The 58,302-nt window shown below is 41.2% G+C and overlaps 1 protein-coding gene across 1 annotated transcript; it reads left to right on the forward strand.

The window, feature by feature from the left end:
• The first annotated feature begins 347 nt into the window (after positions 1-347).
• Positions 348-43,967, forward strand: tafa5l (TAFA chemokine like family member 5, like). Its single transcript, XM_019349351.2, has 6 exons — positions 348-1,147; positions 1,250-1,664; positions 14,003-14,152; positions 25,771-25,898; positions 39,638-39,682; positions 42,087-43,967. Exons 2-5 carry the CDS (start codon positions 1,568-1,570, stop codon positions 39,659-39,661), a joined length of 399 nt encoding a protein of 132 aa, XP_019204896.1. The 5' UTR covers positions 348-1,147; positions 1,250-1,567; the 3' UTR covers positions 39,662-39,682; positions 42,087-43,967.
• The last annotated feature ends 14,335 nt before the right edge of the window (positions 43,968-58,302 follow it).

Here is a 58,302-nt window from a genome sequence, read left to right on the forward strand (position 1 = left end):
CTCTCTCTCTCCTATACGCGCACACATCTATACACACCTGCCTCTGTGTGTGCACGCTTGAGACTTGTGAGATATGATATTAGACAGTATATAATACTGCCATAAAGAGTTCTGAGGCAACGCACATGTTATAACACGGTCCTCTCAAGAAGCAGACCTCTCACATTTTCCCGGAATGCCAGTGTGCTAAATGTTAACCATAGTCCCCAGACAATGAAGCCCTCAAGGGCGTTTTCCACCTCCAATACGGGGCATAAAGACAAGGAGAAAAGTAACGTGTCAGAATGTGCTAAGCTGGGACTGCTCTGTTTCTCCCCGTGGGCTCATACTGGTCTTCTTTTGGTGTGTATAAACAAGCAACATCATCATCTACAGTTTGCGATTTATAGCCGGGGGACCGCAAAGTTTTTTCACACTTTGAGGAAGGAATTAGGACATCTTTTGCGCGTGAGAGAACGCGCGCGCACGCGAGGGAGGGAGAGAGGGAGCATATGAAAACGTCGTAAGTGAAGGGAAGTCAGGGTGCAGCAGCAGCACGATTTCTGCCATGGAGTGAAAGGAGGAAACCTCCTCTTCGGCGTCGCCTGCATGCAAATGCACCCGACCGGGATAGAATAAGGCTGGTTCACCACGCTCAGGTGGAACCGCACCATTGACTTGGAGTGGAGCGGTGCTTATCCTCGAACTTAAAGCAGCAAGACACCGTCGCTCAGAATCTTCCAGATCGCACCCAAAGGCTCATACAGGTGACAAGTGTGCCCAACTTCACCGCACCGGCCGTGCTGACGCGCACAGTGCGTTTGTCCAGAGGCTGCTCGCTGCGTGAGACCCGCCGCTCCTCTTCTGACATTTCGCAGCGCTGCTGTGCACATGCAGACTGTGCGTGTGTGGCAGCGTGACGCATTTGCGCCTTTAGATTTGATTTATTTATTTTTTAAGAGTCTGGAGTGTCGCGTTTTCGGACAAGTTTGGGTACTGATCGGAATGATCGTCATGTCCGCATGGGATAACTTGCGCGTCTCTCTGTAGAGTGACACAGAGCTCGGCTCGGTGCTGAAGTTGGTTGGGAATAATAATAACAGTACGTAGCGCAGAGGACGAAAGAGGACGAAACGGCTGAATTTACTGCCAGCATCGTCATCTCCGTGTAAGGAATCAAAACTGCGCGGGGGGGACTGCTGCTCTTTCCTCCTCTTCATCTGCACACTTCCAGCTTTTTCTTTTCTTTCCCCCCTCTTTTCTCTTGCAGAAGCATCCAAGTGAATTCCAGCTCGTGAAAGCACAGCTGCGTAAACTTGGCCAGATCTGGTGACATTGTAGCCTGTGTGTGTCTGTGTGGGTTTGTGTGTGTGTGATGAGCAGCCTGGATGGATATGCGGCTCACCGAGGGAATTTGAAAAGCAAAGGGGGATTACTATCGGTCCCTCTTGTGTTATAACCTCAAAATGGATGCCCACGTCAGGCTTTGGAGATGCAACTGGATTAGCCACTCTTCCGCTGATCTGCTTGACATCTGAGCGGCACAAGTGTTCAAAGTTTGGATAATCTCAAAGGCTGAAGGTGTAGAATGCAGTCTGGAGTGAAGACGCTCTCCGCAGGTGGAGGTGCGTCACTCTGCTGCCTACTGCTCCTCTGGCTCATCTACTCCCATCTGCTCAGAGAGGGTAAGGGCACTTACAGCTATTTATTACTTTGCCAGCAGCAGCAAGGTCTCTGAGGGCTTTTTATTGGGATGCAGCTGCACATGGTGTGGTCAGATCCTGTCATTCTGGGGGAAAATTCCTATTACGCCCAATTAAACAGCCTCTGTGCTCATCAGAAGTCAAATTACGGTGACCTTGTTGAACCTCTTTGCAGCCGGATTTGGCATCTCAGTAATAATATTCCCAGTCAGTGTATAATGATGTTATTTTGCACAGTTTCATCATGTCTGATAGCACTATTATGTACCTAGGAGCTTTAGACCATCATTTCCAAAACACTTTTTAAGAATCTGAAATGCATTAAGAATAGTTATAACCTTCAACCCAAACAACCCTGATTTATTTTCTATTTTGATGCTGGACCAAAAATCAGACTCTTTGCTGTCATGTGGGATAGTAATTTGGCGAATCTATAACTGAGCCTTAGGTGAAAAAACATCAGAAAGCCTTCAGCTATTGTTTTTCCACTTAGGTTAAGGCCTTTATATCCTTCCAAGCCATGTTTTCATCTTGAATAATGCATCCACTGGTGCAATTACACCTTCACCCTGACACAGAATAGAAAGCAAAAGGATGTTTCCCTGCACTTCATTGGCTGCTGTCCACGACACAACATTTCAGATTCCGCCGCTGTCAGAGACAGAGAACAGACTTAAAGTACTGGAACTTGTTGGGAGATGCTGAACACTAAGTTTGCAGATTAGATCTTTTAATCAAGCATTGGCCGGCAGCATAATTACCACTGTGGAGGAGGGATAGTGCCTACATCAATGTCTTTGGCAGCTTGCCGGGAACAAAAGTAGACACTGATGTGAAAAATGAACTGCCTGTGCGTTGAAATGTGCTCCCTTTGCCTCTAATTTGCAGTGTTTTCTCCCCAAAACGCTGCTGTCACCAGCCTCTAATTCCCACCCCTCTCAAGCCTGTGCATATTATCCAAGGAGCCACAGCTACCCTCCTGTTCCCCACAGCCATTTATTATTGACTCGTTTTCATCTGAAAGTGATCTCATTAGCACATGATTGTACAAATTACTCGATCAATCTCTTGTGAACTTTGTTGCCCTTCATATATTCCCAGGGTAAGTGAGATCTACCGTGCATGGCCTGGTAGTTAAAACCTCTGGATATGATTTTTGGGGTAGACAGTCTCTCTGTTTGTTGCTAATTCGTCTTTCCATCATCCAGCTGAATTGTTTTTAGAATAAAATATCTCATATGTATATGTATATATATATATATATATTTTTTTAAATGCAGACATGTAATCGTCAAAACCAGTCCTTTGAAACTGGCTGCACTGACTAGTTACTGCAGTCATAAAAGCAGCTCTGATTTTTTTAGCATTACAGACTGAAAATATAGCAAAATTCAGTTTGGAGTATTTCTTTTAGCATTTATAGCTAAACATCACTGTTAGAGTCAAGCACTGTTCACTTTCCATGAAAAGCTCGGCCGGTATGGCCTCTGAGGGCCTGAGAGCCACACTGTGTGCCGGTGAACTGGCGAGCAGGACCAACTTGAGGTTAGAGGCTGTGCTGCCTCCACCGTCTTCATAGCCCATCTGTCATGGCGACCAGGACAGGAAATCAAAGCCCAGCAGCTCTGTCCATGCACGCCATTGGACCACCGTCGGTCACAATAAATGGCCTGTCGGCTGCTCTCAACGTTGCCAGTTTATTCAACAATAAATTTGGAAATGTCTGGGATTTTCGTACTTGGGCCACATTCCGGTTCAGTGGTGCAGCCAGGGAGCAGCGGTGACACGTCTCTGCTTTGTCAACCACAAACATCGGAGTTAGTATGAAAAGGGAGGGTGGAGTGCTGCATTTTTACCCACATTTATTCGCTGGAGGTGAAGGGATAGTTGGCCTTTGCTCTAACTCATCTGACAGAATTCTGTTGCCATGGCAGTAAATCATTAACTTGAAATAATTTGCTCAGATGAGACTTCTTAAATCTTTATTAATCTTTGATGCAACAGCAAAATCATTTCTGTGTTTCTCAGCTGCTCTTTCCATAGATTACTTATCAGCATGTGTAGTGTGGTATCTTTTCTTTGGATTTCCCATTAAGGATGTTTAAGCTGTCATAATTTCTCATTTAACCACAGATGATTATGTGAAAGGGTTGTAGTAGCTAACCAATTTTGCAGCTCTCGCCTTCATTTTCATTCATCTTTTTGGCCTCTTTATATGCACTGTTTGGGTTTTCAAGCATTCAAATCTTTCTGAGACTAGACTGATTTCAAATAGTGGTAGGTGACTGCCTTCATCTATAAAGCTCTGATGACAGCACTCAACACTGCTCAGCAGACAAACTTAGCAGCTAGTTGGCGATGAAAGCTGAACCTCTGTTTTTCTCAGTAGGAGATGGAACTCTAAAAAGGGTTGAAAGCAGAGCCTTTGAGTAAGGCAGTCCAGTCAGCGGGGGTTCTGAATTCGGGGTAAATAGTTCCTGCAAGTGCTTAGCGGCCAGTTGGAATGTGCGCTTAAAACATACAGCCTTGTTTTGTTTTGTTTTTTAAACTACCTTTTAAAAAGACATCTCAGACTTCTGTGCTGCTATATCTCTATGGCGGCGCTAGCATGTGTTGCTAACCCCCGCTGCTAAACTTTTGCGAGTCTCCATGATCCGCCATTGCTGTAAAAAAAAATGGTGAAGAAAGCTGACGTGACTCGTCCATTCAACACCTCTGGTTGAGAGGAGACTCCAAATTCATCTTAATGTTTGCTAAATATTTCAATAAGCAATTGCTTGTTAAAATATTAAAAATTTATAACATATGAGGTATGCTGTTGCCCCCAAGTGGCTAAAAAGTCAATGATTGCTACTTTAAGTGTCTGCTGGTTAGCGAATCTAAACCTGTTGAACATTGAATGTGACTCTGAAAAACAAACAGAAACATATGATGTAAAGCAAAATATATTTAATACAAGAGAAGGTGGACAACCCAAATAAATGAAACCACAGGGTGATTTCCTGATCTTGGTGTTCTGTTTTGTACAGAAAGTGCTTCTCTATACAGCACATGTGATGTGTCATAATTAACGTGTCATTTTGGTTTGTTTGAATAATCCAGTGAGTGCAACAATCTATCCTGTCACCCTGCTCTGCTGTCGACGCGGCTGACAGCACATTTATGAGCCACGTCTGCGGCCCGTGTCACTACATTTTGATGTGACTCACCGAGACTTTATAGAGATCCACTGGTTACAGGCTCACGCCGTTCAAATATCGAAACCAGACCGATTTTACTCCTGATTAATTATTCTGTATCCTATCATGGTCATTTCCCCCCCGATGTATATGAGAAAGCAAATCTTTATGGTGCACCAGAGAGATAAAATTCAAAATCTTTGGTTGGTATTCTCTTTTAACTCAGAGAGCAGGGCCCATCCATCCAAGCATTAAACTAATCAGAGTACCGGAGAATTACTGACTTTTTGAAGTGAAAAGGATGATTTCCATTCCAGTCTTCTTCAAGGCGGCATTAAGCATGCAAAGGGAGACCTACTTTGATTATGACCTTGGCTGTAAATTGTAAGCAAATCATTGAGACCTGCTTATATAGGCGGTGGGGCTTTAAAAGTATGAGCATCTTTATGGAACAAAATGAAAAGAATTTTTACAGCTAAATCAATTTGGCAGCACACAAAGCTCATATTTCATAGCTCCCCGAATATGAATTCTTTCTAGCCGTCAGCTTTGACCTCCCTTGTGGTTGAGTGTAGCGCACTACTCGGTGTATTTCTGCATTGTTATTTTCTCTGCGGAAATCTCTGGGCTTGAAAATGCTCCATCATTGGCAGAGCGGTGTAAATGATTTGAGTTATGTTCCTTCGGACTTCTGTCCCTTTCTATTTTCTGCCTGATGCCGTGATCATATTTTCTGAGAGGGAATGTGCTTGAGTGTTAAAGCTCACACAATCTCGCATTACTGTACAGTACTTATGGGGTCGTAATAGTCCTCTGATGTTCACCATTTTCTCTGTGTTTGCAGTAAAGAAGGAGGGCATCATGGAAGGCTATCTGGGGGGGAATTTAAAATGAGTCACCGTGGCTTTATACACTCATCTCTGCGCTACATTCAGCAGAGCTACTGTTTGCATTTGCAAGGCATATTGTACATTCGCTCTCCATGCCTCTAGCCTGTTTTCATCCACAGCAAATTGTTTGAGCGCACTCTGTATTGTAATATTCTGCAGCTGTGCTGTGCGACAGCAAAAGAAATGCATTCAAAGCCACCTCAGTCATGTGAACCGTACCACAGGACAGACCTGAAATACACTGTGAGTCCTAGCAGGGGATGGATGTAAGGGGAATGTTTTCTATTTTAAAGCTGCCCTTGGCAATGTCACACAAAGGTTGAAGACAAACTGCACAAAAAAAAATGAACTTGGGGATCTTGAAGTTCTCTAATATGATGTTAGCAGACTACACAGCATGCTTTTGCTTTCCAGTGAGAAAGGAGACAATCTAAAGCTACTGAGCCCTGCTTTCCCCAAGGGAGTGCCATCCTACGGCGGCTACGGGAAGTTTCAATTTGTCATTCCCTGTGGGTGGAGTAGTGTTCACACCTGACACGGGAATTAAATTTGAGCAAATAGAGCCCATCTCTGGTGTCTCAGTTGGCAGGGCGGCAGTGCCTTTCAGTGGTTGCTTGTGATTGCCTGAAAATCACACTTGATGCAGCTTAAAAAATTCTGTCATTCGAATGCAGAGCTCAGCATTCGAATATGAGCAGCTTCTCAAGAGAGAACAACAAGGAGCAGACTGACTGAGGGCTAGCACACTGCAGAGAAATGTGCTTTATCTGATAACATAATTCATCCCACCCCAAATGCTCCAACATCTCCCTACCAGCACGCCTGATTCCTTTCGCACTGTTTTATATGAAATTGCATAGTTACCTCTAACATCAGCAGGGAGTTGTTCACTTGTATAATTATCGATCGGACTAACATAGAGTATTCAAATAGCATGTGAAATTAAGTGGTGTGAAGCGCATTAATATAAAACACATGTTATGCGCCACTGCTCTGCTGCCCTACTTGTTTAGCAGCAGAAGATCACGGCGATGTCAGGAAGCATATAGCACGGGGTCAGTCAAACATCTGCCTCTCTCACCTGGTGTCCTATTACATGCTACCTACTGCGCTGCACGCGTCAAGTGCTGTTAAGGTAATGAGATGGACTTGGCTGCGGCTGCCTTGACTACCATATGCACAGTCAAATAAGCTGGCTGTTTGATGTCATCCTGAGTTGTTAATAGCAGCCAGAGCTGTGAGATCAGAATGGACATGAGGGGAAGATCAGGTAAAAGTTAGGGCTGCAGTGGCGAATAAATCCAGATTAACTTACTGAAATTAACTTTATATTTGTGGGATTGAGTTTATTAGCTTCCTTTGAGGTAGTGAAGCAGAGTAACAGTATTTTAGAGTGATCTCTTACTTAAGTTAGCTGCGTTTATATGTGCCACAGGTGGTGGTGAAACAATTATCATCTATGAGAAAGCCAATTTCAAGCAATATCCCCCATGAACCCACTCCATTGCTTTTGCCCTCATGTCCAAGTCAAGGCAGGTTACTCTTGTCGCTAGGAAGTTTTTGTTTCAGCTTGATGACTGCCACTAGGTTGATTGCGTGCATGTTTGTGAAGGTTTATCATTTGCATACCAAAAACCAAAACCAAAGGAAAATCTCTCAATGGGCTTCACTGACTCACGTTAGTGAATCAGAAAAATTAGAAAATTACTCGAGGTCTTCTCATTACAGATTTTTGGGATACCAGTAAAAAAATGATGGTGCAACATAAAGTTATATGCTAAGTACTCCAAGACTTACAGTGGGAGTCCATTGCTAGGCTCAGACTACAGTCATGCACACTGTCACTCTGTGCAGTCCTGTGAAAAACTAAGTGCAATCTGACTGCTTCCATAGGAATTAACAGGGTAAAAATGCGAATGCAAATTAACAGGTTACTCAAATGCAGCTGATCAACAGCGAGTGTGAGCACCTCTATAAAAACAGAGGTTTTTGTAAATTTTCTGGTCAGTAGCAGTCAGGCGTGCGTTAAAGATGAAGTCCCAACAAATTCACTCCAACATCAGGCCATGTGGTTCTCAGAGAAACTGCAAAAACACAAGAACTCCATCTCAGAGTCCACAGGCCTCAGTTAGCATTTTAAAAGTAAAATGAAGTCAATGGAAGTGCGATTCCAAAAAGCCTTAAAATTGGTGTGAATGAACAAATGCCCGCAAATCTCAATGACCTGAAGCAACGCTGTGAAGAAGAGTGGACCAAAACTCGTTCACAGTGATGTGAGAGACTGAGAAAGTCGTATGGAAAATGATCACTGTAAGTTATTACTGCCAAAGGTGTTTCTACATACTTTGAATGGGCTGTGCTCAGTTATGCTTATAACAATTTCCTTTTTCACATTACTGCACATTGTGTCTTTCTGTTACAGTAGTCACTATCTCAGCTTTGTCAATTATAGTCAAAATCTTGTGACTGAGAAACATGATAGTTTGCATGTTGCTGTCTTTCATGGTGTTTGGGATGCAATCGGTAAGGAGACGTGTTCCAGAAAAAGAACTTTAAAAATCACTGACACCCAAAGTGGTTTGTCTGATACTGTCACTTGTGTTTTCAATTTCTCAGCTCCATCCAGCTTCAACAATTCTTCGTATTTTGCTTTGCTATGTCTAAAATTGTAGAGCTGGTGTAGAGCTGGTGTAGAGCTGGTGTAGAGCACTGCACTCATTTGGGTCATCCTCACAGAGGTGGTGGAGTCATGGTGGAAGAATCAAAACATTTCTAGCATGCTAGTCTTCCTGTCATGAGTCATCTCAGGTGCAGCGTCAGTTTTCATCCATTATGACACAGCATGCAAGATAAAAAGACCAGTGGTACCCATTTTGTACCACTCCTGGCCCGAAGCTGCACTCTATGTCTTCCAGTTTGGGCCATGATCTCCCTGATATTTTGTAGTATGAAGCAGTTGTTGGGCAGAAAAGAATCAGATAAACAAGAGTATAAAGTCTAGAACAGGGAAGGGTGTTCATTTCTACAAATAAAGACAACGCAAACTGTCAGTGCTTATTGAACTTTGTAAGTTATCAGACCAAATTTTGAAGGTCCTCTGTGGTTAAATCTTTCAGTAAACTGGCCATAGTTAATATCACACAAAGAATTTTAACTTTTAATTTTAACTTGTGCAGTTGTGTTTTTTTTCCAGCACCATTGATGGCTCCTGTGAACCTTGATCACACCAGAGAGATTCTAAATAAGAGAAAATGTGTGAACATGATGTGTTTTGTGCCCCTTAATATTAAATACACTTTTTTTGAGGGTGGTGTTCTGTCTGCAAGAGACCCTCTTTGTGTCCTTGTCACTGCAGTTTTTGCTATTTTGGGGGGCCTTGGTAAGGACAGCCATTAATTGTTTCCTGTTTCCTTCTTCCCAAATGCTGGGTAAGCATCAATGAGCAAGATGCAGATCCCAAAGATTTCACCTTGACACCACCACTAATGTGTATTTATTTGTGTGTGTGTGTGTGTGTGTGTGTGTGTGTGTGTGTGTGTGTGTGTGTGTGTGGCTTAATGAGAGGATTTGCAAAGAGCTTTGTCCTCAGAAAAAAAATAAATAAGTGGAAAGCACTTTATAAAAGCAGTCCATTTAAAAAGTTGAATTAATCCATAATCAAAACAATCATTAGTGTGTCCCTAAACACAAGGCGTTCCAACAAGGAAAGCATAAATGTGCTGTGTGAGATAGCTGGCTGATGCTGAATGGGGGTTTTAGCCACTTTTAATTACATTTAAAAAATTGATAAAGGCAGCCACTACTAATCAGTTATGACAGATTACCTGCATCATTAACATTTATAATTTTTCCTGCAATGTTTCCAGTCTCCCACAGAAGATCTGCTGGATTCATATCAGATTCTATACATGCTAATATGATTGTCATGCTCTCTAAACTAGCGTTTTGTTGCCAGCCCCATTTTCATTCTTGAGAATGCCACTTCTGTCACCAAAGGAGCGCACAATGGAATGAAGATAATCACTCACACTTATTATTGTATCTGAGTGCGGTGATTAGAGTCAGATTAGAAAAGTGGTCGGAGTCAGTTCCGGATGTTTAGGCCAAACCAGCACAGAGGAGCTTCGCGCTATAGCTTTGGTCCCTATAGGGAATAATTCCAAACACAATACGTATTGTCATGAATAATTAACTGCACCGCTCTACAAGATGTGGAATTTTTAATAAATATAGTGCGAAACTGTATCTTGGAAAGTCGCGTTGTGCAATAAAACATTGTGAAACCTCGCTTCCATGTGTAGCAGAGCACCAGTAATTACTATCTATAAAGGAAGATTGTTTTAATATGGAAATGGAATCCTAGTCATAGTTCATTCAGCGCAGCCTCTCATATAATTTTATGGCAAATTCCCTGAGGAGAAACAGAGCTTTTTTCACAAGCTCCCAATGTGGCTTCACTTGTACAGGAGCAGCGCGGCACTGTCTCCTGTGGCTGCCCGTTAAATCTGATAAAGCTGTTTTTCTTTTTTTAAAATCAGTTAAGACTAACTTCTAATGTATCTGCACAGTCTTAATTAAAGACACAAACAAGGAAAAAAAAGATAAGCTAGAAAGGACTGAAAGTTTTCATTGGTTAGTACAACTGTCTAACTAAGAAACAGCAAACTGCTGCAATCAGCTGCGATGTTAACAGGGATGATGATAATTGGCGGCTTTGTATATTCACTGTCCGTTGCTGAGGTCGTGTCAGTGTGGTGCATCTAGAGCCCAACAGCTCTTCGTCCAGCAGTGATGCGCACTGAATCAGACTAACAATGTGAAAGTAAGTGTGGACTCCTGGCAGCCTGTTTCAGGCGGAGATATTAAGATATTTGTGCGCCTGTACTTTGGTGATCTGCAGTGTGTCTGATCAAAGAGCTGATATGTAGAGCACAGACTCACATCTTTGCTCTAAGCTGTGTGCGTTTGGTCCCCTGTGTGTGTCTGTGCTGCCAGTTAGCACTAGCATAGTGTTATGATTCACTGATAAGGTGATCAAGCTGCCAGTCGGTGCTTAAAGCCAGTGTCTACGCTCCGTATCGGCTACTTGTTGTTATTTCTGACAGGATCCAGGGCCTGTTCAGCGACCGTTCACATCCTTCAGTCGGCGCTCTCCTCGCTGCCACGGCCATATGTGCATTTCATCATGTGAAACAGAGACGAGGCAAAGTGTCCTCACACCGCTGAGTGACAGAAACCCTCTGTCACATGAATTAACTCCTGTGCGTATGATGGAGCGCTGGCCATGGCTAAGGGCGCTTTACAAAGCAGCTACCCCCACCCACACACTACACAACTCACCACTTCAACTCCCCCAGTGCCTTACTGTTGTCTTCCTTCAGGCTTATTACATGAAGCCCATTCATCTGTTCAGTGTTGAGCACTGATATCTGATGGCACCTCTGTCCTCCAAGCAACAACCAAGTATACAGGATCTCGCCTCAGCAGAAAAACGAGAGAGGAGGGTGGGCTGAGTGATGGCGGTGGGCGGTGGAGGGTGGCCAGCAAGGCTGATGTTATGAAATTAAATTTACATAGCAGATCTCTGTAGAGCTGGTTTTGTTTTATGGCTCCCAACACTTCTGGAGGTAATTTTATAGAAAAAATAAACCAGTCTTATCATCTTAAATAGCAAAGCGTGGCTGTCAGTGGAAACTGCAGCCCATTCGCTGATCCATTAACTGAGAGGCTGAGATACCCTGTAAGCCAGTTTTTGATGTCAAGTAGCACTGCTGGAAGTGAAAAGTACTGCACTTCAACAAACGAGTAGGTCGGATAATATGATTAGCTAACTCTGGTGTAGAAATATAAAGTTTGACCTGCACGGCTGTAGAGTCCCTCTTCTGTGGACCATATCAATAAGTTAAGCTCTCACTTTTGTGATACCTTTACCTTGGCCATAGAATCGTTTTCCCTCAGGGTTTTCCACCACACAGACCTTTTAAGGTGTTGCTAACATTGTTGAAACTGTGTATTCCTTAAACTACAGTCATTTCCTAAACCTAACCAAGTATTTTGTTGCTTAAACACAAACAAACTGCAACTAGAAAATATAAAATATAAATGAAAAGAAGGTTTAATGCCAGGAAGCTCTGAAGGAAAAGCAGTCAACCCGGCAAGTTCATTTCTGCCCGTGAGTCCATCTATCGCCTACCTAACTATCGTTGCTATGGACAGGAAGTATCTCAACTTGGTGAATTATGCTAAAAGAAATGCCGCAGGGTCACCTTAAATCTTCACAGACATCTTGCTCTGATACTTGGATGTCTCAGCACTGCTCAGGTAATTTTATGAGTCATTTGTGTTCGTCAACAACCCTTTCAACCTTTGCCATTATTGCGCTCATTTCATGCTACATAGCAGTTAGCGTTTCACTTAATGAGCCTTTGAGGGTGGTGGGAAGCGACTAGAAGCAGCAGCATAAAGGAGCTATGGTTGGTGAATGCCAGGGATTGACCTTACAGGAACTGCAGTACACACTCTTCTCTAATCTGCCTTCCCTGAGCTGATTTTATTTTACTCTCAGCCTGAATGTCTTTCACTGGCAGCTCTCCATTCAAACTACGAAAGAACAAAGAAACTGTGTTATTTTTTCTAGATCATTACAAAGGTGAAGAAAGTTTCTCTTGCTGTTTCTGAGCTTTACCATTCACCTGAGACCATGATATTCCTCAGACCTTCACTGTTCGTGTGTACATATATGTATATGTGTATATATATATATATATATATATATATATATGTATATATGAATATTTATCGCTGAATTGATCTTAATAGTGGAAAAACAAAACTCATCTCCTCGCCCTAAGAGTAGTTCAGCCAGGGTGAAGTGACTTCTGGTGCTGTAAGTTCATGACTTATAAAAATACTGAAAATGTATTCAATGGCATTCAGCATTTTCAGTGAATCCAATTAGAGTAATGTTAATTTCATCATACAAACAGCAAAGATAGAAGTTAAGTGAAAAGTTTAAAAAGTCTTTTATTGACTTGTCGAAGTCCCTGATCATGAAAATACAAAGAAGATGAAGCTTTTCTCTTAGATGTTTTAAAGAACGGAGAACCTCCCCTTCATACACCCCCCTCTTGCCCCTCCCATGTAGTTCATCTGCAACTGAAGCACGCTTGCAAAATGTAGATTTCTCCAGTTTGTGTAATTAATTTAAAGATAACACTGTGGCAAACTTGGAAAAGCTGCTTATACACGTGTCCCTGGCCAGGGAGTTATCCATCAATTTGTAATGCCTGGAGAACTCTGAAGTAATTCTCTGTGCTTGGATAGAACTATAAGAATAGCACACACACACACACACACAGAGCGCAGAGATTTCTGAGCAAGGTAATCATGACTTTAAGACATTCTGTCCATTTGCTGTCTCAGTAGAGCTTAGCTTGGCTTGAAAATTGGTCTGTCTGGTGTAGGAGCAGTGCCCAGCAGCCTCTACTCCGTCAACCAAGTAACATTTTATTTTTGTCAGTGGTCCAACTCATTTGGATAGTCAAATAAAAAAAGAACAAAAAAAATTGGCTTCAAACAGGGTGTGAGAGTGTTAACCTCACATTGTACATTCGGGCATGGCTGTGAGTTCTCTGTTTAATTATTGTGACTGCCTCTAAAGTGGTTATTTTCAGGTACACGCGAGGATAAGCTATCTACAAATGGCCAGTGTTGTCAATTTCACGGCGAGAACAGTCTTGATGTTTCATTATTTAATGGGTTGACTGCTATGAAATTTGCAGAGAACATTCATGCTCACAATCAGAAGAAGTCTTTAGATTTTGCCCATTACGTGAAAAAAATCAATAAGTTGTTTTATGGTGCTCTCATATCTCGGAGCCTCTGACTCGTGTGTTTGTTATTTTGCAGTTATGGCTAGCCAAATAGAAGATGCTCTTTTAACTGATTTTTTTTTCTGCATGATCCCTATAAGGCACTTTCATCAAGAGAACTCTGTCATGCTGTATTAAAACTGAAAAAGCATGCTAGCCGGCTGCTTTTAAAGCACTAAAAACTTTCCTGACATTTTAAATGAGAATATTAAACTCTTTAGTGGAACACAAAGCCAAAAGGTAAAAAAAAATCTCTCTTTGCAAACAACAGCCAGCCTGTCGTTTTCACCTTTGAACACCAGTTGCTCCTCTGTAATAAGTTCATTACTGACTCATTATGCTAATGTGATGTACTTTATCCTCACTGCTGTGTTTGGCAGGCCAGTTGGCGGTGGGAACCTGCGAGATAGTGATGCTCAACAGAGACAGCAGTGTTCCCAGGCGGACCATCGCCAGGCAGACAGCCCGCTGCGCCTGCAGGAGAGGCCAGATCGCCGGCACCACCAGGGCGAGGCCGGCCTGCGTAGATGGTGAGTTCAGTGACTTCTCTAGCCCAATGGAGAACAAATATTAGAGAACGTAGCTGGAATGATTCAGTACAGCGGGACAAGAAGTCACTTTGGCAAGCCACTGAATCGGCTGGTGTGCTATAAACATAGAAACAATCTAGTTAAAAAGTGTAATTGATGAAAAAAAGTTAAAAGTAATTTCAATATTTCTGTAACACAATGGATTTTTCCCCCTATGTTTGAAGAAAAACTATTCGTATGATGTCATATGCACCTGTATTTCACCTGTAACAACTATATTGCAGTCAGCATGTCAAAACCTTTTAATGTTTCTCTATATGAAGCCTGTTGTATGCAACTCCACCTTTACCACCATAATTCAAACAGCTGTAGTTCAATTAAACTATTAAAGTAGAAATATTCTCTGAGCATTTAGGTGTTTTTTTTTTATTTTAAGACTTTTTTAGGGAAGTGTTTTTCATCAAGAGTTAAGGATCAAGTCTCCTGGCACACTTGTGTGCCTCATATGATCACTAGCGGATGGTTAGCTTGGCTTAGACCACCAGCAGAGTCTCCAGGATGTACAGGGAATAATCTCTTGTAAAACATGATTATGTTATTTCTATAGTTGTGGTAATAATGAACCTCAGAGATGCCTGCAGGCAGGGTTTAGTTTTCTTTGTACGGAGCAGCTAGCAGATTTTTTCCAGTCTTTTTGTTAACCTACACTAGCTGGCTGCTAGCAGTGGCTTCATATTTAATTGACCAAGTAGTGTCAAACTTTTTACTCTTGTCGAGTGTGGGATCTCAATCTGTGTTGTGGGAAAAAGTGGGAACCCTAGTCATGTATTTACCTTTGTACATTTTTTGCAGTAATGCAGGAGTGGAGAACAATGAAGTATTTAAATAAATCTCATGACAAAAAAAACTTAAAAGGAGACAGGATGAAATATTTGATAGTTTTTAATGTATGTAATTGCATTGTAATTTCACAAATCTAGGAGTGCTCTCTGGATGCTCTGGTCCCGTTGAGAAAAGCTGAATAATACACTGTAAAATAAAAGTAAACACCAAAATTAAAGTAGTGACATAAATATTGAAAAAAAGAACATTTCAGTTAATGGAAATAAAAAACAAAACTAAATTAAACTACATGATGCATTATTTATATGCCAAATCACAACAACAGTCAATTCAAGACTAGCAATCAGACGACCTCCTGTGAGGAAGCACTTGGCGAGTGTGGGAAGAAAAAACTCCCTTTTAAGACGAAGAAATCTCCAGCAGAACCAGGCTCAGCGAGGGGCAGGCATCTGCTGTGACTGGTTGGAGATGAGACAGGGAGACAGGACAAAAACAGCTGTGGAAAAGAGCCAGAGATGAATAATAACTAATGATTAAACGTAGAGTGGTGTATAAACACATGGAGAGTGAGCCCACAGCAGTCTAGGCCTATTACAGCATAACTAAGGGAGAGTACAGGGTCACCTGACCCAGCCTTAACTATAAACACATAGAAATTTAAGGTTAATCTTAAAAGTAGAGTGTGTCTGTCTCCCAAATCCACACTGGGAGCTGGTTCCCCAGAAGAACTAACTACGGAAAATAACACTATTTAAAATAAATTAGCAACAAGTGTTTTTCATTTGATACTTTCTTGCTTTGGTCAAATTTCCAAAGCAAGGAAGCTTTGATACATATCTTTACTGGAACTGAGATATCTGAAACTAAACTCTAAACAAAACTGATCTGCAAACAAAATGAAAAAAAAAAATCAACCTCAGGTTAAAATATCGCAAAGACCAATAATACATGCGATAAGAACACGTGGAATCATTTCCTCTGCCACAACAGCATCTACAGACCTTTTTCATGGCAGACATTTTGACATAACAGGAACATCATGACAAATTATAAGAGGAAAAGCACAGGTGTAACTATTAACAATAATGTCTCTGTTCCATTAGGAGTCCCATTTCAGTGAAGCAAAATGCACAATACCGCAGCCCTGCATCAGCTACTCCTGAGTGGAATGCAGTTGCTATTTTCTGTCTGTCCGCCTGTGTCGTGACTTCCAAACCTGCTGGTGGACAAACCTGCTGTTGCAGGAACTACGGGACCACTATGTCGGTCTCACTGTCCTGTCTTTGGACAGTCTTTGTCGAGATGGTAGCGTCGTAACCATGCACTGTGCAGTCATGAAACTTTACCATCCCAAGGAGAATGGAAGAAAACAGGACAAAGAGTCATTAGCCACTTCACAGCCAAGTTATTTATGTCAAAAATATCCTTATGCAAAGCAGCATCATCTCCCCCGTTCGACACTGGGTAAAAAGCCAGACTTCAACAACAACATCAGAGCACAACCTGTCCTCAATAAGTCCAATGAACAAAATGTATTGGCTTCCTTCTCTCTCCATTAAAAGTAAGTGCCGATGTAATTTGGTTGTTTAACCAGCCAATCGATAATCACTTTGCATGTCTGACTTTTTGATGCCTTTTAGACTGTTTTACTCCTAACTGTGTGATTGGTTGTCTGCATTAGGCCTTCTTCAGTCAGCCACTGTGACATCAGCAAATTAGTAATTGCTTTGTGCCTCCTTCGTTGTCTCCAGCGTGTATTGGGTTGAATTTTCCTCCTCCTTTTCCTCCTCCACCTGGGTTTTTTTTTTTTAAATAAAGATCACTTGTAATGGAGACTGCAGTGTTCATCCACTTTGTAGATAAGATTTTATACTTTAGAGCCCCTCTCTCTGAGCCGTTGGACAGTATCTAGCTAAGGGTGATAAGAACGATGAAAGGATGGGAGGGGTGTGATTGGAGCTCACAATATCACAATCAGATGCACCATTAGTTCCATCATGTGATGACTCATGTTGGCCTTAATCTAATATCCCTGACACCAGAGCCCCACAGTCCATGTCATCCTCTCCGCATGCTGCTTTTAACCACCTCTCCCTCTCCGCAGACATTTTTCCATAACACTCAACAGATGCTAATTAATTTACAGAGCACTATGATTACAGCAGCAGGAAATTGATTATTACTGGCTTCCTGCCGCACCACACCCTACGCTCCATTAATAGCCAGCGCATTAAAGTTGGGACCTGTTGCTTGCAGGGTCATATTAAGATTTTCTGCTGACAGCTGAACTTGTCGGTCGTTGCCAGGATTTTAAATGGAATTTGTGTGTATTGCACCAAAAATGCAGTGGATTTAATGATGCCTGTGCTCACATATCCTCTCTAACCTTTTAGCTGAGAGCATATTCATTTACATTCACTTTAATGGCCCTTCCCATAAATCCTCTTTTGCCCTTCTAAACACATAAACAATTCACAGACTTATAAATAGGTTTATTATTTCTGTATCTCACCAAGGCTGGGGAACACTCTTTCAGTGTTCCACTTTCTTCCTGATCAGTTTTATGTAACACTTTCACAGCTGCAGAAGAAGTGGATCACTGCCCTTTTGTGATCCTGTGATAGAACAGTGACCTTTAATGAAAGTGGAACCGCCACTGACTCTCTGTCTGTGGCATGTAAACAAAGGCGAGCGAGCCTGCCTGATATGGGGTGTTTACGGCTATGACTAATTTTGGAAACATATGGTGAACGGAGCACAAAATCTCATTTGTTTTTCAGGTTAAAGAGTAACTTAAACAAATTCCTTTTTGTGACGGAGAGCTGTGGTTTATATGCACGTCCATATGGTGTTTCTTTTGTGTGCTCGAAGACAAGCACTCAGCTGCACGGCTGAGCGTTTTTTGCCTGGGAGCTGCAGGATGTCAGTGCAGTTTCAAACACAACAAGACTAAGGAACCAATCCCGTGGATGCGGCTTGTTAGAACTGAAAATCGGGAACAAGGTTTATCCGACATTGGCGCATTTTTAGCTGCTTGATTACGTAGTCACATCAGGAGCTTGTGCTATTTATGTGTGCTCCTTCCTTTTTTTTTCTATCCTCTGCTCTCTGTTTCAACATTTGTGCGTCATGGCCTGTGTACTGTGGTGAAACAGACACACACAGAACAGAGAAATTGAGAGGCAGGTTGCCCGACTTGATTTCAACTAGTTATGTTACTGTAAGTGCAATAAAAGTGTTAATAACTCTAAAGTTGTGCTTGTGATAACAACTGGCCTTTTTAGTGCACTCTTTATGACTGAACCTGCCGATGGACAAGTTAAGCACTGTTTTCTGATATCTGGCCAGATGCGCTGTGTCCTCCTTCGTCCTGCAAGAGAACTCATGAGTGGAGCTCTCACATCCAGAGAGAGAGTGGAAGCACGCTGCAGACAAGTAGCTAAGAGAGGATATGGCTTTAATTTCTCTGTATTTGTGGATCCGCATTTGAATGAGGCCCCTAAATGAGACAAAGGTGTGCATTTGGGTGTTACAGATTGGATGTTACAGTTTGAAACACAAAGAGGTCTCCTTGTCTTACAAAGTGAGGACACTGTTGCGAATTGCTTGCTCATAAAGGATCATCGGCTCGTTGGCTTTCTCTCTGTATTATTGTAAAGTCTTTAGCTTACAATACAAAGCACCTTGAGATGGCTTTTGTTGTCAACGGGTGGCACATACTCTAGTTAAAACTGGATTGAACTGAATATGTAACTATTCATTTATAAAGCGGTAGAAGGATCAAGAGCATGCTCATACATAATACCTGCAGCTATTAAATGCTGAGACCAAGGATTGAAAAATTAAGATGTGTGCTGACTTATGATTACCAAATAACTGCAACATCCCTGGTTCACTTCTAGGGGGATATATTTTTGCCACGTCATAGTCCTCTCTAGTTCCCCCGGCTTCTGCAGCTGGGTCTACATGTTCAATATCTAATAAGAAATATGGAAGGTTATTTTTGGTGGGGAATAACTTGTCTTTTGGAGGTAATAGAGCATTTTTGTAAAGGTGTGAGTCACAGATGCAACAGTGTCAAATCCTATTATATCTCCACAATCTGCACGGTCCACCTTTATTTCCAGTAGTGTGATTAAAGCTAGTAAAGATGTCAGATCTTAGGATATCAAAACTTTAGCTGTTAGTATACAAATGATCTATTATGAATTAGAAGGCGTAAAATACCCAAAGATACTGCAGACATTAGGCGACTGATATAACAAAGGCCGGTTCATCTACCAGGATATCCATAAGCTAGAGCAGCTCAATGATCAGCACCATGGACAGCGATCAAGGAAGCTTTATTGAGTGAATTCAGACTTTAGATATGTCCTTTACAAACATCTACATAACTGGTTTTGGAGATGTAGTGTTTTAACACTGGAAAATTAACAGTTGAATACACTCAACAGAGTATAGAAGTAAAACTCTTTGATTTTCAACTGAGGTAGAATGATGTTCCAACATTTCCATTGTCAGCTATGGTGAGTGGTAATGTGATTACAGTCAGAACTGAAGCTTTGATAAACATCCATTTTTACCCAAAAGGTATGACCAGTGTGGAGGGTTATTCATATTTGTTTATGTTTATCTGTTACTGGATTTCCCAAGAACAGATGCTTGTCAGCTTTGGTTGCTGTGGACAGAACTTTGGGAGGTTGACTTTTCACACTACACACTGATAAAGTGCACAGTTTGACATTTGACCCCGTGAGCAGCTGACCTTTTAGAGTGTATACGTGCACTGTGAGCGCAGATTGGATAAAGTCATCGGCAGAGTTATAATCACCACGAAAAGCTCTGGGATTTGAGGGCCTTTACTGTTTCCTGTAATGAATCGAAACTAAAATCCAAGGCTTAGTCTGATGTAACCTCTGAGACATTTTCAAAGTTACTACAATCTGCAGCTGATGGCTTAACAGAGGCAATTGGACAATTCTTCTTATCTCCCCTGCCGTCCTGCTTGTATTCTGCCTTCAGTAATTACATAACGACAAAACTATCTAAGCCTCAAAGTGAATAAAGTCTGTTGTTACCTGTGAATTTATGAATTGATTAGACGGTAGCTGCATTGCTTATGCAGTATGACATATTACCGAGTTGTTCCTCCTGTTTTTTTATTTTAACTTCACTGAACATGTTGCAGCAAGGGCAGTGTCTTTTTTTCTGCAAGTTACTTCTTTTGTTACTCTTTTTTTAGGCGTATTTCAAGCTTTTTTGCCCTCTTTTTGTGCTGCTGTATGTCAGGGTTGTGCAGGTTTAGTCTGCACACTGTACACAGGAGGATTATGTGCTTTTCCTTGCTTGTCTCCCTGCTCTCACTCTAATCTGCTCCCCGAGTCTCTCCTGCTCCCTTTCTCTGCTTGGCCCGTTGTTGCCATGCCACCACATCACACGGTAATCGTATGAAGCTCGATGGCCACCATGATAAGAGGCTGCAGGGAGACCGTTTATATGCCGGGTTCAAGCTTCTCGTTTCGTGCTCAGTCAAAGCGTTATTGACAATAAACGGGCAAAAGAAGTGATTTGGAAGAAGCATCAAAACAAAACAAAAGCAGAGTTTTTTTCATATTTATATTGCAGACGCATAGCCGAGAGGATTAGATGTACTCTTTATTTTAACTGCAGACAGAGCCAGGCCCTCGTTTTAAACAAGCGTGACTTTGAAAAATATGTTTGCTTCTGATCTGACATTCATTTGCTAGTGTTGTCAGCGTTGTTTGCTCGTAGTGCTAACAGCACTTCCTTCCATATTTACCTCATCTTGATCATTTTAATATTTATTGAATGTATATTTCATAGCAGCAGTTTCATGAGCAATTTCAGCAATTTCATCTTTCATATGGAACACAGCCATGTCTTATGCATGCCTATTCAGTGTTGCATGTGCACAAAAGAAACCCCTATTGAATATGTAAAGTTATTTTTAATTGAATTGAATTTGTTGCTCTTGGTTTTTTTTCTTTTTGTTTAGGAGAAATATTTTTATTCACCAAGGAGTTCAAATGTTTCTTTTATTTGCAATTGCAATTTTAAAAAAAAGGATGTGCTGATGTTTTACATTAAAAGCCCTCTATGAAGATCAAAGAGTAAAAACACCTTTTCCTGAAAGATTTTTATTTAATGGCTTCTAGAATAATTCATGGAAATGGAGTCGCCCTGCAATCTACAAGCGTTTGAATGCTAGTGTGTCTAAGTGCGCAATTTACTACCTTTGAATGAACTTTCTATGGAACGTTGCTTTCAACAGTGATGCCAAGAAAATCAGAAAGATTCGGTGCAGTGACAAAATTCAGCTTTAGAAAAAGACAGAAAGCTAATGACAAGTGATAAAAAGTCTTGTTGTATCACTGTTGCACTTGTAACTTTGATAGTTGTCCCCTGTGTAGTTAAAGGAGTGTAAATTTTCAGTTCAATTCAATTTATTTTATTTATACAGCACCAGATCACAACAACAGTCAACTCAAGGCGCTTCATATTGTAAGGTAGACCCTACAATAATATGGAACAGGTACTTTCTGAAAATACAATATTTGTCATCTGGTTAATTTTGACCCTCTGTAATTGACCAAAAGTTTGTTGCTCATGAAAAGCCAGTTGATTAATGGATTAACCCAGATTGTATTTATGAAGTGAATTCAAAGCTTTTGAAAAAAAAAAAGTATTCATCCATTATTTGTTTTTTTTATGGTACAACTCTACAGATGGCTTATTGATTTCTGATCAGTGGAGCCTAAACTTCCCATCTGTGTCAACAACCACAAATAAAACACTACCAACCAGAAACGCAAAGCAAGCCCCCCCAAAAAACTGCAACAGGAAACTAACTGGATTCTCAACAAACACAATATATGATTATGTGTGGATACATTTTGTAGGCGGGCTGATCATCAGCCCATCAGGCCCATGCTGTCAGGATAATGTTGCAAATTGATCCATGACTGAAGTTTAATTAACATGAGCCCGAAAACCCGTAAAAACCTGTTACAGTGTTTTTGGTGCCCAGCTTTAATGACTGGCTATAATCTTGTAGGGTGCTTGCTGCTGCATAAGAATCATCAGTATTAGTTCCATTATTCCATTTCAAAAGATGCCCTTAATTAATTGTTCTAGCGATTCATTCTTCGCTTTGTTTTTTTTCTTCGATGCAATTAATCCTTTGGTGTGTCCTTGGTGAGAAAGTGTCTCTCTCTTCATCTGAATACATTTTAAATGAGCTGCCTGTGGCTTGAGTATAAATTTGATGTTATTTTTTGCTCTTCTGCGGTGGCAGAATTTCATCAGATTAACAGCGCGTCTGGTTTAGAAGTCGCCGTTGTGCCTGCTCTGAGTCTCGTCTGGCAGTGTTGTGTTGCGCTGGGCAGGGCTTGGCACCGTGCGCAGGGGGGACAGATGGTCTTACGTGTGATCTAGTTGGAGGTCCAGAGCCGTACCCCAACAGGGACCCTGGCAGCTGATAAGCCTGGCTTGACGTCCGCGGTCCCTGGGTGGGACTCCGACAGCGACTCCGACACGACGGGCCACCCAGGTGTCGGCCAGACAGACAGAGACACTCTCCCCCTCTCTTCCAGCCACCACAGCCAGCTGTTTCATCTCTGCTGTTACCATAACAAACAGGAAAACATTACAAAACAGGCCTGAAAATCTGTTCAAACACCATGATAAAATTATAATGCCAAGATAGCCACAATATTTCCAGCAATTTGCACCAGTTGAGTAACCCAACAAGCCAGGTTTATTATACCCACAGCATGTAAAGCATACTGAAGGGTGAAATCAAGCAGCAGACAGATATTTTCAGACAGCTTTAGCACAGAAGCTTAAAGTCTGCTCTGGATACTGTTGATGTGTGTGGGTGGTTGTAACGTCTAAGCTTTTTAATGTGTCTACAATTGTGCGTGCCAGCATTTTGGGAGCGATAGGTTTGATGGATGGAGACAGGCTGAAGCCGAACTGCAGAGCTGCCGTTTTGTTGCCGCTCGTGTTATTCATGATGTTGTCGTGCATGAGGTTATCACAGCAATGCTCTCATCCCACCCTAACGCCGTGTGACCAATCCGTGGCTCTCAGCACCAGGAGACTCATCAAGTCATCATAGATCAACTCATGTTGTCATGGATGGCATTGAAAAAGTAACAAGGGCAAGCTATCGGGTGCCCGGATAGTACGGCAGGAGCTGAAAACTGCATTTATTTTAGCCGACCTGCGTGACTCTGGGCTGGCTGGCCTGATGCACTCCACGGTTAGTCAGCACTCCCGCCGCTTTGCCAGCTCAGCTTTTATTCCTTGCCCTGGAAATTGAGTTTTGCTGGCCCTGTAATGTACTCAAAACTACATCTGCAACTGACTGATAAATCTACGCTTTGTTGCACCTGACGGATAGCTGTGAAAATGAAAATTCACCGCGGCACGTTGCTGTGTCAGGAGGAAGGTCACTTTAGATTTGCCTTTTCTCCACTCAGGATGATGCCAAATGACCATTTTGTCTCAGAATCCAGTCGCAAAGCTAAACTATCTTCTTAAGCTCGTTCTGTGCGATGCGACGACAGGTTTATGCATTGTTTCGTTGAACTGCTGTCTCTCCTTGGCTGCATGGCAACACTATGAGAGCAGGCTTAAAAAAGCACAGCTCCTTCCACGATGAGTAAATAATATCCATTATTTGCTGAGGGAGAATGGCTTTGTATTTACACAGCAGTGATTGTGTGTGCCGTGTTACATACATGAGGGTGCTATTCGGCCAGCTTGATAAATACCACAAGACAGCAGATCTTTATTGCAGACTAGCAGTTGGGGTCTGACACTCCAAAGACCAATTTCAGACCGTTAACAAGGCCTGGACAGGAATACCTCACAGCAAAATGTCACAAGGCCTCCCTTTCCGCATCTCTTTACTCTTCCCCTTCTGCCGCTCCCCTCTCGGTTCCACCATCAGCTCTCCTCCGGACATTCAGCGAATTGTAGTTCCTCTCTTTCAATTTGCCCACCATGTTACCTCGTTCCACAATGTGCTGCCCCGGGGGATCGTGGGTAGGCAGGAGCGGTGGCCCCAGCCAGGTCCGCAGAGAGCTGATAACCTTTCAGTGTTGCTTTAGCACGCTGTGTAAAGAACAATCAGTGCTTATCAACCTCGACGACAGGCGAATGTTAATTCAATGTCATGCAGTCAGGCTGCAGCAGGAGAATGGGAGCATCACTCGGTTACGCTGTGACAGCCTGACGTCTTCTGCCAACAAATAACTTTAAGAAGACTGGAGAAAGGCTTGATTTTTATTGCCTTTCTGATATGTAATCTCCTCTCTCTAATCTATCTATAAAATGCTACTGAAAACGAATCCAAGGTTCACAGAGCCCTGCAGCTGTCATTTGTGTCACAACTGCATAAAGTCTAAAAACAATAAGTCCAGCACCATAGCAATACTGACATCAGAAATAATACATTTGGCATTTGCGAGCGCCTAAAACCAAATTACAGCTGCTAGCCTGCCACTAACATGTTGACCAAATGCTTCCATAAGTGGGTTTACTGTGTAGGGAACACAGCTGCCTGTGTTAAAAGAGGCGTCTCATGTCGTTTGTAGTTTCTTTTGAGTAAAACCTGCTAGAAGCGCTCAAATAACGTCACTGTCCATTGGGGCTTAAGACTGCAAGGTTGAAAGTGTAAATCTGGGGGTGCTGAGTGCAACAACAACAAAAAAAAAGCGGCCTAACCAGACATCTGCAATCCATTTCCTTCTATTATTCACCATCGCCGCCTCAACAATTCCCAATCTGTCACTGATCTGTTAGTGTTCAATTTGCATTGTGGGTTTGTTGGCATCAGGTTTTGACAAGAAGAATGTGTAGACTGAAAAACCCATGGTGCTGCTGCATCAATTTTACTAATGCATTTGTCCATGCTAAATGAACACAGTGTTCTCCTCCCACAGTTACTGGACAACAAGACACATGTAAAAAATAAAAATATAAAATAATTTTTGAAAAAGGCCCCCCCTGCCTGTTATTACAATCTGTGTTTTGTGTGTGTTTTGACCAATTTGCAGTCATGTCATTTGTCACGTTCTAATATTGCCACAATGATCTCCAGTGTATAAAAACTATTATCTCGTTAGGTATGCAGGCTAAAAACAAATAATTGCTAAGTGTTCCTAAAATTTTGTCTACACCTGTAAAACACAACAACCACCACAGCCTCCACCTAATTAGGACCTCAGTGGGGGAAAAAGATGGATTCATCTGCTCTCTGATGATGCCAAGAAAAATGAAGATGTGTGTGTTTTGTAACAAGATCAAATTTATGGCCAAGCTGTAGCTGGACTCAACTTCTCAGAGTATAATTTAGCTTAAACAAATGAAACATTATTATGTTTTAATTTCCACCAAGAAAAAAATGTCAAAACGGGAAGGGGGGGGGGAGCAATCTTTCTGTGCGGTTGCAGTGAAAGCTTGCATTAGCAAGACAGTAATTTATGGACCGCCAGCTGGCCTGTAAAGGTTACTACCACAGGCAATTCTGACATGCTAGTTCAACAAGAACCTCATTAAAATACTACAGGCTTTTAGAGACATCAACATATAAGGTTACTTTTGTGTCTGGTGAGCATAAAAACTGCAGATTTGTTTGTTAAGGGGAAAAAAAGTTGACTTTTTCTGCAGTTTTTCTCTCTCGCTCTGTGAATCTGTCTCTCTGTCTAATTTACCTCTTTGACCTGATGTCTTTCTTTGCCTCCCAGCGCGAATTGTTCGCAGCCGTCAGTGGTGTGAGATGGCTCCCTGCATGGAGGGGGAGGTCTGCAGCCTCCTGTTCAACCGATCCGGCTGGACCTGCACCAGGGGCAGTGGTCGCATCAAGACCGTCACGGTAATTTACTAGACGTGACATTAATATACGCCATATGCACATAACAGCATTGCACCTACATTTTCAGCATGAGCGAACCCCCGCCAGCCGATAGTGTCAGGTGAAGCCTGAGCCCTGGGCTACAGGGAGTATATTTCAGTCAAACAGCAGGTCAGCATCCAGGTTTCAAACACTGCATCAATAGTGGAACAAAGATGCCAGAAAATTCATGCAGCACTGCTCTCTGTGGGATCAAACTTTGAAGATTATTTTTATATATCTTTAGGCCTCAGTCTGGTTTGTTTTACACTTTTACAGGAGTTTTGAATTTTGGTAATTCAAACTTTTGAAACACTGAAGCCTGAATCTGTAGCATATATAGTAATAGTGGTGCAAAGACGTGTTGGGAGGTATGTAGGAAGAAAATCTCATGAAATTAGTGAAATCATCCTTAGTTTTTACTGATCTGCAGCTAAGTATAAGATGTTCAGCTACAGAGCTGCTGGATCAGCCCTGTGCTGTATCACATTTGCACTGAAAGCAAGCGGCGTACCATATTACCCGGGCTACTTGTGGAAAACTTTCTTTTTCCTACATCCTGGATTATTTTATGGCTTAAACACACTAGCTAAGGCTCAGTGATCTGCTCCCAAAGCTAAAACAAATCATCTGAAGCCATTCAAATCTGAATCTGATACCGAATCGCACGAGCTAGGAACTGCAAGGGAATCACACATTTGGAACAAATGTTCTGTAGTTATTATTCTGTCTTTGTGTTTTTATGGAGAAGGTGGAAGCTGATGGAAAACGTCTGCAAATGCAAATGCAAGACAGATATATGTAATATGGAAAAATGTTGACCAAAGCATTAGGCAACGTGCAGACAGATAACATTAGTGTCTGACCTCTCTCTGACTTTGTTAGAGATGTAAATGAATACAAAACATGTTGAATTTTTAAAACCCTCAATATGGTGTCATCTGGTCCTCTGTAGGCTCCTCTCACAGTGCATCCAATGCCTCAGAGCTGCCAGTGCTGCATCGCTTACTGAGCACTGATTAATTCTCATTTGATTAAACAGCGAAACAATGCACAAGGAGAATTCCTAGTCTCCACGAGGGTTAACTTCATATATTTTTTGTATCAGTGCAAAAGAATAATCATTATGAATGTGTTTGAAAGCAAAGAATAAAGAAAAATATCTACCCTCCAGACATTACTGCTTGTTTAGTGAGCATCAGAGTCACCATGGATACAGGTCTCTCTGTTACTGTGTGCTTCACACTATACCTCTTGGCAATTTCACACTATGTAGCTCTATGCTCCATGAAAATGGAGCAATTTTGTATTCTTTCTGTACAATTCAATGTAATGCATTTCTCTCAGCAGGTGGCCACCTTCCTGCTATGACTTGTGGAGATATGGTGTTGATAACCTGTCTTTGACAAGTCATGGAAACAAATACACTTCCTCCAAAAAACGTCAGCTGATCCCAGTTATACTGCTACATGTCCTCTATACTTTAGTTTGGAATGGTTTGCACTTCCCACGTTCATGAAAATTTTGAAGAGGGCCTAACGACTGTTGGTGACAAGCTCGGCTGGACAAGTTTTTTTTTAGTCATCTGCTCCTTGAGCAAAGAGCCAAACTATGGTCATTAAATCTCTGAGCCAACTGGCTGACTTTATAACTCTTCTAATTTTTTTTCTGCACCACTTTTTTGCATTTACCAGTGTTACCTTGCTTGCTCGGCTTTTCGCTGTCATTCCCAGGGTGTCGAATACAGATTGTGCAGATCTGTCACAGAAATCTGCACAAGTTGTCTTCTGGCATCAGCTGCAGCAGTATTAGACACCGAGGCCTAACAATCTGCCAATGCATGATAAAATCTACGGCGTTGGAGAGACAAAAGTTTGTTTGTTAGCCAAGAGACTGGAGCTTTTGTCACATATTTTGGGCATATTAATGGCTCAGTCATACTAGAGGAAAAATAGGACAGCAACCTTCTTGCCACTAGGAAAAACTGGTGGTTTTTGTCAATTTAAAAAAACAAAACAAACTGCAGTGACCCAAAGGTTGAACGTGCAACCCTCTCAACCTCTGGGTGATCGCTTATGATCACAAGGGGATTGCACAGGTTGCCTGGGGAGAGGCCAAACACCTGCTGTCTGACTCAGTCCCTCGGACTCTCAATCACTCTCAGAGTGAAGATGTGCAAATAATTGCCATTAAATTAAAAAATGCAGACAGATTCCCAACATATTGCTATCCATCTGAGTTAGTCATGTGCAACCCTTTTTAGACAGCAACAGACTGGAAATGGTTGCAGACCTATTCCCTTTTTTCAAAGCAGCGCTTTCAAAGGCGACAAGACCATCAAGCTCTTTGCACATGATTGGCAGAATTCTGGCCACAGCAGTCTCCAGCTAGCGTTGTTGCCTAATGTAGCATTAGATATCTAGAAATGCTTAGCAACACTTGACAATGCTTCGGATGAAAACATGATTTTTTTGTTTTTAACTCCAAATCTTAAACTGAAAAATAGTTGTTATTTTTTTAAATTAATAAAAACATAATTTCTGTCAGTGAGCATCAATCAAAAAAACCTTGCTTTGGACTCAGGACTTTAGTTCTGCATGTAGGAAAAGGATTTATTGTGAAAGCACAATCAAACATGAGACCGAGGGGTCCTGTGCAAGCATCCATGCGCAACAAATTGGAACTGAGACCAATCTCATTATTGGCATAAACCCATTGTGTCACAGCACCAATGCCAAAGAACAGTTTGTATGTATCTGTGAAATGCCATGTCCTTTAAGCTATCTCCATTCGACAGAACATACATGATTTCACTGGATCATTTAAATAACTGTAAGTGGTTCAATATGTTTACAAAGAAGTAGCCTCATAATTATGGACAAACAATAGTTAGATTGTACCTTCATGCCAGTAGAGTGAATACATTTTTTTAACTGCCTGATATTTGCCTCAGGAAAGATTATGTCAACAGAAAGAAACAGAGGGGTATAACTTACAGAGGCAGTGCAAGTGAAACAGCTTGGTGTTGTCAGCAAGAGATGACAAGATGGACAGAGCAGGAGAGACCGCTGTCCTTGCCGTCAGGTACAAGGCCAAAGGTCAGCCTCTGACCGGCTCTGTTGATTTTCACTCTCTCTTATCTCTCTCATTTGATGTCTCTTCATCTTGTTCGCTCCTCTGCCTCCTCCGTCCAGCAGCCCTGGGCAGCTGTGACAGATTTCACGCATGCATTCCCGCCGTGCTGTAATGTATCCTGACAGCACACTTAGGTTAGTGTTTTGCTTTTTGTACATACATATACAAAAAATGCAAATGATGTGTTCCTCTGCACATTCTTAATTAGCTGTTGCTGAGCAGATTTTTGTTGAAGAAGTTAATCTGAAGTGATGTCGGTGGGTTTCTTTTTTTTCGGGGTGGGGGGGTTGCTTGTTTGTTTTTTCTGTCTTGTATTTTTGAGGGGGCAGGGATAGGAAGGATTTGGCAGTAGAAAAGAGGAGGTATCAAGAGGTATTTGTTGTAAGACCTAAAATGGGAGGAAAGCACATTCTGGAAGATAAATGAAAATGAGAAATCTATAAAGAGGATTGATCAGGCTGGAGGGGGGATAGAAGGATGAAGAGAGGGAACAGGATGGAGGACTTGGCTGCCTCTCGGCCTGCGGCCAAGCTCTGTCTCTCCACATCTGCAAGTATCTGGGAGAAGGAGAGTGCAGAGAGGAGGTTTTAATTGCGAGACAATCTGTCTTCACGTGGTTAATAATCATATTACACACTGGCATTCGGGGAGACAGTGTGGTTTTCTGAAAGGTGATAATGGCTCTTTATTCATGCTGAGGTGCACAGGTTTGATGTAGGTGGAGCTAGCAGATACAACGAAGTGACAAATCTACCTGATGGTGGCAAATTATGCAGAAAGCCGTGCATCCAATAAAAGACAATGTGGTTAGAATAATTATACATTGAAGCTGACGTTTTTTCTTTTTCATATCTAAGTCCAGTATGAAATCTCTTTCTAATAACTTATCAAATCTATATGAATTCGCTCAGCCAGCACAAGCTAGTTTCTATGGAGTGCTGCTTTCATTAATAAAAGGAAGAGAATCTAATAAAATCTCTCTGGGTGGAGTTTTGACAATGGAGACGTCAGCCTATCACTTTCGCCCAGACAAAGACATCTCAACAACTATTTGACTGATGTCAAATAATAAACTGTGCGGGCCAACACTGGAAACTCTTTTTTTTATATGAATCTACACAGTCCTCAAAAAGAATAGGACTTTTGTGTGTGTGTATGTGTACTCTGTGACCTTTCCTCTAGTTCAAATATCGGGCCCGAATGTAGATAATAAATGTTATAATCTATTCTGGACATGAGCCACCCTCAGGCCAAAATACAAACTCTGCATACCAGAAATCTAATCAAACAGGCAAATTGCCATTAATTTGATGCTGCACACTAGTGCTCCCATGAGGATAAACTCCTTTTATTTTAACAACCCCATGGCCTTCCCTACTTTCAATACTTGACATTTTTGGGGCAACTAGATGTTAAAAATGTTAGTATGTTTCATTAGTTGTTGAGTTCTTTGTTCTTTACCTCAAATACAGTATCTAAAGAGGATATATACATATATATATATATATGTATATATCCTCGTGCATTATATAATTATTTATTATTAATAATAATGATAATGTTGAAAGAACCTTGTGATATAAAAGAAAATGCACGAATTTATGTACTAATGCTCCATATGTGCCTGGATGACAGACATTTTTCCGCTGTACACACACAGTGGCTTTCAGCTTAAAAGCTTTAAATCAAGGGGTTTAACAGAAGTATTACATTAACCGTTAAGAACCATTAACAGGCATTTTTAAATACACCCTGCCAGCCACCTAGCCATTTTCAAAGTCTCAAAAGAAATTGGACAAACAAAAAATATAAAGATTGTTTTCAATACTTGGATTGAAAATCCTTTGCAGGCATTGACTGACTGACGTCTCGAGCCCATGGAGACCACCAAGCACTGTGTTTCCTCCCTTGAGATGCCCTGCCAGGTCTTTACACAACTGCTGTTGCTGCTTGATTGTGCCTCTCTTTATCTTCAGTAACTGAAAAACATGCTCTGTTGGGTTGAGATCAGGTGGCTGACGCTGTCATGGAAAAAGATCCCATTTCTCTGGCTTGAGAAACTCTTTGGTTGCTTTAGCAGTGTGGTCCAAACTTTCGACTGTCGACTTTAATTAACCAATTATTGCACTTTTATATGCTGACTGTACGTGATGCACTTTTAGAGTTGCAGTGTCAGCGTCACAGGTATAATAAAACCTTTAAAAAAAAAGTCTAACTATTGTAATAAACATTAATTAAGTGATTTGTCAGTTTAACTGCAATATATAGACATTCCCATATTAGACACATGCCACTGCACCTGCAGCTCTTTATAAACACAACCACCTCCCATCACCTCAGCCTCCTCCTCACCGCCCGCCCTCTTGTGAGTGCAGCTCACGGTGGCACTGCCAGGTCACACACTCCAGCCTAACCTGCTAATGGAGTTTGCATATGCAGCCCGCTCTCCACTGCCAGGTAGCCATTAATATGAATCACTCTCTAGAGGCCCCTCCAAACAAGCTTGCAATTTGTCTTCACTAGTGAGCTGCTGAAAGGTCTACATATGATATTCTCCAAGGTGGAAAGCGCAATTCAGGAGGGCTGGGGCGGGGTGTTATGAGGTTGGTTTCATACACTTGATGGGGACACGGTGGGGGTGGGGGGGATTTAAATTGAGGGGTTACACAAGAGCGCAGTTGTGTGCCAGGGTCTGTGCTATTGAACGGAAGCTGGAAATGTTCATAAGGTGGAAAATTGACAAGACAGCCAGGGAGAATTTAGGACAGTGAAATTAGTTTTACTCCTTTTAGGCAAGTGAGAGGCTTGTGAGATTGCATCACTTGCTCTCTGCTTGGCGAGAGCTCTGTTGAGAGCACTACTGAGCTCTAATATCAGCCTTTGCTAATGCTTTGCGTTTGCAAAGTGATGGGCTCAAATTGAAATTCTGCATATCAGAAATGCTTCTTCGGTGCGGAAAAAAAAGATAGGACTATTTTCCTGAATATTGTTACTTCACAGGCTAGCGGGAGCTTAAAGTATGAAATGTAAGTACTTGAAATCCTGATTTGATCATAGTCAGACTGCAGACTCATGCGCATTTCGACCCACAGACAATAACTCGATGGTCGGTGGGAAAAAAATACCCAAAAAATCTTCCTACACCCACACAACAAATGCCACTGCTGGGCTAGTGTGTGGCCTGGAGGGGATTAGACCAGTCGTAGTTGGGCATTTTTTGCCAAAATGAGGGGGGTTACAAAATGAACAGCATACGCACAGACGTACACACACTGAGCGACCCAGTAGGTCAGAGAAGCTTGCATGTATTTTTTTAGCATTTTCTCTTTTTTTCTGCTCTGGTGGCCCTCCTCCAGCTATGTGCTCTTTGTTCCAGCGTCAGCCATGGTTTAAAAAACAGCCACCGCAGTCTGTGTAGTCCTGCCAGTGTTGCTGTAAACATAAAGACATCATAGCCAGTTAGCACTGCTGGCTTTTTGAAAGGATGCCATGACACAAAAATCTTGATTTGTACAGGAAGGAATAAGTGAAAGGTGTGCCTTTATGAGAAATAGAGCAAAGAAAAACAGGTGTTTGGCTAGAAAACATTCCAAATATGACACCAAAGGGCAAAACAAACAGATAAAAGTGGATTTTTGGCACCGTGTCAGTTCAAATGTTCCCGTCCAGTTATGAAGGAGTTATGAAATTCTCACCTCTTTCATAAGAAGTGAGAAAATTACATGGACAGATGATGTAGTTCCACAGTGTCGTTATGTAACACTTGCTAGCACCTCAGTTATAAAGGCTTCAGTGTCTACGACAAAGGACCAGGCAGCCAAGTCATGTGTCGCCATGGTCACTGCTGTGCTGGCAGCCCATCTGACCAGAGACAGACTTCTAATGAGTTTGCTTCTCAAAGGCAGCCCAACACACTCCCAGGCTCTGTCAGGGACACAACTATTTCTCTGCAGCTTCTTGAAATAAATTGTTGATTAGTTGGTGAGGTTGGAGACCTGCGGTAGAGATGACAGTTCTCTGTATGGCTTGGAATCATTAGTGTAAGAGGCTAGAAAGGGATGTTGTGTCCAAATAGGAACAAACAAAAAAACAGTACAACTGAGCCTCAGGTGCACTGCCAAAAAATGTCAAAGCATGTCATCTATCTCAAATGGTGTTCTATTTTTCCCAACAGCTGGTGAAAACTAACACTGCAGAGACATCGTTTCACCTTTCCAGTGAATACAATTCTACCGAGTGTGTTTGATTTCATTCAAACCAGTGAATTATTCAAATAACATGAGAAGCAGGTGGTATTATCTCAGCCCTACAGGTAGAACATGATATACATGATAAATCTCACGATAACCACCAAAAATGAATTATCCTAATAACAGGTGGAGCTAAAGTCAGATGAATATCATTCTCCTGTGCCACAGACCCTCATTCTTGTCCCAGAATTATTATGATACAGTTATAACACACGTTTTCTGTGAGCACTGTATTCTTTCATTACCACTAACACAGAGAGTGTGTTTTATTTGAAGTCAGCCTGTCATACACCACAGCCAGAAATGCTCATAGATCACCAAAACTGAGAGTAGTACCCAAGTTATGCAATTAGTAGGTAGGCTACAAGCAGTCTGCTACATGTAGCTATCTGCACGCTTTCCCCTCAACTAGTCTCAACCACTGGACTGAATGTCTTTTCTAGCATACAGGCTAATATGACTTGCTGAGCAGTTGAAAGTTTGGTGAGCACGCTTCCAGCATAATTAGCTAACTAGTGTTAGTTAGCTAACACTAGTTCGCTAACTAACACTAGTTAGTTCTAGTTAGTTCTTTGTCTACCATATTGGACATGAAGGAAAAATGTCTGATCAATTTTCGACCTGTTCGTGGATGTTGCTAAAATTGTGCTATAGCAAGAATCTTCTTATCATTGATTTGCTTGCTTGGAGATTAGAGCGGTTGCTTGTTTGATAGATGCATGATAGATGCCAACTCATATGGAAACAGAGAACATTTGTCCTTCACAGTAAAAGCTGTGCCTCAAAGCTGCTTTACAGTCTATTTCTGCTTTGCATCTTGTTTTTCACAATTTTACTAATGCTCAGAGAGCAGCTGTTTACTATTTGCAGACAAGGTGGCATGTTCCGTGGAAACTGCTATCTGCTAGCAAGCAACGCAATCGAACATTTCAAGATTTTCTAGTTGAGGATTACTCATTTTTTCAGTTGGAGGCAACGACTAGGTGTTACAGACAAAGTGTGAAGGTCAGGAAGTACTGAGAGATGTCCCAACACCTTGATGTCTCTTGGTCTTGATAGGATTCACAGTAAAAAGAACATAGAAGCATTTTTTCTTTTTAAAAATAATTAATAAACCCAGACAGATACAAGACATTTTCACAGTCATTTAAGTGTAGCCTTCTTTAAAAATGTCATAGCTGTCTCTGAAGCAATAATAACACAAAGAATAAGAACAAGAACAAACCAAAAACTGCAGCTGTTTTGATATATTATAGTGAAGTGCTGTCTCTGTAGAAAAATAGAGTATATATGTGTCACACACACAAGCTGCATTACGCCATAATACTCTGTAAAGTAGTTTTCAAAAGTGAAGTAAATGCAGCAGAGCTGGCTGCTGTGCTGAAGGCTCACATTAGCTGCCTGTCTTTCATCTGTACATGTAATTACATTTTTATAAGAACTCTTTATAATCGCTTTAGTTGCTATAAAATCTTTATCAAAACAACTAGCCTTACTGCAAATAAAAGCTCTATTTCAAGAGGTCCTTCAGTGTTGGTTTAGTTTTACTTGCAGTTTCATTAGCATATAACTTTGCACTTGTATTTTATGTGATTTGATTGCATTTTTTTTAGGATATGTAAATGATTTCTTTTTTTGTTTTCTTCTTTGTCGCCTCTGGAATCTCTTCAAACCGACTCACTCTCAGTGGGGCACCATCTTTAGATAAAGGTGGTTGTGATGATGGAATCTCTTTGATTAGCACTGTGACCAGCAGCATTAGCTTAGCCCAAATAAAATGCATAATAAGAGAAGTAAAGTAGGTTATTTTTTTTAATAGCAACTGCTTGTGCCAAAGGCTCCGAAGGAAACATACAGTAAAATGTTCTTCCAATAAGAGGAAATGGTCTCGGTTCTATTACAGAAAGAAAATAATGATTCAGAAAATCACAACTGGTTGTCATTAGAGAAATGTTTGCATTTTCAAACTGCACTGAAAAACCAGGCCTGGAACATTTGCAGATATTAGATATGCATGCTGTGCACCATGTCCTTCATTGCTCTGCTGGCTTTCAGTCTCATTCAGTGCCGAAATTATTTAATTTCTGTGCAGCAGCAAGTAAAATTCCAACAATAATGCAAAAACAAACTGCTGAAATCAATTCTAGTGTGCTCGCTTGAAAGAAACACGGTTTAACTTTCACTGCTTTTGTAGTAGTACTGCTGTCTGCCACAAGAAACTGTAATTTACTAAAACTATTCTTTTTAATTCACTCATAATCGAATGACAGGAACATGCCGCCGTTGTTTCTTTGATACATACATCAGACAAAAAGAGCATGGGGTCTAGCTTTTATGTTTTACTGGCCCACCTCCAGGCTTTCATACCCATTTCTGCTTGTGAATCGACGGTACTCCTGTCATATTGTATCTGACAGGCCCTCTCTGGATCATCGGGGATAACACACTGTAGCTGGGCTGCTTTGCCTTTGGATGTACATTTATAAAATGACTGATGTTCGAACGCTTGGGTGCCCCCGCCGAGCAAACGCATAGTACACAGAGGTTACACTTGATAAGCAAATATACTATTTATTTCAGTTTCATTTGCAGATTTTCTATTTATCAAGCGGAAAAGAAAAATGCGCTTCTTTGGTTTCTCCTCATCTGTTTGTCGCACGCTGTGGCACGATCATCAGTCTTGAGCAGATAGCATGGGGAGTGATGCCGAAAATGTATTGAAATAGGCTAGATTGATAGAGATGTTCAGAAAACAGAGAAACAGCTAATATATTCCCACCATTCCATTTCCTTTGCCATTTGTGTTATCATAGGTGTTGTGTTATTGCGCAGGCATTCTGCAGGACGCTTCATGATCACATTCTCAGTTTATAGTGTTTCCTGTGGTATTCATTTACATGCTATAATAAAGTGACACATTGTGTTTTTGTTTTTGCCTCCTCTGGTACTTCCATTATCTATTAAAGAGTTATTTTGTCAGTTTGACTTTGCCAGGCTCATGTTGCCCCCTTCTCTTTTCAGTCCAGAGCGAATGCGGTCCCTTCTGCTGTCACTTTCAGCACACTGTACCCAGCTCCCCTATTTGAAGTTCTGTCATTGGCAAGCTTTGAACTGCCATTTGTGTTTTAGCCTGCACGCTGCCTGCCTCCAGAGTTCTGTCTGGTGTAAATTTGTCAAAGCCAAAGGGCACCAACACGGGTTTTTTGTAACAGTGATGCAGAAAAGCCCTCGCGTAGACCGGACATGCAGGCTCAGCAGCATCCCGTTTCAAAACTAGGATGTTTTGGAGCCCTTTGGATCTTTAGTGTATGTATTTTTAATAAATTGTTCAGTGCTGCAGCCCCATGATGCACCCGGCTACAAGCTAACATTTCTGTCTAATTTAAAATGCTGTAGTCATCCTCAAAACAAACCCCAGGCTTGTTTCCAGTGGTAGAAAGCAAATACAATTACTCAAATGCTGATTTAGAAGCACAGAACATTGTTTTTCAAGTACATTTGTTAATATGTTGTTAATTGTAATTAATGCATGCGGCACCATCAACCTATATAATATATAGTTTTTATTTTTGACACTTTTTCACCAGTATATGTACTGATTCTTGCATTTAATAATTTAATATAAAGCACAATATAACGGCTTAGTAAAGCTGATGGTAAAGACTTTATATTCCAGCTGACCTTTTTGCAAAGCATTTGAAACTTTAAATGTGTCTTATCATCTTTCTCTGGGGGCCTCATGAATTTCTTTACAGCATCAAAATCAATACACAGGCTGTTAAAATGCGCTTGATTTGTGTTCTACTTCGCACTGAACATGAATTCTGAATTTGTTTTTGTTTATTTAACATTTTCACAAATGAATACATGAATCTATGTTCTCTGCAGCGTTTGTGTATGCCACATGGTTCAAGTCTTCCAGATCATGCCAGTTTTGTGGCTATAGCTTGTTTTGTATGAATTCAGTAAATCCAGCTTTAAAGACCAAAACTTGATTAGAAGATTTGAAAAATAGAGGGTTTTTTTCTGCAGATGGCACATCAGAAATAAAGCAGCAAACAGAAGATGCTGTTTGGTAACTAATCAGGTTTTTTTCCTCTGAGGCAGCTCTGGGTGTGATGCTCTGATGCTTCAGTACATCAGGCTCACACGATGAGTGTGAACCATCCACCCAGGTTCTTCAGTAAGCTCTGGCTATGGCTAATAACAGCAGCAGCTCCAGTGAATTCTTATGACTGGGACCTTTCTGAGGCTCCGGTTGATGAACCCAGCTAAGTCCTGTGCAGGAGTCCACTTGTTAGGAGAGACCCCTGGGGAAAGATTCTTACTTACTGCAGTGATGGCGCAGCATAGCACCTCTCTCTATAATGGCAGGCTGTGCTGTTGGTGACAATTTTGCAGCTCGAAGTGCCACCAAATATGCAGTCTCTGCATTGTTTCCCCTTGAGCACTGAGCAAACAACCCGTCTGCCGTGCCTGCAGTGGCTTTTCGTCTCGGCTACAGAGGTTTCTGCGAGTTGCAATGCTACCTTGGCTGACGATTTTATTTTGGGTAATGCGAGGCATACTGTATCTCAAAAATACTTTGATCCTAAAATATGTTGTGTTGATGATAAGGAACGACGTTAATTGAATCCCTTAATATTATTATTTTTTTGTTGCCAATCTCCACTGGCACCCTCTCAAAGATCCACGCTGCACACCTCATTTGAACTGGGAAACTTTATCATTTATGCACAGTGCTCAGTGTTTACAAGTGATGATGAAACGAGGGCACCCCGAGCTCAGAGACGAGGTCCAAATGTTTCAATTTCACCGCAACATAAGCAATTAGCAAAGCGCTTGTTAGTGTGCGTCCTCTCTCTCTCTCTCACTCTTTATCTGTAAATCTCCCCCATCCCTTGTGCCGGCGGGAGATGAATATGTCTTCGATGTCCTTGGATTTCTGTCTTGTAAACACCATAGGCGCTAAGCACTGTTTACCGGTGTGCATGGCAGGCCAACAGCCGGCTCCATCTCTTGCACAGTTGTCCCGTGGGGCCAAACTCACCTTGTTACCCTTTTAATTAGTAGGAGCAGTTAATAGTGTCGGCCGCTTCTGCCGCCTCAGCACTTGCCCTGACTTCAGGAATCGCTCCAATCGATAGCTAAGACTTGGGCTGAGACAGGGAGACAGGGGAGCGGGAGGGAGTCCTTATTGCGGGAGTGGCTCAGGCACATATATGATGATGTTTGGAGTGAACTAAAACAACAAAATTATATTCTTTGAGGGATGTTTAGGGGCAAAAACCATGCCTTATCTGTATTCCTTGGACATTTAAAAGTATAACAGGGTCTCTCATGCTTATTTACTCAGTTTCTCCCCTCCCACATTTCCTCTCCTTTGAAAATGAATGTAATCAAAAAGCTAAGGGTTTGCTTGGTAGATTCTATTGTGCCCTTATAAGCTTTTATCCCCTCCAACCGCTCGCCCCCCGTGCTCATTTCTTTTCTTGTTTTGATTTAAAGATGCAGTGGAAGTACTTAGCATTTAGATGACATGCTGCTGGAGAGGTGTGATGGATCAGCGCCTCTTCAGAGGACTGAATTTCTTCGACAGCGCGGGGGCCAGTCAGCCGGTCGGACAGACAGAGAGACAGATCACAGAAGGACCGGCCGAGCAGGCAGCGGAATACCAAGTCTGCCTCGGTGCTGCGAGCCTGGCACAGCCGAGGGGAAAGCAGCGGCTGCTGGGAATGCCAATGCACAGCCCAGACAGTCGTCTCGCCTTAGCTCCTCTGATTGGCTAAACAGACCATTAGCTTTCTGATTATGATTAGCCGAGTCATTATCTGCACAAAAGTGGCTCATTCACCAATATTAAGAAAGCGAGGAAGCTGTATCTCTCCTCTGGTCGAGGGGAAAACAGCATGTTGTCGTGTCCTCCTTAAGATGAATGTGGGCGGCAAGAAGTTGCGTTCACAAAGAAATAAAGTGGAACACTGTTTATCACCCTGCCTCACAGCTAATGTGATGAAAAAAAAAGAGTGTGACGCCACTGATGGAAGAAAAGAGAGGTCCTCTGCTCTTTAATGCAGATGATGCGTTGGCCATTACTTGATCATATTTTCTGGTTGAGGGGAGAAGCAGTGTCCTCGGAGGTCATAAAATCTGGTAGAGAACAAAATAACCTTCAGCTTCCTTCGTCTCGCCTTAGATATAATTGGAAGATGTGCCATCTGTGCTTTTAAATGGACATATGCTGCTCTGCGTCTAAGGCCAGTAAGCTGAGGGAAAGCTGAATAAAATGAAGGCTGGCCCTCTCTTCCTTGGTGACCTTCTGCTTCTCTTTTCCAGCCTTTGCCCAAGGAGCCGTCGTAGGATGCAGAGGAAAAACAGCAAGTATGAGTTTTGTAATGATCTGCTATTTTGCATAATTTGCATGCTGAGTGCATAACCCTGTTTCCAGTTCATTTGAAGAAACCAAGGATGTTTTGATTGCTGGATCTTGTAGAAAGCACAAATACTAACTTTAAAAAGAAGCAGCAAATAAAAGAGGCCCTGCCTCAAATGCAATTCATAGTGTATTTTCCAGTAATGCGTTCAATGGCGAGCTTGAATAAAGGTCCAGGTCTGGTACAATTTCTGAGTCACTTTGATGTAACAATGCAATGAGTTATTGGCAGTTATTTGAAATGCATAAGAACTGAAAGTAAAGAGCCCCTCTGTGGTTACATCAAAGGGAGCGGCTACTTCAAGGTTCAAGTTCAAGTTCAGTTTTCTCTCAGGACATACATCGAAAGCATGTCTACACGGAAGAATGTTTTTAGTAACCAAGAGGAACGCTACAAAAGGTTTCACAATAGATTCAAAAAAGAGGAAGAAAAGAATTATACTTTAAATCAGCACCACTTGTTTTGAAGGCAGCAAGTAAAGTGGAGTGGGTAGCAAGTTAGCCTGACTCAGGTTTACTTCACATCCAGAAACTTCCCTCCTCCCAAAAACAAGGAAATGAACTAACGACTAAACATAATTCTTCTTTGGAGAACATGACTGAATATATCTGAACCTTTTATATTCTACAGAAAAAAAAAACAAAGCAGGCATTTGGAATCTGCATGCCTTGTGTCTCATAGCCAATACTCTAAGATTGATTTTCCCTCTTCCACCGAGAAAACAAAATGAATCACGCACAATTACCAAAGACGGGGAGAAAAGGGGGAATTGGGGGCGTCATAAATATTTATTTGCCAGCCCTGGGAATTTGTGCAATTCTGTGTGGATTTGCCAACTCATATTTAAGCGTCTGAATGATTTATATGGTCAGTCCTGGGGTGTCACATTTGTCCACTGTCACCCTGAATCATTTATGTATTAACATTTATGGATTCATCCATATAACATATTCATGGCAGAATTCTATTATCATTCAAATGGTTTTTTTGATCGAATGATTGGCTAAATTAAGCCATTAACTGCAGAATTTCACCGCAGGTGAAATGTATTCCACCTAGAAAAGAATATATGACATATGAACCCATTTCTTCACATAACTCATACAATTAGATTTCTTTTTACCTTTTAGACGTGGCATAATTAACTGTGGAGTCACACCAGTGCTGTGTTTATTCACTGGAAGCAATAGTGATTTCAAAAGAAAAGAAAAGAGGTAACTATATCCAGGAAAAAAGTGTTTCCTGTTCCCTCACAGGCTTCAATGGTGATGGATGTCAAAGCATAAATCAGTTACCATTGAGTGTGAGGGACACTCTATTAATACATTCCTCATTAATTTTGTCGTTTATTTGATGGAATTAACAAAACAAATGTTGAAGTGTGCCTAAAGCAGAGTCCTGATGCCTGTTTTCATAATGTCAGACAATGCACGAGCAAAGAATGACAAGACCTTAATTTGAGTCTCTCGTTAAATTCATAATTGGCTCATATTCTGTATGTAAAGTGTTTTTCTGGAGCTGACATGGATAAAATATGAAAATTAAAGTGGAAGGAGGGAAGTCGGTGGGTGGTGGTGGTGCTGGTCTTGCAGTTTTTTTCCCTTTAACACCTTTAAATCTGTATATTGGCTGTTTTTGTTGTTAACTAAACTGCTTTTGTTTTTGATTCAAAAAATAATGAGGACTGCGGTTTGGCCCTGACAAAAATGTGACACCAAGAAAAGGCGTTTCTGATACTCACAGTTAGGCAGTGAATGCCCTAAAAAAAAAAAAAAAAAATCAGGGCACAATTTTTACTTTTTTTACTGAAGTGAAAACGCTAATTAAGTTGTTACATGATTAAAAACAAGACTGCGTTTATTTTTTTCCCTCTGTGCACAGGAACCATGATCTAATTAAAGCTGCTTTTGACTTGCTCCCTTATTCGCAAGGGGTCAGCACAGCAGGTAGCTCCACATGTTTGATATGGCAGATTTTTACACTGGATGCCCTTACTGACACAACCCCAAAGGGATTTGTGTCTCCTCCCGGGATTGAACCGGAGATCTTTTTGCTTGTTAGGCAAGTGTGTAAACTACTACACTAGGGATCTGCTAATTAATTTAGATTACTAAAGTAAAAGTTAATTTTTCACAAGAAGGCAAAGGAGACAATAAAGGCTGCTTTGTGCTGCTGCTATTAAAGTGATAGTATTAGGTTCATGGAAAATGGTGAAATTTGACATAAAATTCAAAATGCTACAGAACAGGAAAATCATCTGCACATTTGCATAACAAGGCGCATGTCTGAAACGATCTAACTTCACAATTAGTGTCTCACGCTTGTCTTTGTCTTTCTTTTTTCTGCTGCAGGTTCATTGACATCTATGTTACTAAAGAAACCGAGGCCAGTCATTACACCCAAGATATGTTGTCCATTCACCAATGAGGCTCCCAAAACTTACATCGGCTCTGACCTTCAATAATAAAAAATAAAAGATAAAATAACCCACAACATCTCCAGTCACCGCAGTGAGAGACCTGACACGTCTGAAAACTCCACGAGGGCAGCATGGTAACAACATCAGCATTGAACGTTCATCACACCCAACTTCATGGACTAATCATGGAACAAAATCCCTGTGAGAAACCCCAGAACAACCAGTGGAAAATTCACTGAAGGCCTTTCTTTTTTTTCTCTTTTTGTCTGCCACTGCCCAATCTGCAGGGGACAGCTCCTTGAAGATTCTTTTTATACCTTTGTGGCTTGATTTAGACTTGTCACAAGGCCTTTCAAAAGTCAGCCCCTTCATCTTCTTTACAATCGCCGCCATGAAGCAATCCAAGGTTATATTCCAGCCAAGTTTCTTTAATGACAGTTCATTGCTCGAGTCGTGACTTTACAGAGGTTGAGGCAGGCCATATTGTCCGTTGGATTCTAGCTTTTAACACCTTTCTGTCATTTGGCTGGGTGAGATTTTTACAAGGCCATAGCCGCCAATGTCCCTGCATACACATAACGGGACGGACATTATGAAATAGCATGAAAGTCACAGAAGAGACGACAAATGAGTTGACTGTCTTTGCTCACTGAATGGAGATCGTGATGGTGAAATGTGGACATTTTGGATGACTTAGCTTATACCTTATGTTGTTTGGTTTTTTTATGTGGTGCCAACATAGACTAGAAAAGTAGTTTTTGTCAATGAACCTCACACATCTTGTATACACAACCGGGAGCATTTAGCAGATGTGGACCCCTGGCTTGTTTTAATGATCTATACTGTGTGTGTGTGTATGTGTGCGTGGGCGCACGGGTGTGGGTGCATGTTTGCATCTGTCTGTGTGTGAATATGTGAGTACACGTGTGCTTGTGTGTGTATGCTTTTCTGTATGCGTGAGTGGGTAGGAACATCCAGAGATACACTGTGAAATAAGTCATATCCGATGCATTATTCATACTCTTGTATATTTTTGGGACACGCCCAGACCAGAGCTCACCATCTGGCAAAAAGGAAGCATTTGGGATTTTACAGATGTTGGATCTCATTTTAATCCTGGGTTCGCCTTTTCCTTTCTTCCTTCTTGTCTTTTCTTTAGTACATAGAGATATTTATATTGGGGATAAAATATAATTGAAACTGAAATTGAAACAGTATTGTCACATAAGTTAAAATTCTGTAATTAAAATCGATTTATGTGTGATTAAATGTATTTCCGAATCCTTGTCTAAACCGACTATATTTTGATATGAAATGTTTTGGCTGGCCAGATGTGCTATTTGCCGAGAAATGCTTGATATATTTAAAATTATGTACATACATACATATAGATATATATATCCAACGAATGTATTTTTTGTTCTGTGGGTCTTACTCTAAGGAGTTGTAGAGGAGCAGTAGCACAAAAGGCATCAGTCTGAGAGAAGCAGAAGAAGTGGACACAATAACATGAACGCCAGTAATATTTTTCCAAAAGAATACAAATAAAAAAAAACACATTCCAAACACATCAAGCTACAGTCTGCAGATGATTAACATCTCTCCGAGTCATTTGCAAAAATAATAGTCGCCACGGTGATACTTTACTAGGGGTGATTGCAGTTGGTTGCATTATAATGTACAGGTGTTCCGGTTAATGTGCCTGCTCCTTGCTCCCCTTTTTTCATTTCTTTGTACTACAAAGCCCTGTACATCTCCATCTTAATGTATGCATTTGAGGATATAAAGAGAGCGTCTGCTCCCAGAAGCTGTGGACTGTGCATTTGGTGTGTGTATGTGTGTGGGTGCGTGTGTGTGTGTTTTCCAGGTCAGTACACAGTCTTCTGTGTTGTGAGAAAATACCAATTTCCAACTGATCCCATTTCTTTGATTTCATGCTGCCTTTATTTATCACTTCTATGGTTAGCACTCACCGTAAGTAAATTGTCCCTTTGTTTTGCCTCACTGTCAGTGCAGGAGCCGCTGCAGTGACTCTAAGCAGGACAGTAACACTGATGGATTTTACTCAAAGGTAGATAACGACAGATGGAGATACATAAACCTCTTCTGCCTCTGGATCTGAAAAATGTCCGAATCTGACAGGTATTTATGCTGGAACATGTCATCAAAGTAAGTCCGGTAAGGTCCCAGTCACACAAGGTAAGAGACTGGTTGTCAACCCCTTGGCAGCCTCCAGTTGCTAGGCAAATATGTGTATTGTTGTTGAGACGCTGCTGGCTGTCACTGGGTGAAATCATTCACAGAGGGCATTGCCACAAAACTCTCCTTGTGGTTGCTTTGGTCAATAGCACATTGCTGCAGTCGCCCATAGTTTTCATGGAAGATGCCGGACATGGATGCAAACACTTGCTAACTTTGACGGCACGTGGTGGCCATTTCCAGGTTGTGCCCTTTTTATAATTTCCCTACCACTTAGCAAGTAGTTGGCAACTGTTTGCAGACAAGTTGGTGTTTTGTATACAAATTCTTGATGGCCACATCTGTAACCAAAATACTCTCAAGGACTCTCCAAACGTTTGAGTTTTCAGTGGGAGAAACGTTTCGTCACTCAGCCAACTGACTTCTTCAGTCTCACCTGACTGCAGGTTTCCCCAATCTTATGAACAGTATATTTGCGTAATGACTGAAACCAGCCCACTGAAAGAACAATGGGCTGTGAGGTCAGTTCCTTCATCATAATTATGCAAATTCTCATGACCATTGATCAACAACCACTGATCAAGACCCACTGATCAAGGCCACTGATCAATGGCCATGAGTACCATTCACAGAGATTTGGGGAATGGCTGCAATCACAGCGTTGTAAGATGGTGACAGATGTACCCTTAGGCCCCCTCCTCGATTCAGAGATGGTCTTTCCCTTTTCACTTAAATGGAATCCTTGACTCCGCGCTCAAACCAGCGTTCCTCCCTGTCCAGGATGTGTACATCCTCATCATTGAAAGAGTGTCCACTGGCCTGTAGGTGTAAATAGACTGGCCACAATGGGTGAAACTGGGGAACCCATGGGACACCCATGTTTCTGCCTGTAGAACTGACCCTTGTTTGTGAAGTAGGTGGAATGAAGACACAGTTCCAAAAGCAAACACACTTGGTCGATGCTGAGAGTGGTCCTGTTGCTGAGGTTGGGGTCATCCTGTAATCTCTTACGAACCACCGCCAACGCTTCCGTGACTGGGATGCAAGTGAAGAAAGATGTAACATCGTACGAGACCATGGTTTCATCTGCCTCCATAATGACATCTCTCACCTTCTCAACAAAATCCAAAGTGTTCTGGATGTGGTGTTCAGAGCTGCCTAAAAGCGGGTTGAGGATCGAAGCCAGAAACTTGGAGATGTAATAGGTGACCGAGTTGATCATACAGACAATGTTGATCAATGGTCATGAGAATTTGCATAATTATGATGAAGGAACTGACCTCCCAGCCCATTGTTCTTTCAGTGGGCTGGTTTCAGTCATTATGCAAATGTACTGTTCATAAGATTGGGGAAACCTGCAGTCAGGTGAGACTGAAGAAGTCAGTTGGATGATTGACGAAACGTTTCTCCCACTGAAAACTATGTCCAGATGAACAGAATCAACGTTTGGAGATTTACTTACTTGGATGATTGAGAACGCACCAAGACAATACTCTCAAGGAGGTTTTCAGTGCACTATCATACAACTTTTTATGACCTTCAAAGTAAAAGTTGTGCCTTTTTACCGCTAGTTTCACTTTCTAGCAGCCAAGAAACAACAAGGATCTCTATGGCGCTGTATCGTCTTTATGACAGATTTTTACCCGGCAACACATGGCTATAATGTATATAGATATTATATTTGTATTCCTCAGACAGCATTTATTTTTAAAAAAATAGCTGAAAAAAACAGGGTCTTTATTCTCTGAACATGAGCTAATAACACTATGTGAGATAAATTATGATAATAATGAAAAAAAATACTGAACGCATTGTGTAATACTATTCCTGAAGTAACTGTAAAGAATACATTTCATTACAGACAACTGAGTTATTCATTATATAACATTATGCGGCATATCGCTTTACAAAAGTTGCCATATGTCTTTATTATTCTAGTATTATTCCACAATATGGCAAGTGGGTATTGACACATAATGCTACAAGTTATAATTGCATATAAATGTATCAGAAATGTTCCCATACATCTCACAATTAAAACAGGCAGAGTAAATATTAATATGATTTATTCTATGTGACAGTTTACTCAGAGCTGTGTGGCTATATGAAAATAACACAGACCTCTAAGGCATTGTTAAGGAACTAAATACTCTCTTATACCCCTGCTTAATATATAATTACTAAATGTTAATGCCTATTCAGTTATTTAATTGCTCAGAGCCACTTAACCCGTTGTGCATAAAAGGTTGAAAAGTTTTATAAATTTCATGAGGCTTTTGCTTTCTTTCACAGGCCTATAAAAAGTCCTCATTAATGGAAAACTAAAGGCAGTTTTAAATTTAAGTGCTTGTAAGTATTTTTAATTAACTGCTAAGCCAGCATGACCTTGCATATACTGGTCACAGCAAAAGCCACTTAGGTGATAATTTGTCTACAGTACTGTATATATTTAGAGTAAAGTACGAGAGTGTAAACGCATCGGATTTTTACTGTAAATCTCTCTTAAGACCAGCCTTTCCTGCTAATTACTGTAGAACTAATTAAACTCTATACAACTGTGGCTCTAAACTGGAATTCATTTAGTGTTTTTCTAATCTTATTGGCCACTCAAAAAATTTTACACCGCAGCCTACACACAGAACTTGTTCTTCATTCAACCAGTAATGGACAGTTTGACATGCAGGCCAGTGGAGCAGCGGACTGCTCAGCGGACGCCCCCACTCTGTCAACCGACTCTACTGTATTCTCTGCATAAAGTCCCAAATGACTGAGTTCTTTCCAGGAAATCTTAAAGAAATGTAAAATTAAGGGGAAGTAAGGTATTCGTAAAATGCTTTGCCTTGCTATTATTGATTTATGAATTGGCACTGTTTTTCTTATTGGCTCACTGCGAGTGATATTTCTAGGTCATAATGTAGCATTAGTACCATCAAGAATATTAGGTGTTCCACCTGACTGTAAAAAGACTGAGGCATGTGGTTTCTGCGGATGCTGCTGAGCCAGTATTCCCACTCAACTCCCACTCAGAGATGTTCTTTCAACAAGGCCTGCCGCTGCTGCTTCCTTCCACTTTCATTGTATGTCTTGCTGTCTCAGGGTTTTGGATGTAGGCTTCTGTCGGGATCAACAAATGTGGTATTTTTCCTCCATTCCATCTACACTACAGCACAGTATTTCACGGGATATCAGAAAACCTTTACTACACCAGACAGTGAGCTGTCAGGAAGCTACTGTGACAGACTAAAAACTATCTTATATTGATATTATAAAAATATGACTTTTACATAATCTTTGTGATTATCTAACATTTGTTAAAAGGAAAAATTGAGTGTGATAAAGGTTTGAAGAAAATCTGATGTCACTTATACATTTGTTAAAATATGTAGTTGCAGATATGAACTTCATAGACGATCACTTCTCAACGCAGATTACCACCATAAAATATGATTACATTTCCCAATTAGCTCTGGGAATTGCCCTGTAATTGACGCATAAAAAAGTGATGCTATGTATTGTAGCTACAGCTGGATAACCATGCAGTAAATGTTTGCCCATCATGGAATAACACTAGAGTGGGATCGGTGGAGGGGCGAAACTCGTCATGCTTGCATGAGAGCATTTTTTTTCCCTCAGATATATCGTAGCTCGAGTGTTATCAAGTGCCTTTAGCTTGTGTCTATGTGAATCCCAGCTAGCAGCAACCACCATGGAACACAATAACACCTGACACTTGATCTTACTGGCTGTTTTTGTGCTTTTAAAAAAGCAATTGTGTCAGCACTTGTGGGATATCTTTTTTCCTCTTGAATAAAACCATCAGGGGCAGCACAAGGGATAAGTGCTTCAGCACTGCGGGCCTTCGTCGCTGTATTTCAGTTTTGCTGCTGAGTCTTCCCCATCCACAATGGATCCCTGGCCGAGCCTAATGAGACACAAACACACCCTCGAGGCTCAGACTGTCTTGCTAAACACAGCATTGTTGAACGGCGCCGCAGTGTAGCGAATTAGCATTTATGCCCACATAAAAATCCATTTACTGATCCATTAGCTTAGCATAGTGCTAATGAGTTGCTAGTGATGATTCGCAAGGGACTTTGGTTAGCGAGCAGAGCGTCATTAAAGGTTGACTCTTACAAAATAACAGCTTTGCATGTTGAGAGAAGGCTGTAGAATAACACAACTTCCTGTACTAACAACGTCACTTTTATTTTATATAATCAACTTCTTATATTAAGGGCCAATTTTTCCCCTCCATCCCCTCTCAAATGGTGCTCAGACACCTGCATGTTTTGCTTGTGGGAAATTGGCATGCCACTGTCACAGAAAATCTATTTAGCCATCGCTCAAACTAATGATGAGGAGGTGGCTGTACTCAGCAGCTTGTGCCAGGTAAGCAGAGCAGAACAGGCTGCAGAAAGCCCTTTCTCAATGGTAAGTTAAAGGCAGAACACAATCAAAGGTATGAGTGAAATAAGCCCTAAGCAGATCATATCAACCAAGAGATTTCTCAAGAGACTTTTTATTGCTTGACTCTTGCTTTTTATTACACCACTAGACACTTTAGTTTTTAATTCAGAATTGTGAAGAAATGTGTGGCTCCACACTTTGCAGCAGCACAATGAATGCGAGAAGCAGACCTATAGCTGAATGAAATGTCATTTGATTTCCTTTCACGAGAGAAACCAGCAGAATGATATTAGCATCATCTGAGAAAAACCTCATTGCTAAAGCCTCTCGGTCCAGGCCCATTGCAATGCTGCCACACTGAAGGGGAAGCAGCTCCGGGGGGGAGATGAAGGTATAAAATGGTCGTTTTACTAGAGCAACACAAGCTAATTTATCATTCTCCAGGGGTCAGGCGACGCTCTCTTGGTTGTGAATTTTAATGTTGTTTTTTATGGGTCTTAATAAACTCTATTTTGCTGCGAGCGTTTATGCAGAAGAGCAAAACATCCTTCACTCGGCTCATTTAGTGAGTCAAGGAGAGAAGGGCCGGAGCCAAATTTATCCAATAGAGTCATCAGTTTCTTGCACTAATATGACTCAGGAAGGTGAAATATTGACAGCATTGGGAAAGTCATTCATGCTCTCTGCCGCATGCTCAGATTGTGCATGCCACGTTTTATGTTGCCTTAGATTATTTTACTAATATTATGCTAACATGTAAGAATTTCATGCATAATCACATTGGCTGTATAATTCAGGCTTTCCCCTAAATGGTCAGTGATCTTGATGTGTCTCGCTTGGCTATATTAGCTGTGTGGCTCTACTGATGGCAATGTTGGTCCGTTAGTCTGCACCTTTAGTGCAAACAAAATGTCCCAAAAGATGTTTGGACTGTGCTGAAATGCTGGCCTGAGCCTTTATAGTTCTCGGAAGACTCTTAATGACTTTGGTACTCATCTAATTACAGCTCCTCCAGGAGGATGATGTTTTTAACTTTTTCGCCAATGTCTCTGCAACTGTTTGGAGCCATCCATTCATCTTAATTTAATTAATTCCCTCCGGTATTTATACTAAACTACTATGGTAAACTAGGTAAACATTACATCTGTCTAACTTAGCTTTTTTACCATCTTAGTTGGCCATTTTAATTAGCCCATTGATTTAGCATTTAGCACAAAGTACAGCCTTATCTTAGCCTGACAAGGTTTCTTGTATAGATGAAGCTTCCAAATCTTGTAATACTGTAAATTTCAAACAAAAGAAAACTGGATGGACATAAAGGAATAGTAACAAAACAACAGCAATGAAAGGCTGGAATTCACTTTTTAAATAATTTTTTTCTTTTTTTTTCCAGAAAACTACAGTCCAAAGTTTTATCTAAAAGCACATGTGTTACTGTGGTACTCAACAGTAAGGGTGAATTGTAAGTGCAAGGCCCACTTCTTATTAGAAAGTCACAGGTCACATTTAACCGTTGACATATTTACGCAGCAGGAAAATGAACCCTGATGAGGGTATAGATCTCATGCCGGCCTACTGACTTGTTTATCAGATTTTAAGAGGTTGAGTGACACCATTTAACAAAGGGGTCAGTTCATCACATGATTACTTCCCGTCACATTGGCTCAGTGCTCCCAGCTCTGCATCCAGTCAATTACCAGGCCTAATGTTGAGGACCCGGGTGTTTATTTGAATGCTTATTGCCTTTGGACTTGACAGCGGCTACCCGTCCTTGGGACCAAACACAGAGAACGTCCAGATGTCACAGAGGATGCTCAGTACTCGCTCAAGGAAAGAACAAATGTATGTTTTATTAGGGCAACATAAGAGGCTCAAAGTCATCTGCAGAACAGAAGCACAGCACTCTGTTTGAGGACAGCATTCAGGGAAATGTATTTCTTTATTTTAAAAAACCTGATACACAATAAAAGCCTGATGAATATTATTATGGATAAAGGCAAATAAGCGGCACTGGAGCTGCAGTGCGTTGTTTGCGTGATTGCATTATTTATTAAGGAAGTGAGGGTAAGGCACCCTTAGAAGATAAGTCCGACCATTTCTAAATTTTTCAATTTCACATGGAAACCCCAAAGCACCCATTCACATGGAAAGACCTAAACCGACAATGAAATGTTGTTTGTGTTGCCTATGCCTCATACAGCATTCATAAATATTTATATTCATTACGGTAATTTATTATCCTATGTGCTAACATTCTCCTTTTTTTTAAACTGACATAAACAAAGGCTTTTCTGAATGTATTATGATCGCTCTTCATTCTGCTGTTACTGAAAGGCCGTAACGTACCATTTTATAACAATTAAATAATACCATGTAGCTACAATGTTGACCTGCTGTGGTAATAAAATATGTTCCTTTGTTGTCTCTGAACCAGAAAGAAAGCCAAGATAAAATCTGCTTCGTACTATTTAGCTGCTTTATTTATTAACATTAAATATGACTGAATAACCCGGAGCTTTCTGTGCATTCAGACTTCAGTGCCGTGACAGTGATTAGGCACGAGCCATCGCTGCCCACCAGGAACAACTCTTTTTTCCATGCCTCCAACCAAAGAAACAAGATATCCTCAACTGTGAAATATGTAAAAGCGAAAAAAGGTCTGTCATTGCAGGCAGTCTGTCATTGCCAGTCTTGATTAGCTCAAACTCTGCTGAGCTCAGTGTACTGTCCAGACCCTCCTGACTCGAAGACGAGGTCCTCTGGGTTTTAGCTATGACAGATTGAGGGTGTCAGGAGGGACTCCCAAGGGTATGCGTTTGTGTATGTGGGAGTGTGCGCACCCATGCGTGAGCAGGTTAACCATTTGAGTGTGAGTGCATGCATTTGCCTTTGTGCAACGGCGCATGATCGTAATGTGTGTACAGTAGTCTGTGTGCTTGCTGTCTGCATTCTGCCAGCGTGACTGCACGTGCTGTGTAAAATGTGTGTGTGAGACTGTGGTTGGAGGCTGAGTGTACAGGGCCAAGATCTCATCTGTGAATCACATGTCTCCCATCAGTCTGACAGCATTAAGTCGAGCCCAATCAATACCCCGAGGGCCTCCAATTGCTGTAACTCAATGACACAGAGAGAGACAGACAGACACACTAGAGGGTGACTGAGAAAGGGTGAGAAGGGGAGATAGTGTATTGGAGAAATGACTTGCAAAGTGATGGATAAGACTTCAAGCCTATGTTTACTTTGCAGCTAAATTGTTCTTTATCTCATTTATCTTCCTACATTTGAGACACATAACTAAGAGGAAAAAATGTCTTTTTATATAAGGGTGTAATTACTTTTGTTGGTAGAACTACAGATTTTATAACGAACAAATTAAAGATGACAAAGTATATAATAATGAAGGTAATAAAGATACACTGATAAAACTGTACCATATTGTAGCTGTAAACTTATGAAAACTTACAAAAAAGGTAATCTGAGAAACCCCAGAGCTCTATTCTTGGCAAAAATGGCACACCAGTCTGACAATAATCAGAAAAAATGTCTACAGAAAGTTCAATCTTGGCTAGGAGTCCTGCTCCAACTCAACATGAAACACCACTACTGTTTTTACAGGTCTGCAACTTTACAGTCTTTCCTCACTCCCGTTGATTTTCTGCCTCCTCAGCATCAGATTTTTAGAGAAAGGTAGCAAACTGGCAGAAAACCATGATTTTTTTCTGAGATGCTGAAAAAAAAATACAGTGCTGCAAGAAAAAAAAGTTCAAATTCTCTATATCTGCTGGCTGCAGTAAAACTAATCAGACTGAAAAAAAAAACCCACTTTCCACCACAGATTGGCTGATACTTTCTATTCTGGAATAAATGAAGGTAGCCACACCCACACAAGTGAATTCAGACCATCGCCAAATGTGCATGACAGAAACACAGTCTTCCCATTCATTTTTTATTTGCATCAAATTTCCAAAGCAGTAGGTTCCAGCAAAAAACCAAAAAAACCCCAAAAAGCACCCCACCCACTACCATGCACATACACACGCGCACACTTAACCAAACATGTTTTTCTTAACTTGGCTGGATGGCATCCCAAACACTCCCATGGCCAGGAGTAGTACATGCAAATCCACAATTCTGGTGGCATGCTTTGAAATATAAATAACTCATTAATGCAACTCTAAATTAAACAGTAACCGTCACGAAACTCATGGATCTGTTATTCAAACAGAAATACTTCATCTCTGCAGGACCTGAAGCAATCCTTTGCATAGTTTTAACCCTCTATGGCATGAATTTTAGTTTTTAAGTGTTTAATGCAACAACTGAATAAATGCTAACTGGACTGCTGTTTATGTAGCGCTTTTCTACTCTAAGTGAGCACTCAAAGGGTTTTATACAACACGCCTCATTCACCCATTCAAATACACATTCATACAAGCACCTTTTCTACATCCAAGTGCTTTCTGTCTAACATCCACACACAGATTCAAACTCTGATGAGCACAGTGGGAGTAACTTGGGTTCAGTATCTTGCCCAAGGATACTTTGGCATAGAGACTGGAGCAGCCATGGATCAAGCCTTCCAATCAGTAGCTGAGTTGTATGAATTTTATGAATTACTTGGGGGTGGTTATGGTCTAGGACGAATGTGGAATACCATGCATGATGCATGGGTCTGCATGTGCAATTGTGTGTGTTTCCGTGTGTCTGAATGCACCTCATTGCGCTGTGTGGAACTTTAGGAATCAGAGGTGGATGTCACATTTCCATCATTTGACATTTGGATTACCATCACATCCTGGTGTCTTACATATACCTTCATAAAAGCTACAGGCACCCACACAGACACACACACACCATTATTTACATGCACCTGCCACTGCTTACACACACACATCAGACATGTATAGCCTTTAACTGACCCATGATTTCCTAACTGTTCCTCAGACTTGATTCTGGGATCCTCTTGTACTCGCTGTCACTTTCATCCAGTTCACTGTGCTCACTGAGGGAGTGACCTTTTGACCCTAACTGTCCAATCAAATTCTTTTCTACCATAAAATCTTTGTGTCCTCATTCCCTCCAACTTTTTACATGCTCATTTTAGTGCATGATTTGATTGCTTACACATCCCATCGCTCAATCCTATCAAAACTGATCCCAGTCCCTGCTCCAACATGCTTGATTCTAATGACCAACTGGGTCTTATGTGCATGGACTGTCTGATAACAGACTGATCATTTGAATCGGGTGTTTTGGATTGGGGAAACACCTGAAAACCTAAAACAAGGTGGTTCTAAATTCTGGTCCACTGCTTTACCATTATTGGCTGAAGAAATGTGTCCTAACTGCACCATGTTGTCCTGAGGTAATGAACAACAAAAAAAAATATGCTGGTTTAAATAAATTAAATCAGAATCCTTCTATAAACAACTAAAAATACTTCTTCAGATGTTCTTGAGTAATGGAAACAGGGAAGGAAAAAAGGCTGAGATAGATAGATAGATAGATAGATAGATAGATAGATAGATAGATAGATAGATAGACAGATAGATAGATAGATAGAACAGGGAAAAGGGAGACAGATTAAGCATGTTTTGCTCTGTGTCCCCTGGGGAGGCCCATGTCCAGATGGCTCATTGGAAAGTATCCTCCCCCCTCATGCACAAGAGTCCTGTCTCTCATGCAACACAGAGGGCTTGTTATTTTTCACTGTTTCACGGTCTGCAGACTTTAATCTATATGACCCATCATATATTTGATCCTAGCATCAGCCCTGCACACTGAGCTTGCCTCACTAGCTGTGTGTTTCTTATTAAGCCCATGATCCCAATCAGAATAGCATACACTCTACGGGAACTTTGGTGTGTTCCCGTACAGTTCCCGTACAATTTATGTGTTAGCACAAATGTTAACTCTGGTAAACACTTAAGGAAGCACACTGCTCTCTGCAAGTGTTTGAAGGTTTCAGCTGAACGTTTATTGTTTAATTTAAAAAAAACAGCTAAAGAATTATTTTCTACTACCATCATGACGGGCACTCTTGGGATCAACACCTAAACTCTCTTCATTCTTCAGTTTTAGAAAAAATAAAAGCCCCACTCAGCACTACTGCTTTTCATTTAAGTTTTTAACGGGTACTTCTTTGACATGCAAATCAATGAGTTAGCAAACCAATGATTGGATTTCCTTACGTGTTGGCATTTGATCAGAATTTGCACCGAGATCATGCGGCAAGTCGATCAAGTGTAATTCACTATGAAATATCCAAAGTTACGCTTCAGTGGGCGCATCTGGCCCCCGCCATTCATTTTGTTTAGCCATTCCAATGTGGCAATCAAAATGAATTAGCATGACAATTTTATTTCTGAAAAGGCTTAGGGCAACCCATTTTTATTGATGAATTTCAATAAGGATTTGACAAAAGGTTCTTTGAAATTGACTGCTCCCCCCGTTCACTTGACCTTCAGGTATCTGTGTCTGTTCTCTGTATGAATGTGGGCTCCGTAAATGTCCATATCAGCCTTAATCGTTTTATATCACCATCTAGAGCTGTATTACTCGGGACTTGAGAAGGTAAGCACCCGAGGTGATGAAAAGGTCTGAATAGATGGTAATGATTGCGATAAATCTCCCAATGTGTTGTGTTAAAGAGTCACACTGCTCAATCTAATCTTTTCCTCAATTTGTAGATTGGTTTAATTTGTTGTAATTTGGGTGATTGATGGTTTCCTACAGCATTAAAGGTGATACAAGAATACAGAATATCAGGTGTCACTATGCTCTGAGATTTATGAGAGTGTGGCGAAGGTACATTGTGTCACAAGATTTGAGCCAAAGCGAATTATGAAAATGGCCCCGACTGCCTTAGTTTCCAGGGTTAAAAATGTTTTTAATCACACACTGATCTACAAATGGATATTTTTACAGTTTTACAGCAGCCAGTGCTAAATATGGCTCCTTTAATTATCTCCTTGATTTGTTGGGTTTTCTTTTCCCCATTGGCCTGCGAAAAATACAAAAAACAGCCGTGAGTTGTGTTTATATTAAATGATTCTCTATCTATCTGACATTTTATAGGCAAAATTACTAAATCAATTATGTAATTAAGACTAAGAGACTACAGATATGCTGCATTTAGGCACAAGGCTGATTTGGGCAAAATATCACCACTCAAACATGTCCACATGCACAATGAAAATGTTGTTTTTGTTCTTTTTAGATGTCTCTGTACAATCTGGTACGTGCTGCCTCTGTGTAACAGTCATAAGCTCCTGCTCGGAAAGTTCCCTACTGAAAGTTTACTTTTATTATAAATGTTACCAGACTAAATGCCACTGATAAAAACTTGAGCGCTTCGTGGGAACATTTGGTTTTCTTCAAGCAAGACATGATGATAAAAAAAGGCTCACTAAGGCTGTTATAAATTCATCCTGGGTCACCAATGCCTTGCTTGAGGAGCTTAATGTGGCTGTACGTGCTTGTTGCTGTGCTTTATAGACTAATCAGTGCTACAAATCTGAGACTCAATTCAGCTGATAACATTTTTTTGCTTTTTCCTTCTTTCAAAAGGTGTCATACTGCTCTTAACACTTTCTGAAAATGCTGAACTGCACTGAATGCAGAATACCAACTGTGTTCTTGAAGGCTCATCAGAGTCAAACAGTAGACTGTGAGGTTGTTATCCTGTGGATTTTAGTGATGAATGGTACTGCCTGCTGACTTTGGTAAGCCTCTCACCTACATTATGGTTAGGCGATACAACTTTTAAAGCCTTTAAGTGCAGGCGCGATCGCAAAAAGCTCTAATTCATCCATGCAGTAACTGATATGGACAACTTTTGTGTAAGTGATCCAGGAACAGCTGGCTCAAAAACATCAAAGTTGGTGGCAAGAGAAGAAAAATCAGGTGATCATGAAAGGCTTAAGCATACATAAATTGTGTCCAATGGTAAATGGACTGGTTCTTCTATAGCGCTTTTCTACTCTGTCTGAGCACTCAAAGCGCTTTATACAACGAATTCATTCACCCAATCACACCCATTCACATCTTCTAATCTTCAGATAGTTCACTGACCGAGGGAAATTTCCACCCTTGGGGGAAAATGTACGGTTGCTCTGAGAGGCCAAACGGACTGCAACTTAAGAAAACACCAACAATAAGAAAAACACTGCAAAAGCACACAAAACACAACAGAAATAGGAAAAACAACAAAGGGAAATAGGAAAAAACAGATTTCCAACAGCACAAGGGAAGTGTTTCTGGGGAGACAATAATCCGACGGACCAGTTGCAGGAACCAAAATATGCTAAGAATTGCGCTGGGAGACAGTTAAAAGAAGTGGAGGATCTATTGGTTTTGTGAGGAAAGAAAAGATGAGAAGTAAGTGTGTTAGCCTAACTATTAGCCTAAAAATCCGTCATCAGTATTATATGAATCATGATAAAACACACCTACCATGTTTTGGGTTCCTGCAACTGGTCCGTCGGGTTATTGTCTCCCCAGAAACACTTCTCTTGTGTTTTTTTTTCTATTTCCGTTGTGTTTTGTGTGCTTTTGCAGCATTTTTCGTATTGCTGGTGTTTTCTTAAGTTGCAGTCCGTTTGGCCTCTCAGGGCCACCGTAAAAATGAATGTCTGTACAAAAATTCCCAAATCCTTTCAGTGGTCAGCATGAATCACAACAATGGATTTACTGACCAGCCAACCAATTGATAATTAATTATTCTTATTATCATAATATTCAGAATTCATTTGTTTTCCCCTCTCAGCTGATATTCATCAGACAAACGATGTTAATATGTTATTTAAATCACTTGTAATTTGTGATTTATTAAGTGCGCACATGAAAGGTGTTGTTTCCCACAAAAGACACGGGACTTTTTAGTATTGCTGCAGTAGTCTGATCCTCCATCTGTGAGCATTGATATTTGATAGTGTCACTTATTATGTATCACACAGTTCTTGGCTCCACAATCTACACCACTATGTTCCCCACTAGAGCAGCTCCTCAAACACTCCCTGAGCAGTGACAGCCAGCAAAGTCTACACCCACATCTTGCATCACCACAGCCAGACAGCCATTATTTATGGTACCTCCTGCTATGAGCCTTCAGCAGCATAACTGCAGGCCTGCTGCTACAGGTTGTTAGGGTTTTCCTGTGATAAATTGAATGGGATCCAATGCCCTGGGATCCTTAGCGCTACCACCATCAGTGCTATCATCAAAGAGCAGGCAGTGTTTGATCTGGTCTGGATCAAAAGGTGAAGGACAAAACTGTCCTGCAGTGCTGCAAGACAAGAAGAGGTGTCACGCTGAGAGAGACGTAGACTAGATATAGATGGAACGCTGCAGTGCCAGTGGAGGCTGGCATAATTGAGGCCAAGGGGAGTCCATCGTGGGTCCACGGGGAATTTCCCTAAAGGCCTCATCTGTGTTTCTTCAAAGGCAAAAGCTACATGTAACTTTACTCACACATCTTTATCCTCAACAGCAGTTGAATCCCATAGAGGATTTGTAGGGAAGTGCAGAAGACTAGAAGAGTA

This window comes from Oreochromis niloticus, linkage group LG20, assembly GCF_001858045.2.
Source record: "Oreochromis niloticus isolate F11D_XX linkage group LG20, O_niloticus_UMD_NMBU, whole genome shotgun sequence".
Classification (NCBI taxonomy): Eukaryota; Metazoa; Chordata; class Actinopteri; order Cichliformes; family Cichlidae; genus Oreochromis; species Oreochromis niloticus.

Bases quoted from the DNA above. Each gene is read 5' to 3' on its own strand.
- tafa5l (XM_019349351.2), top strand. From the start codon at position 1,568: ATGCAGTCTGGAGTGAAGACGCTCTCCGCAGGTGGAGGTGCGTCACTC. The intron at 1,665-14,002 runs GTAAGGGCACTT...TGTGTTTGGCAG, and splicing joins CTCCCATCTGCTCAGAGAGG to GCCAGTTGGCGGTGGGAACC. The intron at 14,153-25,770 runs GTGAGTTCAGTG...TTTGCCTCCCAG, and splicing joins GAGGCCGGCCTGCGTAGATG to CGCGAATTGTTCGCAGCCGT.